This window comes from Phascolarctos cinereus, unplaced genomic scaffold, assembly GCF_003287225.1.
Source record: "Phascolarctos cinereus isolate Bilbo 61053 unplaced genomic scaffold, phaCin_HiC Scaffold_5;HRSCAF=322, whole genome shotgun sequence".
Taxonomy (NCBI): Eukaryota; Metazoa; Chordata; class Mammalia; order Diprotodontia; family Phascolarctidae; genus Phascolarctos; species Phascolarctos cinereus.
Window position 1 is genome coordinate 382,354,162 of NW_027555958.1, and position 72,089 is coordinate 382,426,250.

The 72,089-nt window shown below is 43.7% G+C and overlaps 1 protein-coding gene across 1 annotated transcript; it reads right to left on the bottom strand.

Annotated features, from left to right (window-relative positions):
• Positions 1–2,239: 2,239 nt before the first annotated feature.
• On the bottom strand, positions 2,240–46,536 carry IGFN1 (immunoglobulin like and fibronectin type III domain containing 1). Its single transcript, XM_021003025.2, is given in 28 exon segments — positions 2,240–2,710; positions 4,304–4,630; positions 5,770–6,069; positions 7,831–8,026; positions 13,054–13,142; positions 14,027–14,329; positions 15,700–15,828; positions 17,151–17,324; positions 18,273–18,572; positions 19,536–19,832; positions 21,363–21,504; positions 21,881–22,005; positions 22,616–23,884; positions 23,887–24,127; positions 24,130–24,800; positions 24,803–25,448; positions 26,986–29,423; positions 30,075–30,347; positions 31,927–32,095; positions 32,897–33,010; positions 35,435–35,612; positions 37,057–37,102; positions 37,294–37,338; positions 38,466–38,565; positions 39,156–39,295; positions 40,561–40,683; positions 43,176–43,233; positions 46,429–46,536. Coding segments are annotated over 27 exon segments (8,856 nt in total). The 5' UTR covers positions 43,183–43,233; positions 46,429–46,536; the 3' UTR covers positions 2,240–2,696.
• Between the last annotated feature and the right edge of the window lie 25,553 nt (positions 46,537–72,089).

Here is a 72,089-nt window from a genome sequence, read left to right on the forward strand (position 1 = left end):
AAGGAAAATGGAAATTCCAAATAACATGAGGACAGCTGAGGAAAAGAGAAGGCATCAAGACTTGGGTAAGTGTGCATTGGGCAGGAGAATTTACAGAGGGATTAATTCCAGCAACTGGAAGCCAGAAGTACTTCTGGTTAGGGGAGGTTCAAACTGAGGGCTTGTCCTATCTGCCCAGGAGACAAAATCTTCCAATGTTCCCACCTCTCTTTTCCTCTCCTGAAGAGGGGCCCTTCAAGGTACCCTGAAGAGCTGATGAGAAGCTCCTGTAGAGCATCCTGACTGCAACTCTGCCAGACCTAGGGCCCTTCCAAGGCTTAAAGAGCTCTGATGCCCAGAACCATAGAAACCCAAAGGAGTTGGGGTCCAACTTATCATTGAATAGGAATCCTTTCTGCAACATCCCCAATGGCTAGCACTTGATGACCTTTAGTGATGGGAACCACCCCTCCCCCTACATCCTGAGGCAACTCATTCCATAGCTGGACACCTGTGATTGCTAAGCAGATTTGCTCATTTCAAATCTAAATTTACCTTCTTAGTCTTCTGCCCATGGCTCCTAGGTCTGCCCACCATCTTAGCAGAACAAACCTAATTCTTCCTTGATAAGACAACCCTTTAAGTCTGCCCCAAGTGTTTTCTTCTCTTGATGAAACATTCCCAGTTCTATAAGCTGAGCCTTCCTTGGCGTGGTTTCCAGGTCCTTCACCACTGTGGTCACTCTCTTTTGAACATTCCTCAGCTCACATATTCTCTTTCCAAAATGTGTCACCCAGAACTCAGCACAATTATTTAAAAGAATGGAAGTATTTTGGCTTCTTTGACTCCAACCCTATATGCCCTGGAAAAAAACAGAACAACCTGGGTGGCCTTGGTATGGCCTTTCCTGGGGACCTTCCTGGAGAAAAGTAATCTCTCTGCATGTTTGGGGCAGTGGTACTGGGGGAATCTGTCAAGAGACAAGGCAAGCCCTTCCCACAGAACCTTTTAGACAGTCTTTTTCTAGCCCTGAACTAGGTAGACTCAGGCCTCTCTGCTAGAGAAGAAGCTCTGCCCTGCCCACTTTCTGCTTATTTGAACCTCCTATCTTTCAAAGTCCAGCCTAAGTCCCACTTCCTACACGAGGTTGTCCTTGGAGTTCTCCATGGCTACTTGAGCTCCTAGTGATCTTTCTCTTTTCTGAACTTCTAGAACAGAGTTGAATGGGATGTCCCAGTGAAGACTTCTCAGTGTAACTAAAGTTTGGGATAAGACTTTCCTAAATCTGGTAATAAGTTCAGGAGGCAGGATAGGGTTAAGTATAGATTTCTGAAAGTCCCCTTTTCTCCCAGTGCCACATTAGCAGTTAAAGTTTTCTAAGTCTGAAACCTCCTCCCTGCACTTAGTTGTAAGCTATATTTCTGTCGGAATAACCTGGCTCCACAGCACAATGTATATCAGTACTTAAAGTCTGAAATCTCCCTCCTGCACTTTGCTGTTACATCTGTAAGCTGTATTTCTGTCATGGTGACCTGGCTAATGTCTAGCTTGACTGCACATTTTTAATTGCTTTTTTGACATTATCTCAACAAACTAAGAAATATAGAGATGTATACTATTTCCTTCGTTCTATGGTAGAGTTTCGAGTTTGGGATTGTGAGCTGAGTAACAGACAGCTGGTGGGAGGGGACTTTACCCATTAGGGCTATTTAAATCTGGTTCTTTGTTTCTCCGTCTGTATTCCCTCATCGGATCATACTGGTGGAGGAGTACCCAAATCTCGACATTTGAAATAATAATAATAAATTAACTTTCTGCTTCTCCTTGGATACCTCTGTGTTTTTTTTAATTTGAGTGGCATCCCACACAGAGTATTTTTTCTTACCAATCATTTGGTATTGCTTTTTAACTTTTTAATGTGTTTGTGTCTTGTTTCTCAAACTAAACTTACACCATCAAATCCTTGAGGGCAGAGATCATATTTGTCTTCGTTGCTCCTATGGCACTTAGCACGTGGCAAATAATCAATTAATGCGCGTTGATTGGCTTTTTAAAGTCTAGTTTTCTCCCTTCTTGCCAAGCAAGAGGATCACTATCTTTGTAGTAACTAAGGATGGGCATAGTATTTGGGGCTTAGAGAAAGGACTTGGCCTGAGATGCTTGTGTGTGTGTGTGTGTGTGTGTGTGTGTGTGTGTGTGTGTGTGTCTGCCCAGACACAACCTCCATCCCAGATTGACTTGCATCCACTTTACAGCCATTTGCATACTAGTAATTTAATGATAAGATACACAAAAATCCTCCTTGTCCATTGGCCCTAACTTTCCTTTTGTACCAACCACAACCCTTGCTGTTCCTGGCTGAGTGAGTCAGTTGGGAAAACAAAGCATTCGCCAAAGGATGAAGAATGAAGCAAAAGGGTAGCGAGAGTCTGAGGCTATGGCAAGTGGCTCTTCTAGGACTGTGGTGAAGGGGCTGGTGCCACGAGTGTTCATCTATACAGCTTCTATGGCCCCCTCCTGATGGGCCTGCTGGACTGAGGATTCCCCAGGAAGCTCCCCATTGCTCTGCCTGTGCCTTCTATGGGCTCCCCACCCCACAGATCCCAGGGGTCCTGTGGGAGCCAGCAGGAGGCAGCATGATGGGGAGCACTGGGTCCTTGGGAGAATCCATTCTTTGCATTGCAGGGATGTGCAGGGCCATCATGGTGCCAGTCACACTAGAAGCAGGATTCTGGGGGAGAGAGGGAGAAACAGGAACTGATACATAATCCAAGCTGAAGCAGAGCCCACAAAAGCCCACATTTAATGAGGTTTACATCTCGAAGACTTCTCTCTTTAAACTACTTTAGTTGAGCAAACTAAAGGACAAGGTTGTTTCCAGACCCATCTCAATGACCCCTTCTTCTGGTAAGGTTAATTCTCTCAGCTTGAGATATCCTTCTTGTAGATCTCCTCTAAAACCAGCTCAAACCTCCATTTCTTGAGGGAAGTCTTCTCTCACTAATTCCATCAATTGCACATAGCCCCCGATACAAGCAGCCTCTCCTCAACTCCAAGGAAGGCTGTTTTATGCTACAATGTTGCTATGTGGCTTTATAATAGCATTGACATAGGGCCTTAATATTGCAAAGCACTTTACACATTACCTCATTTGATCTTCATAACAATCCCGAGGCAAGTCTATTATTATCACCCCCATTTTACAGATGAGGAAACTAAGGGAGACAGAGGTTATGTGCCTTGCCCAAGCTCACACAACTAATAGGTGTCCAAGGAAGGATTTGAACTCCAATCTCATTGATTGCAAGCCTAACACTCTGTGCACTAGGCCACGTATGCACATTGTCTCATAGAACCAGAAAACATTAAAGCTTGAAGGAAAATTAGAAATCATCTAGCCTGGCAAGGAGGGAAATCTGTGAACATGGCTTTGAAAAATATTTTGGTAACTATTTCAATTTAATATAAGATATGAGACATGATATAATATAATGTGCTATAATGGAATACAAGGAATATAATATAAAATAATGATATAATGTAATGTAACATAACGTAATATAATTATATATTATAACATTATATAATATGGTATAATATTTATTTTTAATCCTATTTATTTTATTTTGTGCATTAAAAACATTATTCTGAGAATGGAATCTGTGACACAAAAAAGGAAAAGAATCCCTGATCTACTTGTTGTTATTGTTTATTCATTTCAGCTGGGTCAGACTCTTGGGGACCCCATGTGGGGTTTTCTTGGTAGAGATACTAGAGTGGTTTGTCATTTCCTTCTCCAGTTCATTTTACAGATGAGGAAATTGAGGGAAACAGGGATAGGTGACTTTCCCAGGGTCACATAGCTAGTAAGTGTCTGAGGCCATATTTGGAGCCAAAAAGATGAGTCTTCCTGATTCCAGACCCAGCACTTTATCCCCTGTGCCACCTAGCACCCAGAATAATATATTTATTTTTAATCCTATTTATTTCATTTTGTGTCTATCACACACAACAAAAAGATAAAACTCCCTAATCTAGTTCAACCCACGGTTCTATAATTAGTTAGTAATAAAAAAAAAAGGTACTACTGGGTATCCTGACCTGGGTCTAGCATATAACACCCTTCCCATCAGAGTGAGAGATCCCTGGGGTATTTTCCCCATCAGATTAGGGGCTCAGTGAAGGCAAAGGCTGCCTTTCCTCCATTCTCCGGATCCCCCTGGCACCCCCACCCCAGGCAAGCTCCAAGGGAAGAAGGATGCATACAGAGCATCTGGTCAGTGTTGTTCAGTGACTGCCTAACATAGAGGGAAGCCATGATTACCGGTAACAATGAGGGTAGCTGTGCTGACTGCCTGGCCCAGCTTGTTCTCAGCCACAGCCTTGTACTTGCCGCTGTCCTTGGGGGTGACACTGGGGATGACCAAGGAGCAGACGCCCAGGACATCTGTACTATATACATTGGGATTGCCTTCTAGGCTCTCATCATCCTTGAACCAGGTGACTCTAGGTCTAGGCTCTCCCTTCACAGCACAACTCATGCAGCATTCACAGCCTTGGGGCAGCAGGTGGGTTCGTAGATTGACCAGGAAATAGGGCTTCTGGCTCAGATTTGGTTCCTTGAAGTTGGGCATCTTCACCATGAACTTATCTGCAATGATAACACAGAACAGGAGGCTAGAGACTCAGGAAGGAATGATAGTAGGATCATAGATTTAAAGTTATAAGGGACCCCAGAAGTCTTCTCGTCCCACCCCTCCCCATAGCCCCACAATCCCTGGTTCTGCCCATCTGAATTTGCCTCTTTGATTTAGAGAGTACAGATTAAATATTAGAAGGAGCCTTAGAAGTCACCTTTCTCCCTCCATCCCCTCATTTTACAGGTGAGGAAACTGAGATCCAGAGAGGTGATATATCTTACCCCAGTAGCCCAGCTCAGATTTGAACCTAGGTCTTCTGATTTCAAATTCAGCACTTTCTACTACACCATAATACCTACTGTCAGTGTGTATATTCACAACCATACTCATGCATGTGTATTTAATAACTATATTTATTAGACTATAAAAGGCACTTTTTTCCCAGAGAAAAATGAATGCAAATTTGTCTCATCCCCAGGCCCACTCTCTTTTCTAGCTGTGATCCAGGGGTGACAATGACACAGATAAAGCAATTATACCCCCCTCACATAACCCCAGTCACAGAGATACAAAGGGTCATGTATGAAGAGAGACAGATATATGGCCACTCAAGAGTGGGTGGGTGGACCGGTGAAGGGGTAAGTAGTTTGGTGGATGAGAGAAAAATGAGGTGAGTAGGAGGAAAGGGTTAAGTAGGCTAGGAGGAGAAGTGGTCAACACCTCCAGGCTGCCACCTAAACTTGGGCTTCAGCTCTTCTCTCACCTTTCCCTCTCCTGTGCTCCTTTTTCCAAGTTCTCCCCCAGCTCTTGAATTATGAAACCTACAGCACTGTCCAGTGCAATGGCCAGGAGTCCTAGAGCCCAGGTTTTGATCTCTGCTTTAATACTAAATTAATGTATAACCTCATACGAGCTCACCTCTCCACTCTGGGTCTCAGTTTTCTCTTTTGTAAAATGAGGGAACTGGGTTAGATGGTCTTAGAGATCCCTTCTGGCTCTCACATACTATGTTTCCAAGTTATGAAAATGATAGGCGAAACATCCCGGAGCCTGAGTCCTCCCATCTATTTCTGAAAACCCCTCCCTCCTTGTCTTCTTCAAGAGTGATTCACCTGAAAGACCCCCAGGGCCAAGGCATAGACCCTCTCACCTCGTTGCCGGGGGACACTCCAGGGCTCTGTGGTGTCAGAGGGCTCACTGGTCCCCAGTTCATTCTTAGCCACAACTCGGAAGTAATACTGATGGCCAGGGAGGATGCCAGCAAGAGTGAAGCGATTGGTGTAGATCCGGTCCCCTGCCTCCCTCCAGGCAGCGTGGGCCGAGGAGCGTGTTAGCACAGTGTAATAGAGAGAGCCACCCTGACCATCATCTGGAGGTGGCTCCCACACTGCTGTCACTGTCCCAGGGACATTCTCCTCCAGCCGGATGGGCCCTGGGGTAGCAGGAGATGCTGTAGGAGGAGAGGATCCATGTGTAAGCAACTCTGGTTATTTATTTTGTGGGGTACATTTGAAATCTTAGACCATTTTTTCCTCTGCTAATAAGCCTGCTCCTCAGAGAGGGGATATGTGGCCAGGAAATACAGGTGTATTTTAATATCAACTAAGACCCAGTGATTACCAACCTAAGTTTAGTATGTGATGCCCCTGGAAGAGGGGGGTGGGTAGGGAGTCACCAATTATCTCCAGGAGTATAGCTAAATTTTTCACTCTACTGAAAAAAAATTTTTTTTCTCAATTCACTTGAAACTTTTAAACAAATGGGCTAGTTTTTAAAAGCAGTAGGGCTGCCTCCAATTCTAGAATGCATTTCCATTCTCTTCCTTCAAAACAAGCTCAGGTGCTATCTTCTCCATGAAGCTTTTCCCAAGGTATCTCCTTATTCCTTACAGCTGAAAATATTCTTGACCTCAAATTTCCTTCCCTCTAGCCCTCCTTTACTCTATCACCTTGTATTTGTTATTATATTTATCTATTTCCCTCTTCACCACCTCCCCACACACCATCCCTAGCAACCAGAAGGCAGAAACTGTTTTGTCTCCTATATGCCTGGCATATATTAGGCATTAATAAACATCTGTTATTTACTGATTACTTCTCAGTTAATTAGATAATGGCATTATGTCAGTGTGCTGTCTGTTTCTATGTCAGCTTTCTGGTCTGACTCTTAAACTCCTATAAAAAACAAGGACTGGGTTTGTGTGACTCCTTGGGTCATCTCCAGTGCCACCTACAGCTACCCACTTTATGAATAATTTTTTGATTATGTCAATTATAAAGTCTATATAATCCTCAGCACACTTGCCCAAGATGATAAAATGAGGTTGTGTAAGAGAATTTGTGTCGCTTCTTAATCCTCATTCTCCTTGATCTTTCTGCAGCTTTTGACACTCTTGATTGCCTTTTTCTCTTTGATACTTTCTTCTGTCTATGTTTTCAGGATTCTGCTCTCTCCTGCTTCTTCTCCCACCTATCAGTGCGTTCCTTAGTCTTCTTTGCTGGATCCTTATCCATTTCATGCCTATTAACTATAGGTGTCCCACAGGGCTCTGTCCTGAGCCTCCTCTCTTCACCTATTATATTGCTTTACTTGGTGATCTTATCAAATCCCATGGATTTAATTACCATCCCTAGCCTCTCTGCTGACCTCCAGTCTCAAAATTCCAGCTGCCTGAGACCTCATGAGCTAGATATCCAACAGACATCTTAAATTCAACATTCAAATTGCATCTAAAATGGAAAGCCTTTCCCAGTCCCTCTTAATGCTAATGCCTTCTCTCTGTTGATTATTTCCAATTTGCCCTGTATGTAACTTTTTTACCCATATTTGTTCTGCATCCTGAAGGACAAAGATTATTTATTGCCTCTCTTTGTGTCCCCAGCACTCAGCACAGTACCTGGCACATAGTAGCCACTTAATAAATGCTTACTGACTGACTGACTGACTGACAATTCACAGGGAAGTTCCTAGGGCTGAGGAATAGTGGGATCTAATCCCCAATCCTTCTCTACCTCCCCGCTCTCCATCTTTCATATTTGAGAAGTGGTGGGAAGATTTATCTCTCATTGCTAAGGTGGTGCACCTTAGCTAGAATCTCTGTTTCCCTATGATGAGTGGGTAAGTATGCTCCTTAGGTACAGTCCCAGCCCCACAGTCTGAGTCAATATTGGCAATATTTAAGGGGAAAGGGAAAGAGAATGATTTCCTTTACCTGACACTTGAATGACAAAGCTGTAGGTCACCTCTTTCCCCTGTAGGTTCCTCAGCGTCACAGTGTAGAGACCACCATCTGCGAGGCTGACCACCGGAATTAGAAGTTGAGTGAGGCCATCTTTGATGGTGGTGACTGTCCTCTTGGACAGGGGCAGCCCGTCTTTTAGCCAAATCAGCTCTGGCATGGGCGAAGCCTGTGGACAAATCCCCACAAACCCACCCTTTGGATTAGTCTCTCAGCTTGACTTTGACTGGCTCCCCTGGACAGCCCCATCTCTGTTCCTTTCCCATCACTGTGCTCAGCTGTGCCCACTGTGCCTTCTGTGGATGCTTCTGGATCCCTGTGTGATCTTGGGCACATTGTCACAATCCCCTTGGGGGGAGGCAACTAGAAGCACCTTGCCCATTTACAGGCAAGCTTTAAAAGTATCCAGGATAGAAAGGAAGGATAAATCTCTCTAGAGAATTGATCATCTGATCATCTTACTCATCCATAACTTTATTCCTACGTGCACACGCACACACACACACACACACACACACACAATCTCCAGACATAAGCCTAGCTCATGGGTCAGAGACTTTAGAATGGGAAGGGACTTGGGACAGCTAGATGGCGCAGTGGATAGAGCACCGGCCCTGGATTTGGGAGGACTTGAGTTCAAATCTGGCCTCAGACACATAACACATACTAGCTGTGTGACCCTGGGCAAGTCACTTAACCCCATTGCCTAGCCAAAAAAAAAAATTTTTTAAAAAAAGAATGGGAAGGGACTTTAGAGTGTCACCCTTCATTTTACAGCCTGCAAAATTTTCATGTATGTTTCAAGAACTAGGTACACATATCTCCTCAAAGAAATTTAGTCATGGTAGTTACTCTTCATCTATTGTCCTCATTCTACCATTCCTTCACTTTCCTAACTCCCAACACCAAAAGCTTATTCAATGCTAAATAAGATGGCCTCAGGGACCACTGACTCATTTCACTATCAGTCCCCTAAAGCAATCCTGCTTCCAAAAATCTCGTATGCATACATATGTGTATGTATGCATGTATGTATGTATGTAATCAGATGTCAAAGATAATCTGGGTTTGGATAATCCATGATGCTGGCCACTTCCATTCATGTGAATAATGGTGAATTGCCGGTACAGGTAGTAAAAGTTTAGAAATGCATTTGTCTCTAGACTCCATTTCTAATTCATCCCCACAGGCCTTTCTCTATGGTATCATAGGAACCTCTTTACTCAGAAAACTCCTTCCACCCCTGGGCTTCTCCCACTGGAAGAAACTCTCAACCCCTGATTGGCTTATTCTCCCGGAACCTCCATTTTGAAGAAGTCCATGCCAAATATATCTTCATTTCTCTCCAGGCTGGACTCCAGTCTCTAGATTTTCTCTACCATGCTGCCTCCACATCCCTTCATTCCCCCACCCCTTTTTCATGTGTTGTCTTCCTCCATTAGAATTGCATCTCCTTGAGGGTAAGGACTATCTTTCTTTCTTTCTGTATTTGTATTTCCAGTGCTTAGCATAGTGCCTGGCACATAGTAGTAAGTGCTTACTAATAAATAATTGTTGACTTGCTAACTTCACTTGAGGTGCAATATCTGCTGTTCTCACTAGAAGACAGACTTGTAGAGCTGTATCACCCTTTAAAGGGGGGAGGGGGATGTGGGAGGAGTCAATCAACAAGCACTTGTAAGTGCTTATTACGTGCCAGAGATTGTGCTGAACACTGGGGATACAGAGGCAAAACCGACGAACCAAAAACCCCAGGTCCTGCCTAGCAGGAGCTCACAATCTGATGGGGAAGACCACTCGAAAACCACTCTGTCCCGAGCAGAAACATACAGCGGAGATGGCCGGTGACCTCAGAGGAAAGGCACTGGAGTCGTCCTTTCGATTACATTCATAGAAGTGTGTGATGTTAGAGCCATGGAATCATCATGCTAGACCTAGAAGGCATTCCAGATCACTTCCTCTATCTCATCCACCTCCCCTGTTCCTGCGCTGCTGAACGGAGCTGAATGAAATCATGAAACCCTACTGAATTAACCCACTGCTCATTTATATTAACCACCTCAACTGAGCCCATGCTGCTGCAGGGCAGAGGTTCTCTTCCTCCCTAATTAATTTCCTGTCTTACTCTCTACAATGGCTGTCCCCCATCTCTTCTCCCTTCAAACCTCCTGAGGCACCCCCTCTTCCCAGTTCTATTTGAGACCATTCACTGAGAGATTCTTCCTTCTCCTTCTTCCTTTTCTCACATCATTCAGACATCTTCCCTCCCTATGTCCTCCTTCACCCTGGTCTCAGATGAAGAGGTGACCCTTCTGCTTTCCAAATGTAACCCATTCACCCAGGCCTTTGATCCCATCCTCCCCACTCTCCCTCCTCTTCAGTCTCTATCTATTGGCCCATTCCCAAGGCATCTCAAACCTTACACATGCAAAACAGAATTAATTTTCTTTCCTCTCAGACTCTCTTCACTTCCAATTTTTTTTATTACTCTCAAGAGCAGCGCCATCCTCCCAGTTAGCCAGGCTTGAAACCTTGATGGCAACCTCAGCTTCTCTCTGTCTCTCAGACCACATATCCAATCCACTGCCAAATCTTGTCATTTCTGCCTTCACAACATCTCTTACACCACCTGTTCTTTCTGCTCACAGCCCAGCCACCAGCCTAGTCTCACCTGGACTGCTACAGTATCTCATAACTGGTCTCCCTATATCTTCTGTTGTTGTTGCTGTTGTATCATTTCAGTTGTATCTGACTCTTCAGGACCCCATTTGGGGTTTTCTTGGCAAAGATACTGGAGTGGTTTGCCGTTTTCTTTATTTTACAGATGAGGAAACTGAGGCAAACAGGATTAAGTGACTTGCCCAGGATCACACAGCTAGTAAGTGTCCTAGGCCATATTTGAACTCAGGTTTTCCTGACTCCAAGCTTGGAACTTTATCCACTGCACCACCTAGCTGGCCCTCCCTGTATCTAGTCTCTCTCTACTCCAATTCATCCCCCTCTCAGTCAGCAAGGTGATTTTCCCAAACCATAGGGCTGACCCTGCCGTTGCCCCTACCCGGGGAGCTCAGTGACTCCCTAATTTCTTTAGGAATAAATATAAACTCATCTGTTTGGCCTTTAAGATCCTTCACCACCTGGCTCTTTCTTACCTTCCCCAGTCTTCCTAGACTTCTTAGACTTCATTCCCCTTTGTGCACTGTATGATCCAGCTAAGCGGGATCATACTTGTCATTCCTTGCATACATTTTAACAACTCCCATCTTTGCACTGGCACTCCATGCCCCCTCACCAACTATCTCTCAGTTACCCTGGCTTCCTTCAAGACTCAGCTCAAATCCTAGCTTCTACAAGAGGTCTTGGCAGCCCCTCTCCCTAAGCTAGTGCCTTCTCCTTTCAAGTTACCTTTGCCCTACCCTGAATAATAGATTTTATGCATACTTTATTATTTACAGGTTGTCTTTCCCATTAAAAATATTATTATTTTGGGCAGACATGGGCTGAGATTTATTCTGAATTACCGAAGTAAGACTTGACCAATGAGATGACAGATCCATTTGAATATTTTATGTCAAATTTATGTCCATTTACGTCAAAATTGCATTTAGAGTTTATTTCTTTTAAGTTAGCACTTAGAAAAAACTATGATTCTTGACAGAAGGAAATTTTATTTTACCTTTCTTCGTATTCCCAGCATTTAGCACATAGTAGGTCCTAAATAAATGCTTATTGGCTAACATCTAGTCTAACTCCCTTGTTTTACACAGTAGGTCCTTAATAAATGCTTATTGGCTAACATCTAGTCTAACTCCCTTGTTTTACAGATGAAGAAATTGAGACCCAGAAATATAAAAGGCTTTTTGAGGTCCCTTTTAGCACTAGATTTCTGATCCTATTATCCTATCAAAATGAATTGCCTGGGTCATACAGATAGTATGTGTCAGAGATGGAATTGGAATCCAGTCCCTCTGACTCCAGGTCAATGCCATTTTCATTGTACAGTGCTGAGCTGGAAGGGACCTTGTCTCCTAGTCCAACCCCCTTCTTCTATAAAAGACAGTGAGGCTCAGAGATGAAAAGAGTACTTGTGAAACATGCTGGGTTAATCCATAGCTAGTTAGTGTCAAAGCCAGGTCTAAATTAGTAACAGTTCACTTTTATGTAGCACTCTAAAGTTTACAAAGGGTTCTCACAGAAACAATTCCATAAAGTAGGTTCTCTAAGTATTATTATCTCCATTTTATAGAGGACAGTAACCAGGCTTAGGTTAAGTGACTTGCTCGTGATTACACAGTCAATAAGTGTCCGAAGCAGGATTGGAACCCAGGTCTCCTTAGCTCCAGGTCCAGTATTCTTTCCCATTATATCCTAGTAACCCAGATCAGCTCTGCACTATGTCAAACTCTTTACACCTGAGAAGATTAAATTGATTCTGTATCATGTTTTATTGATTCTATTTACAATTAATTAATTTTGTCCTGTAACAGCTTAAGTCGTGGTTCTCTGTCTCTGAACTTAGTTCAGAATTCAGCTGGTCTGCAATGGATTAAGCTTAGAACTCCATCTCTCTTGCTAATCACTGTTTTATTCTTGCCTACAGGAACTCTTCTAACTTTGGGTTATGCAGGTGGACACAAGGGAGTCATGTCTAGTATCTTACAGCACCAAGCTATCCTTCAAGGATGTCTGGTTTGCTATCGGCACTTTCTTGCAGATAGACTCAAATAATGAACACATCTTAGTCACAGAAGAGAAAGAGGGGGTTGCTGCTGGCCCCTCATTCCCAACTTCCAGCCAATCATATTGTTCCCCACATTTGTAGCTGTGTAACCAGTCATGATGCCCTCAACCTGATGATGTCGCCTACCCTGTTGTGTTCTTTGTTCTGTGCTCCCCAAAGCCTATAAAAGGGGAGCTATCTTTTTTGCTCAGAGTCTTGGCATAAATGGAGGCAAGCCATGGATCCCTTCATAGGCAGGTAGAGCCCAATTAATAAAATTATATTTTGCTCAGAGAACGTGCTTCAGTTATCTTTTTGTTAAATTTCACTCATAACACACCTCAACAAAATGTAGTCTGGTTTCTTGTCCATCTCCTGAACACTAGGGAAGAAGGCTGAAAAATCCTCAGCTTTCATGATGGGGTCCTTACTCCCTGGTCCCAGCTCTGATCACTCCTACACAAAGGTGGACTCACCTCAAAGGAAACAGGAACTCGGACCATGTCCCCAGACCTGACGGTCACACGGTCTGTGGTGGTGGTATCCATGAGGAACTTGGGAGGAACTGGAAAGCAGACAGCCTTGGTCATCTCTCTCCCTCTCCTCTGCCCCCTGCCCTCAACCTCTGCCTTAGGATAAGGGGAGAAGGTCTAGAGAGTAAGTGAATATCAGCCCACATGACTCTTCCTAGCTAGAAGCCCAACCTGTCATTTTCTTTGGGCTCAGTCAATTCAATTACAGGTACAGATACCAAGAAGACAAAAAAAAGTCCCAGGGCTGGGAGAATTGAGGGTGTTGGAGGGCTTGGGAGAAGTGAGGTGAAAAGGTACAGGGACTGGTAGGAAAATATTGGGAGAAGGGGAAGGAGAAAGAGGACAAAGAGAAGGAATAGGTTGAAAGAGAAATGTTAAGGGTGAAGGGATGGAGAAGTAGAGTTAGTGGTTCCTACAGTGGATAGATATCCATGAGTACTGGGGGCAATATTGTCTCTACTCAGTTGTGACTTCCCCTTGTAGACACCACTCCCACCTAACCTGAGGTGAGAGTTGGAGATGAGATGAGAGCAGAGAAGGAATCCTGAGGTCTGGTAAAGCCCCCTCAAGTCAGAGGCTCCTGAGTTTATATTGGGAGAAAGCACAGCTCCTTCTACATGACTACGTGGAATCAACATTTTCTCATGGAAGCCCTATTCACTTTGCAGAACACCAAGGTTCTGAGGTTCAAAAAATATACTTTTCTAACCCCTTAATTTTACAGATAAGGAAACCGAGGACCATGGTAGTGAAATGATTTAGCCAAAGTCAATTATGTGTATGAAATGATAGGAAGATTAGCTGGTGTCTTGGAAGTCAAGTATAACAAATGCCAGTGAATGTAGGCAGGGATGCTCTTTGAGCAACACATGGGTGGGGATTGGAAAATGGAAGGAATAGGAGAACTGGTACTTACTAGATGCAGGCATGGCCTGGATGCAGGTGTCCAGTGTGGTGGGCTGGCCCTGACCCCCATCATTGACAGCTGTTACCCTCAGGAAATAGGCCTCCTGTGGCCGGAGTCCCTTGATGGTATAGGTGGTGCCACCCACAGTGCCTGGGTGGCAGCGGCTCCACTGGAGACTATCTGAGCTCCTCAGCTCCACCATATAGCCCTGGACTTCATCCCCACCCTGGGCATCTGGACTGGCCCAACTCAACGTGATGCTGGTATGGGATGTGTCAGTCACCTGGAGATCACGAACAGGGCCAGGGGGTCCTGGAAGGATACAGTGGGAATGTCAGCTTCTAAGGATGGAAAACCCCTTCCAGAGGGAGACTTGTTTTTATAAAGTACAAGAAATTTAAGTTTCCCTATAGGAAGTCAAGAGTTCTTCTTCGTTGACTGGTCTGTTCTCTATAGAATGACATGCCTAGAGCAGCTTCCCTTCTCTGTTCCACAATTTGCTCCATCATTGTTTAAGGTAACTTCCTTCAAGCTCAGCCCGCCCTTTCTCCAACCTGCTATACAGCCTCTGATCCAAACACTTTTCCCTTAGAGTCCTTCTGGGGTCACTATAGATTTCAGTTGATTTCTCATTATATTCTAAACTCCCTTGGAGAACATTGTACACTGTAACAGCAATAGTATAATCAGCTTGTGAGAGACTTGGCTACTCTGAGCAATACAATGATCTGTGACAATTCCAAAGGATTCATGACCAAAAAAATGCCCACCTCCAGAGAGAGATCTGATGAACTCTGACACAGAGTTGTTTTTCATTTTCTCTATTTTTCTTGCTTTATTTGTAACATAGTTGATGTGGAAATAAGTTTTGCATGACTTCATGTGTAGAATGGGTATAATATGTCTTGCCTTCTCAGTGGGTAGGAGAGAGAATTGGAGTCAGGGAAAGAATTTCAACTGAAAATAATATGTTTAAAAATTATGGAGATGGGGTCAGTCATCATGAAGTCCTGGATCCAGGTTCCCTGGGTCCAGAGGCCTTCACAACTGTCACTCAGAATTCATATTGACAGCTCTGTGTTATGTCCGTCATTATCCTTTAATCTGTATCCTAAATGCCTGTTCCAGAGCCATGCTTTCTTAATGGCTTTATTCAAATGTACTAAGAGATTTGCAAACCTGAACACTGCACCAATACAGACTCCCATTTATCCTCCTCACCCCTGTCCAATACCTATGTGTCTAATGAAGACTAGGACACTTATGTTGGATTTATGTTAGACATTTGAACAATATGTAAGGAAGTCTATCTTTTTTACCTGCATATTCACTTTCATGTTTTGGTGATGTCTGAACCTGCAGTGAATGACCATTTACAAGGCTGTGCAAGTTGCCCAACTGAGTGGGCTGGATTAGGGACCTGCCCTATGTAGAGACTGGGGGGGATGAGTAAGAAGGAGGACCTTATAGTCTGAAGGGTCTACACTGTGTTCCTGTTCTCTATTTGAGGGAATCTTTATGTTCCATCTATATGCTGAATCCCAAAGAACATGGTACTACTGACCTTTAGACTGCCTGTCTTTTCCTGAACTTTGATTTTCCTATACTAACTGCTCAATGACTCTTCATTTTCTCCCCATTGCTCCCAGAGTTGCCTTGCCAGGGTCAACATCTGCACTTACTCATGGGGTCTCGAGCAAAAACAGCATCTGATGGGGGTCCAGGCTCCCCAGGGCCAGAGGCCCCCACAGCAGTCACTCGGAACTCGTATTGACAACCCTGCAGCAAGTTGGTCACAGTCCATTTTCTCTCTGTGAATATTCCGATACTCCAGTTAGTCCTAGGAATCCAGCAGCCAGTCTGAGCCTTAGTCCCCTAGAAAGCTTCCCAGGCAGGGATCCTACTGTGCCCCCACCCATTTCACTATGACCGGCTAAGCCCATAGCAAGACCCTCATGGTGACTGGAGTCCTCTGGATGACAGAGATCATGGCAACAGCGAACTCTAACCCAGACAAGGTATCCTAGGGATTGCAATCATTGAGTTCAATCCCTCCATTTTTTAATGATGAAGAAATATGTATTATATGAATATATCAGAAAGTATAAATAGATAGTAAAATATGGCTATGTACTATATATATGTAAAGTATGCATATATGTGTATAAAATAAAGTATGGATATATAAGTATGAACGTATGTATGTTTAAAAAGTATATATTTATAACTATGTGTATACAAATGTAAAATAAAGTGCCTACATATAGGTACGTATATATGTGTATGTGCATTGTATATGTGTATGTGTATGTATACGTATAAGTATGTGCATATGCATATATTGGAGAAGGAAAAGGCAAATTACTTCCATATCTTTGCCAAGAAAACCTCATAATGGGCTCATGAAGAGTCAGACACAACTGAACAACTGAACAACTCTATGCATGTATATGTCCACACATATATAAAATAAGACATATATATATATATATAAAATAAAGTATTTTATCTTTTAAGTTCTCTGTATGGTCTTTCTTTCTATCATATCTATAAGGATCGTAGGAAAACAGGAATAAGGAAATAATAAGGAAACTGAAGCTCAAAAAATGTAAGTAATTTACTCGAGGTCCTACAGAAAGTTAGTAATAAGGATGAGATTAGAACCATGTTGTCCTGACTGTTAATCACATTGTGGTGTCAGGCCATTTCAATTTGAATCCTAGCCCCTTCACTATCTAGATATATGAGGATGAGCAAGTCCCTGCCCCTTTCTGGGCCTCAGTTTCCTTCTCTGTAAAATGAGCAAGTTAGAGTAGATGATCTCTGAGATCCATTATCATTCTAAAATACCAAAGGATCTTTCTATTAAATCATGGTGATGTAAGTGGAAAACAACAATCTGTAGGACTGAAAAAATGGGAGGATAAGGAATGCAGTTTGACTGAATTGTTAGGAACTGCATTGACCTGGGCATAGACCCAAACCCAGAGCTGAACATAGGAATGACAATAAAGTATTGCCTTGCTTGTTGGCACCTCGGTCAGGCCCAGGGACTTAATGCCAGGGTCCAGTGGTGTCTGCTTCTGCCACCTCACCCTCCATATTCCCTTGCTCCTCACTCAAGCTTGCTCACCGGAAACAGGCTGGTCATTGACAGCTGTCCAGGTATTGCTTCCTTTCTTCCTCTTCTCAATCAAGTAGCCGAGGAGGTGAGCGCTTCCTGGGCCCTTAGGTGCTGTCCATGTCAGGGTGATACCCTGGCTGGTAGCAGATGTAATAGTTGGGGCTGGAGGGGGTCTAGGACGAGCTATGAGAAAAGTCAAGGGGTGATGCAAATGTATGTCAGGGGTCAGACTATTCTCTACGTTGCTTGCTTTTTTTTCTGAGGCAGAGAGGAAATCGCACCATGCACAGCATCCTGCCCTTTGGAGCATATATGCCCAGCCTGCTGCAGGGAGTTCAGCTTACACTGGATGAGCGCAGAGAGGGATCAGTAGCCTAATGTAGTGCCTGAGACCTCTGTACCTAGAGCAAATTTTCTAGATCTCTGCAGAATAAAATCCCTGGGCCAGGGGAGATTGGATGGAGGGTGGAGTCTGATGTTTTCCAGAGACACCAACCTGCTCAGCCTCTCACTTCCAAAGCCAAGGACCAGGTAATCACCTCCCACCTGGGCCACGTGCGATTTCATCCACACAGGAAATGCCTGGCGGTTAATTCCTACCAGTGCAAGCTGGCACTACAGTTTTAGACAGTTGCCTAGGGTGCTAGGATGCTAAGTGACTTGGTCACAGGGCCAGTGGGTGTTAGAGACTGTTATGGACATAGATCTGGAAGGGACCTCAAAGAACCTTTAGTCTAACCCCCTCTGAGGACAAAGCAGGCTGAAGGAGATTAAGTGATAAGTGATTTCACTAGGGTCACACGGGTAATTAGAGGTAGGATCTGGACCCAGGTCACAGGTCATAAACTCATCACTTTAGAGTTAAGCTCGACCTTGGAGTTGCTCTGACACCAAAAGCAATCTAGTTCACAGCTATCATGGCCCCTACTATGGAAAACACCTCCCCAAAGCATCTGGCCAAATCCTTTGCCTCAGAATCTCAAGGGCACTTGCTGACTCCTCCTAGAGGAAGCCACAGTTCCCCATATCCCTGGCTTTGTCCTAGCTGGGATTTACCCAGCATATTCTGGGCAATGATTGGGGGTTCTAAACAAAGTGCGCCTCTCTGACTTTCCCCATTCTCTCACTCACCTTCAGAAGCCACCAGAAGCTCCTCTGACACAAGTGCTTCTCCAGAACCCTCTGAGGTCACCGCCCGTACTCGGAAGCTATACTTCTTTCCTTCCTCCACTCGGGCATCAGAGAAGGTGGTGACATTTCCAGGGGTCTCACCAAGCTTCAGCCAGGTGGTCCTACCAGCCTGCTGCCTTTCCACCGTGTAGGTCAGCACGGCTCGGCCCCCATCGTCCCTCGGAGGCTGCCAACTCAGGTTGATGCCCGCCCCCCGACAGTACTGGACCTTCAGAGGGCCCTGTGGGTGCTGGGGCTTGTCTGGGGGCCAAAGGGAACAGGAGTGGTTAAAAGAGTGGGGATGTGTGTATGGATGTTTGTCTGCAGGGGGCTTGCACTGTGGGATCTTTTCCATTGCAGTAAACAGGCTAATAATGACTTTACCCTAACTTTCCTTCCAGGATTAGCCTATCCAGAGGACACTAGCAAGTGGCTAGTGGAGGAGTATGCATTTTTCATAAACTTTAGAGCTAGAAAGAATCTTAGCACCATCTAAGTTCAACCTTCCTAATTTAGAGATAAGGAAATTGAGGCCCAGAGAGGTCACAAAGGGAGTAAGTGGCCGAGCTGGGATTTAAACCCAGGGACTCTGACTCCAAGTCCAGAAATCCTTCCACTACACCATGCTTCCAGGGTTAGCCAAGTGCTACACGTGAGTCTGCCTGGCCCCTAGCAAAGCCAGAAGCCCCTCAAGGGAGCTTCTCCTCCCAGAAGCTTCTTGGGCATGAATGGTATGGGAACTGGCCTGTTCTGGCCCAGAGACTACCATTCTTGCTCTTATCTTTGGGCACCACTGCATCACTTGCTACCTGCTACATTCACATAAGCTGGGTTCAGAGCACCCCAGGCTCCCCCCAGGTGATGATCAACCCATCCTTCTTCTAGGCTAGGCCAACCTAACCAGAAAAGGGCAGGAGAATCCCCTGGAGAGGAAACAATAGAAAACAGAGTTGGGTTGGGGGTAAAGGTAAAGTTTGGACAATAAAATGAATAGGATAGCATGAAACACTCATTCATAGGATCAAGAGCTGGAAAGGACTTTAGAAATCATTCATAGGGTGGGATTTGAACCCAGATCCTGTCACTTCAAATCTATGGCCCAGAAAACATCTGCCAGAGCCCCACAGTATGGTCTAGCATGTCCTCTCCTTGACTAAGACTAAACCAAGCCTCCTATACAATCCCTTGGGGACCCTGGCCAGAAAAGAGAGCTGGGTCTAGCACCTATGACCTCCAGGGTGAGTTGAGCCTCCACCGAGCCCCCTGCATTCCTCAGTCGCACGCTGTATTGCCCACTGTCCTTGCGACTGGCGCTGGAGAGGCACAGGCGAGTGAAGTTATCCCCCTGTTCCAGCTGGGCTCCTCTGCTGCCTCCCTCCACTTCTGCCCCATCCTTCCTCCAAGAAGCTTGAACAGGGGACTCTCCAGAAAACGGGATTTTCAATGCAACAGTCTTCCCTGCCTTGACCACCAATGGCTCCTTCAGTTTCTCCAGCATATCCTGGGCAATGGTTGGGGGTTCTAAACAAAAAGGAACAAGGAATTAATTCAGAAATGGTCCTAGGTCCATGGACAGGGCAGGGCAGGGAAATAAGCCCCAGGAAGAAGGGGCTAATGTTCTGTCTCACAGAGTAGTTGTAAGCAAAGCCTTTTGCAGACCCCTATGTAAATGTGGGTTGTGGTTGTAGGGGCTATTGTGTTATGGAAGGGAAGGGAAAGCAGTTGGCCACGGGATGGGGTTAAGGGAAGACAATAGTAAGGACTATCACAGTATGCAGAGGCCCACTGACTCCTCAAGAACAAAAGGGATAAATGAGGAGGCTTTGACTTCAGCATGAAGGATTGAAGCTAGTCAGGTACTATATGAAAAAATAGAATGGAGGAAGCCATGAAATGATTAGATAAAAGGACTTAAAACTGGAAGGGGATTTAGAGACCCATCTCAGGAAACTCACGCATTTTACAGTTAGAGAAACTGAGTCCCTGATTTGCCTTTACTGGAAGGATTTTAAAACAGAAGAATCTTTTCCAGCTGAGCAGGGGTTTGGTGCTATTCTAAAAAAGGTTTAGAACACTAAGATAGTCTATGCGACCAAATATTTGTGATAAGGGGCCCAAATATTTGGTGCTAGTCTAAAGAAAGCTTAGAATTTAAGATGGTCTAAAAGCCCAAATATTTGTGATAACCAGCTCAACCATGAGGGCTTTGAATGACAGACACCTAGATCTGGGTTTAGGTTTATAGATATTGACTTGGAAGAGGCCTTTGAGGTGTGTGCTGAAGCCTGCTCTTACTGGCTAGCTGATTGCTAAATTTTCAGTATAAGTATTCATACCTCAGTAATTAGCAAATGCTATACATCAGTGCTTAATTTGTTGTTCTTGATCATCTACACTTAATAAAGTGATGGAGAAAATGTTAGTGATGCAGATTAAATTGAAAAGTGTGTCATGGGTAGATTATATTTTTTGGAGAGCCAGTTGTTAAACATTGATCAGCACACACTGATAGTCCAACACCCACCTCCCTCCATTTTACAGGTCAGGACACTAAGACCAAGAAAGATGAAGTGCTTAGCCCAAGGTTACAAGAGTGGTGACAGAGCCAGGATTCAAACTCGAGTTCTCTGACTCCAAAGCCAGTTCTCTTTCCACCATCCAATAGTCAATTCTTAATTATTCATGCCAACAGAATAGAGTACTGAGCAGATAATCCAAGTTACTTCTGTATATTCACATATAGTTTCTTCTACACATTGTATGATTTGGGGGTTGGCAGGGGATGGTCACAGATTTTTCCTGCTGCTTCTGTTCAGTTCAGGATAATTCTAAAAGAAATCTGGATGGTCTACATTATCTGAGCTCACCCTGGGAGCTAGAGGAGGAAGGTACCCAGGAGAAGGCTGGAGCAGGTTAGAGGGTACCTTTTAACACCAGCCAAATATAATCTCTTGTTAAAGTCAACAAAGATGGGGTCTGCTGGGTTTTTGCTTTGTTTTCTGGTCTGAAAGCAGCCTGGGAAAGGGTAAAGGTATAGGGGTAGGGCCTCACCTCGGACAGTCAGCGTGGCCTCACTCGTGTGATCCCCAGCTACAAACATGTATTTTCCAGCATGGGCCTCCTGCACTTGGGGTATTTGGAGTTTGTAATTGGGGCCATCTTGCTCAAAGATGACCCCATCTTGGGCAGTGAGCTGGTAACAAGAACCACAGCAGGAGAAAATCACACTGCATCTGCTCCCCACACCTTCTCCAAGTCTGGCTAACCAGATGTCCCAGCCCCTGATGTGTGAGGGGGTGAAGCCCCCTTCATTGCCTGACATGTAAATTAAGTACTACAACTACAATCCCATTTAAAATGTACTCAAGAAGCTTGCTACAAGGCAGAGAAACTTTAGAGATCATCTAATCTAACACCCTCATTTTACAGAGCAGGCAGGGCTGAGACTAGAATCCGGGGTTCCTACTCCCACACCATTGCTTCTTTGAGGAATGTTTTCATAAGGCGAAACTTTCTTTCCCTCCCCAGTCTGTCTTTTTTGTACCATTGAGGCAGAAGGGGATGGGTACCTTCACTCCGTCCTTGAACCAGGCACCAAGCACCAGGTCACTGGTCAGGGTACAAGAGAGCACAACTTCTTCCCCTTTCTTGGCTTCCATGTCAGCTAGCCCCTGGGAAAAGCGACCTGATGGTCCTAGATAGACAAGGGAAAGTCCTAAGCCACAGAACAAGAGCCAGGCACAAAGCAGGGCAGGGGGAGAGTGCCCCCAGGCCCAGATTCACTTCCCAGAGTTCATGTCTAACATCTGGAAGATTGACCATAGTCCCTGCTAAGAACATTTGAAGGGTTCTGGTAACAATGCCATCAGCAGAGAACACAGGGCAGAAACCAAGTTGCCAGTTTCTTAGGATAGGGGACAGTAGGTAAGAGGAGGGAATTTTGGAGGACTCATTCAGCTAAATTAATAAAAAGCAATGAGATGCAAAATAACCCACAGAAGTGGGGGGGAGGGGGAGGGTTGTCATCAAATGGCTTAGGTGACAGAGGATTGGAATACATTCATGTCAAAATTAACTTAAAGGCACTTTAGAGCCAAGATCCCATCTATGTGAGGGACAAGAGGATCAGGGAAGACTCTCCCTTTTATTTGAAAAATCAATTTCTTTGATCACTGACAGTGAAAGGGTAGACTAGAACTCCCCCCACCTAGGCTGGGAACATCATCCTGATTCCCGGTAACCCAAAAGGTCTCTCCCACAAGTCAACCTCCACCCCTATGGGTGGCCAGCTGGTAAATACTTACCTTGGGTTTCCTCAAAGAAATTGCCTATGCCTTGCTTGTTTCTGTTTCTTGACCTTTGGGAAGTTGAATTTCTGTCCAAACCATCTTTCCTGTTGCCCTCATGGCCCATAGAATCCCTGCTCCGGTCTCCTTTCTGAGGTTCTCCTGGGAGCCTTGTGCTCTCGGTTCCATATCTTGATCCCCACGCCCTTCCTTCCCCAGACTTCCGTCTGTCTGAAATTCCTCTTCTAGCTCCTAACCCAGTCTGTGACCCATTCCATACCTGGGACTCCTGCCCCTCTGATCCAGCAACATCCTTAGTTCCTATTCTAGTCTTTCCTCCCCAGGTAGATGTAGAGGTCCCTTCCGCCTCCCTCCTCTCATAATTCTCCAGGGACCCTGTACCTTCTGGACTAATATTTTTTACATCCAGAGACTTCATATCTCCTCTGGCTCCTGATGGACCTTTGCCATCCAACCCTACCCCTATGCCCAACACAGACCCTGGGTCCCTGCTTCCCCCTGACCTATCCCCATAGCTTTTCCTTCCATCTTGGGCTTTCAGAGCTCCCTCTGTCCCTGACTGCTGAACTCCATTAGCAAAACTATCTCTCCATTGACTAGAATTCATTCTCACCAGCACATCTGAGTCCTTTGAACCTCCAGAGGCTTCCCCTCTGTCATCCAGGGATTCTGCTTCACCCCATCTACCAACTCCTGCTTGGCCTGGCACAAGCTTCCTGACACCCCAGGAATCATCACCCCCTGTTCCATTCAGAGTATCCTGGCTCCCATTAATGGTGGTATCTTTTGCTTTCAGGGTACCCTGTTCCCCTGAACCTTGGTATCTGTTCTTGGCACTTACTCCACTATTGCCTGGCCCCCGGCTCTTCTTGCCACCTGACTGAGTGTCCCCTATGCCCCGGCTTCCTGTTCTAATACAAATGTTCTCTTCTCCCTGCCTGGAGTGTGTATCCTGACCCCAACCTGAAATATTTGAGTTCCCTGATCCTTTTCCTGTCCCTGGGCCACCCAGTGATGTCCCATTTTCCTGATATTCCAATCCTCCATGGACATCAGCTCTGTCCCCATGCTCTGCTCTTGAATTTTCTCTAGTGTCCAGGCTGGCATCTTTCCCAAGTTCAGTAGTTAGAGCAGCAGCTCTATCTGCAGGCAATCCCTCTCCGCCAAGGAATTCTCTGTTTCCTGTATACCCTTGGAACCCCTGACTACCCTGACGCCCTCCAGTTCCTGATCTCCCTCCTACATAACGTAGGTCTCCTGATTCCCTGGGCCTCCAGAGCCATCCCTGGAACCTGGATGACCAGGAAGGAAATCCCTCCCATCCCATGACTCCATCACCCCAGAGACCCTAGACCTATATGCTGTCTCAATCCCAGACCCTATTCCTCCAGGAACCCCAGAGCCATTCCCATAAACATAATCTCCCCCCTTCATGCATCCCATTGCTTTACCTACCATTGAGTCACCCACATAACCTGCTCCAACCCCAGACTGCCCTGGACCCCTGCCCTGACAGGCTCTATTTCCCCTTTGACTCTGGACTTGTCCTCATATCCTAGTCTCTCCAATGACTCCAATGCTCTAGAACTCCCTGGGTCACCACCATAATTCCCCTCAGCACCAGACCCTATTCTCCTGGAACCTTTAAAGTCATTTCTATGACTTTCCTTTCCTGATAACCCCATTCTCCCATGATCACCTAAGTCATCTCTATAACCTCCTTGAGCTTCTGTTTCCCTTCCCCAAGAACCCCCTAAAATACCCTTATCACCTGATTCACCACTTGACTCCTTTCCTCCAGGACCCTTTAAACCACCTCTATTATCTGCCTCACCTTCCAACCCCATTTTCCCAGGACCTCCTATGCCTTCTCTGTAACCTTCTTCATAATTTGACCCCTGAGCCATGAAACCTCTTGACCCCTCATCATGCCCTTCTTTGCCTCTAGCCCTGGGATGTCCTGAAATTCCTGACCTATCCCCATAACTTGCCCCCTGTCCCAACCCACAGACTCCTAAGTTCTCAGGACCAGTGCCATCTTCAGATGACATTACTTTGGAGCTCCTGGAATCATCCCAGTGACTAGCTCCCACCCCAGAATCCAGAGCATGAGGGCCTCTAAACCCATCCCCACAATTCCCACTGCCCCCAGGCCTCTGTGGCTTTAGTCCCATTGAGGTCCCCTAGACTCTGCTCCTGAACCAAGCTCTGTTGCTTCTAGACTGTCAGAGCTATGCCCATAACTTGCTTTCCTACCAGCTTTCAAAGCCTCTGAGTCTCCAAATCCTTCACCATAACCATCTTCATCCCAAGACTTCATTCCTCCTGAGCCCCCTGCCCTATCTTCAACATATCCTACCCCTTTAGACCCAGTTGTCCCAAGGACTCCAGGACCAAATCCATCAATAGAACCCACTCTCCCTGGGCTTCCTCTCCCATTTCCCAAACCACTCTTTCCCCAAGATCCTATTGTCCCTTGCTCTCTAGATCTATCCCCATGTCCTATTTCATCCTCTGGTCCTGTTATACCTAAGCTCCTTGAATTATTCCTCAAACTATCACCCTTTCCAAACACCATTCCCTGAGAAACTCCTAAGCCATTCTTATATCCTGCTCCCAAACCAGATCCCATCTCCCTAGGATCCTCTAAGTCACCTATATAACCTCCTTTACCCCCTGGCCCCATTCCCTCAAGACACCTTCCACCACCTCCATCACTTCTCTCAATATCTGACCATATTCCCTCAGCATCTCTTAAGCCACTTCCATAACCTCCCTTCCCCCTTGATCCTATTCCCCCAGGACCCCCTAAACTATCCCCATAGTTTTCCTTCCCCCCTATTCCCCCAGGACCCCCTAAACCATCCCCATAGCTTCCCTTTCCCCTTATTCTCCCAGGACTTCCTAAACTATCCTCATAGCCTCCCTTCCCCCCTGACCCTATTCCCTCAGGACCCTCTAAACTTTCCCCATAGTCTCCCTTCCCCCTTATTCCCCCAGGACCCCCTAAACTATCCCCATAGCTTCCCTTTCCCCCTATTCTCCCAGGACTTCCTAAACTATCCTCATAGCCTCCTTTCCCCCCTGAAACTATTCCCCCAGGACCTCCTAAATTATCCCCATAACCTCCCTTCCTTCCTATTCCCCCAGGACCTCCTAAACTATCCCCATAGCCTCCCTTCCCCCCTATTCCCCCAGGACCTCCCAAACTATCCCCATAGCCTCCCTTCCCCCCTATTCCCCCAGGACCCCTAAACTATCCCCATAGCCTCCCTTCCCCCCTATTCCCCAGGACCCCTAAACTATCCTCATAGCCTCCTTCCCCCCTGAACCTATTCCCCCAGGACCTCCTAAACTATCCCCATGGCCTCCCTTCCCCCCTATCCCCCCAGGACCCTCTAAACTTTCCCCATAGTCTCCCTTCCCCCCTATTACCTCAGGGCCTCCTAAACTATCCCCATAGCCCCCTTCCCCCTTTTCCCCAGGACCCCCTAAACTATCCTCATAGCCTCCTTTCCCCCTGAACCTATTCCCCCAGAACCTCCTAAATTATCCCCATAACCTCCCTTCCTTCCTATTCCCCCAGGACCTCCTAAACTATCCCCATAGCCTCCCTTCCCCCCCATTCCCCAGGACCCCCTAAACTATCCTCATAGCCTCCTTTCCCCCCTGAACCTATTCCCCCAGAACCTCCTAAATTATCCCCATAACCTCCCTTCCTTCCTATTCCCCAGGACCTCCTAAACTATCCCATAGCCTCCCTTCCCCCCTATTCCCCCAGACCCTCTAAACTTTCCCCATAGTCTCCCTTCCCCCCTATTCCCCCAGGACCCCCTAAACTATCCCCATAGCCTCCCTTCCCCCCTATTCCCCCAGGACCCTCTAAACTATCCCCATAACCTCCCTTCCCCCTATTCCCCCAGGACCCTCTAAACCTTCCCCATAGTCTCCCTTCCCTCCTATTCCCCCAGGACCTCCTGAACTATCCCCATAGCCTCCCTTTCCCTTGACCTTATTACCCTAGGACCCCCTAAACTATCCCCATAGCCTCCCTTCCCCCCTATTCCCCCAGGACCCTCTAAACTTTTCCCATAGTCTCCTTTCCCCCCTATTCCCCCAGGACCCTCTAAACTTTCCCCATAGCCTCCCTTCCCCCTATTCCACCAGGACCCCTACACTATCCCCATGGCCTCTCTTCCCTCTTATTCCCCAGGACCCCTAAACTATCCCAATAGCCTCCCACCCCCCTATTCCCCCAGGACCCTCTAAACTTCCCCATAGTCTCCCTTCCCCCCTATTCCCCCAGGCCTCCTAAACTATCCCCATAGCCTCCCTTCCCCCTATTCCCCCAGAACCCCTAAACTAACCCCATAGCCTTCCTTTCCCTTTGACCTTATTCCCCCAGGATGCTCTGAACCACCTCCATAATCTCTTTCAACCTCTGACCTTATCCTTCCAGAATTTCCTAAGCCACTTTCATAAATTCTATTACCCTCTGACCCCATTCTCCTAGGATCCTCTAAGCTACCCCTATGTCCTCCCTCAACCCTTGGCCCAGTTCCTTCATGACCCCTTAAACTACTCTCATGGCCTCCCATACCCCCTGACTCTATTCCCCTAGGACCCTCTAAGCCACTCCCATAATCACCCTCACCCTCTGACCCCCTTCCTCCAGGATGCCCTAAACTATCTCCATAACCTTCCTTACCTCTTGACCACATTTCTCCAGGGCCCCCTGGGCCCACCTTTAAACCTCCCTCACCCCTTGACCCCATTCTCCCAGGACCTCCTGAGCTACTTCTATAGTCTCTCTCACCCCCTGATCCCATTCCCACCAGTCCCTCTGAGTCCCCTCCATAACCTCCCTCACTCCATGACCCCCAAACCCCAGGATCTTCTAACCCACCCTTATAATTCCCACCACCCACTGACCCTATTCCCCCAGGACCCCCTAAACCAATCCTATAACCTCCTTCCTTCCCTGATCCTATTCTTCTAGAATCCCCAAAGTCATTCCCATAACCTTCTAAATCACCCCTGAAACTTCCTTCACCCCCTGCTCCTGTTCTCCTATTATTTTCCACACTCCCTGATCCCATTCCCCCAGGACCCTCTAAGCCACCTGTATAATCACCCTCACTACCAAGCCCTTCCATCCTTCTGTCCCTTGAGACATCTTTTAAACTGGCTCCATACTTAGACCTCATTCTCTCTAAATCCTTTAAACCATCCCTATTATCTCTCTCACTTCCATTCCCCTGAGTTCCCAGGTCTCCTAAGCCATCTTCATAAGCAGTTCTACCTTTTATCCTGTGGTCTCTGGGCCCATCCCCATAGTCTACCCCACTCTTAGACCCCATTGACTCATCTACTTTAGCACCAACCCCCTCCCTTCCCCTTTGCCCAGACCCCATTATTTTAGAGGGCCCTAGGCCATCTTTAGATCCAATTTTTCTGAGATTAAAACTTTTGTCATCCCAGGAGCTCATCATGCCTTCAGACTCGACTATGTCATCTCTATACCCTGCTCCCCTTTGGCTTGCCGGCCAGTCCTGGAGATACCCCAATTCTTCAGAACTTTCTCCCAATGGCCCCCCAACCAGGGACTTTGCTGTCCCCTGACTATCTCTAGAATCCAATCCTCTTCCTTTAAGGTCCAGCAAGCCCCCTGCAATGTCCCCAGTTTCTTCATCTCCATCAGACCTCAAGGTCCAAGGACCAGCTTTAAATCCTGTTCTCCTAACTGTGGATTCCTTCCCAAGAGACTCTTGCTTCCCTGAGTTAGACTCATAACCTGCTTCTTCTAGTGACCCATCAGCTTCCTCCAAACCCTTTTGTCCTAGGAAAGATTTCTTGCCGTGAGACAATCTCTGAGCCTGGAAGTCCCTTAATTTGTCTCCATTGCCTTTACCCCAGCCTAGAGATTCCCATGCCTCAGGACCTCCAGGCCCACCACTATCACCACCTTGGCCAGTCTCTTGGTCCTGTTTCTCCCCTGCCTTTCCAAACCAGGGAGACTTATACTGTCCCCTTTTAGAGCTAGAGTCATCCCTACCCTCTAACTCCAAATTGTCATCAGCCTCTGAACTCATTCCCAGTTTCCTTCCTTTTTTCCAAGACCCTGCTGGAGTGGTCTGAGAAGTAGACAAGCTCTTCTCTCCTGTTTCAAATCCCCACTGGGTATTCCCTATATTTCCCTGGCTATAATTTCCCAGCTGCCTTCCACTGTCCCCTCTAGCCTCCTTTCCTTCCAAGTTACTTCCCCATCCTCTGCCCTGAAGACCACCAGAACCTGCCTCCCAACTCTCTCCTGCCTCCCATTGTCTGGCCTCACCCTTATCTCTACCGTTGCCTTGCTGTTGTCCTATTATGAGGTCCATTCCACTTTCCCAACCATCTCCCTGTAGCCCATATCTCCCCGGGAAGCATCTCCCCTGACCATCAACTCTAGAGAGCTGGTTTCCTTCAATGGATTTGTCTCTATTTCCCTCTGCTTTGTAAAATCCTTTCTGACTCTCTGTCCCCTTATTCAGGTCCCAGGATAGGTCAGAAATTCCTTCTTTGTCCATGGGGGAATCATTATGTCCTCTGGGACCACCTGTGATGTGACCACAGAGGAGACCATCATCCTCGACAGATCCTCCCAGGTTACTCCAATCCCCTGGTTTCCCTTCTTTTATGAGTTTCCTTGAATCCTTTATGTCTGAAAACTGGGATTCTTCAGCTTGAAACCCATTTCTTCCATTGTCACCATCATCATCTGTTTTCCCTTCTCTTGAAGGCTGGAAACCTTTGTCCTTCTCACCTTCCAGATGATAGTTGTTGGGTAGAACATCAAAGCCATATTTGTACAGGAAAAAAAAAAGACCCAAATCCCCATTATATGGATCCGTAAGCTTCCCACCTTCAACAAGCCACCTATCCTACTGCGTCAGGGAGATCACATAATGGTGAAGTTGGAAAGGACCTTTGTGGTCATCTTGTCCAAACCATATCTAAATACGAATTGTCTCTACATTTCTAATAAGTAGCTATCCCACTGAAGATCTCCAGTGAAAGACAGCTCACTCCTTTCCAATTTAGCCCATTCCATTGGGGAGATCACTCTCACTATATGGAAGCTTTTCCTTACCTAGAACTTAAGTTTACCTATAACTTCCACCCATTTTTTGCCCTCTGGAGACAAGCAGAACTGGTCTAGCCTTGAGTGAGGAGACTTAGTTTAGGACCATCAGTGACTAGCGTAGTACTTGGTATTTATAAATACTCGTTGATGGATTGATTCTAATGTACTCAACGGCACTCCCATGTAAGAATAAAAGTCAAAGCCTGATTCACACTTCGAAAAGTCTCCATTTCCCTAGTTGAGAGGGCAGTCTGTATATATTGGGAGATCTCAGCCCAATATCCCCAATCCATGGTCCTGTCCTCCCCAGGCTGCATCTAGCAGTCTCACCTTCTACCACCAACCAAGCTCGAGAAGAGTGGAGACCAGTGCTAAGAGAGTAAAGGCCCATGTCTGAATACTGGGCCCCTCTCACCACCAGCCGGTGGGTCAGGCCATCTGGAGACACAGACACCTCATACTTGTCACTGGGCCGGAGGGGCCGGTGTTGAAACTGCCACAAGGCATGTGGGCAGGGATTAGAGAGGGTGCATTCAAATACAGCATCATCCTGCACCTCACATCGAGTTTCAGCCAGAGGATTCATGACCCTGGCAGGGATGGCTGCCAAAGAAGCAAGACAGAATAAGTAGGAATTTGAGATAAATCCTAGATCATACAGATGTTTCAAAGACAAGTTTCCCTCCTTCCCCACCTCCAATCCTCTACTCCCCTCCCCCAATATATTCTTGTGACCCTATAGTAACTTTTCATTTGCCAGAGAGGATATTCAACTGGCTTGTGACCTTGGATAAATAATTTAACTTATCTAGGCCTCAGTTTCCTCATCTGTAAAATGGGGGGGGAGATTGAGCTTGAAGAGTCCTTTCAACTCTAATATGCTATGATTCTATGTCCAGGACTTCATGGGCCTATATTGGGCACTTTGGGTGACTTCAATTCTCTCCTCCCCTGCTCAGCCTTCAGCCACCAGTATCTTCAAAGGTGTTCAGATCCCCTTCATCTGATCTTCCCTTTCTCAACCCAAGCCCCCTCCTAAGATGGACTTCTACCCAGTCCAGATCAGAGAGGGAGACATTGACTTAATGAGATAAGTAGGAAAGCCAATCCAAACCATATAATGATTTATGCAAAGGAAGGCCACAGGAGAGGTGAGTTATGCCCAAGGCATAGTGAGGAGGGAGTGGGTTTGGTGCTAAAAGAAAAGCCAGGAAGTCATAGGAATTAGAAGCAATGAGATGTGCACAGTGGAGGTGGAGACAGGAAGCAAACTAACACAAAGGGGCTTTGAATGGAATTGATGCTCAGGGGTTTAGATTTGAAGCAAAAAATAATTGAGAACCCCTGCAAGTTTCTGAGCAGAGCAGTGACTTGCATGTCCTCTTAAGTGGCATATAAGCCTGTCTTGCCTTTGATTATAAGTGCTCAGAGTCCTAAAGTCTGAGTACCCAGAATCTCCCAGGGATTAACAGATGAGGGAGTTTGGAAAGGGGAAGAAGCCATGTTCTCTTACACACTGACCAGAGACCTGGTATCCGTGTCTGATTCAAAGAGTGATGGGGTGCCGTGGATAGAGCTCCAGCCTTGGATTCAGGAAGACCTGAGTTCAAATTTGACCTCAGACACTTGACACTAGTTGTGTGACCCTGTGCAAGTCACTTAACCCCGACTGCCTTACAAAAAAAGTCATGGTATCAGTGCTCTAATTTTTTCACTCTACAAACACACAAATAGTTGGAAAGGAGGGGTTTGGTAGGAAGGAGATAATGTTTCACTTAACACAAAGTGTTTTAGAGAAGAAATTAGACTGGGGACAGAATGCCTATGTTCTAGTCCTGGCCCCTCCACTTACCAGGGGCAAAACCTTGGTCCTCAATTTCCTCACCTGCAAAATGAGGGGATTGGACTATATACCCTCTATTGTCTATGAGCCTAGGAATATTTCTGTGTACCAGTACAGCTCTCGCTCTAGGTGGGGACAGATTCTTATTATGTAGATTTTAGTCAATGGCAATTTAAATCTTTCACGTGTGTATCTTTTTTATCCATAGTGAAAATGTAAGTTCCCCAAGGGCAGGTATTGTGGAAGATATTTATTGCCCTACCTTTCATAGGGCTGGGTATATAGAAGTCACTTAATAAGTGTTCAATGAACGGAAAAATGATAGGGTCCATAGCTCACCATCTGCCTCCAATTCAGTGGAAAACACCTCCACATTCTCCACCTTGACCTGGTAGATGCCAGCATCCTCCGGCCACAGGTCCTGAATGTAGAAATGGTAGCGCTTTCCCAGACGTCTCATGCAGTGCTTGGTCTCATTTCCATAGCCATAGCGAATCATCTCACCATCCTTTGGGGAGAGGGAGAGTGGGGCATGGGAACACAAAATGAACAAGAAGTCGTTGCTAATAGTTTTGACCCCTCTTGCCCAGTTCCCATGTTGTCTCATAATCCCTAGCCAGTGTCTATTGCTTGCCCCAAAGTTGGTCTTTTCCCGTGGAGCATGCCACTTGCAAATTTGGGACTGAGTAAAATAGAGAAAAAGGAGCAGAGGTTCCATGCCACCTGTTGGGGAGTGGGGGAGTCCAGGGGAAATGGAGTGGAGCAGGATGGAAATAGTCCCAAGGTGTTTCTGTGACTTTTAACAGGAGTGAGTGCCATGTAAATGATATGCAAAATAGAATCCATTACTGGAATCACCAGCTCAGATCAAAAGTGGAACTATTGCCCAAGCAGCTCCTATAAAATGTGAGAGCTAAAAGACTGAAGTAATCTCAGTGGAACCTGGGATATCTGCAAAGTATTCAGAGGCCCTGAAACTCCACAACATACCTTCAATGATACACTGTGCCCACTTTAGCTAAATCCTGCCACTTCAATCAATGAAGGTTCATTACTCCCAAAGGCTACCTGAAAAGTATCATGGGCACTCTTACCAGCCTCCTCCTGCTTCTCTCACTATAGAAATAAATGCCATCCAAACAGCCCTTGCTTTTCAGGGAATACTGGTAATCTGTTGATTTTCCATTTAGCCAAAGGTAAAGGAGATCCTCTTTGAAGTATCTGCTTGGGTATTGCTGGAGTAAGGGGCCCCAGATATTTAATCCCATTGTGCATGACTCAGACCACACCTACTCCCAGCCAACCTCACCTTGTACAAGTAAATTTTGCTTTCAAAATCCTTGAGATCAAGTTCCAGGTCAAAAGTCGCAAGTCCATCCTTGGTGACCCTGATGTGTCTCAGGTTGGAGATAGCATTGACGTACTGTGAGGAATAGAAACCCCACCACCCCAGGAGAATTTCTTGTGACTTTTCTCCAGTGAACTGGAGAATACTCCTTATAGCTAGCCCTGGTGTTATTTGCCCACCTAAAACACAAGGGCAGAGAACGAAATCTTTCCATTTCATTGCTGGGACAATTGAAGACAATCAAAGGAAAAGACTTGGCTAAAGGTTTTAAAGCATGCCATTTGGAATGGAACACAGAAACAGAATGCTTCTATGGAGCTCTTTGGAGATAGTAGCAAAGGAGTAATGGGACTACATAGGGAGATTTGGGGTGGAACTTGGAGGATGACAGGAAAGATCCTTTGATTTAGAGTTTGAATCCCAGGTCTGCTTCTGGGACTACCTGTGAGACTTTGGACAAGTCATTTCTTATTCTAGGTCTCAGTCTCCTCATCTGCAAAATGAGAAAGCTGCATTATGATTGTTTCCTGTTTCAAATCTTATGATACAGTGGGTTTGGGCCTTTTCAGTACTTAAATGCTTAGGAAGAAGAAAATAAGATGAGGCCCAACTTTCCCCCTCAGATCAATTGTAAATTTGATTTGTACCCTAGGAAGATTTTGGTGTAAGTTATCCATTGTGATCAGTGTATGTCATGATTTATCCACCCATCAATTCATCCATCCTTCCATCTATCTATCTTTCCATTTATTTTGTATGGACCGAATGCCTAATGCACATTTAACACTGTGGAGGACTAAGAATGGATGGTTGAAAACTATCCATCCAAAACTTCAGGTCTATGAAGGATTACTTATTTTCAGGATCATAGAAACCAACTACTTTCCATTTTCACAAAGACAAATGAGCTTAAACTTCATTGGATGATTAAATAGAAATTGGGGGGGAAATTCCGATACAGTTGATAAACTTTTGGAATAGGTCAGTTAAGGAGCCCACTATGTCTTTCTCCACTCAAGGTCTGCTTGAACATGACATTGGATCAAAAGATGTGGATCTGGAAGCAGTCTTAGAGATCATCTAATTTTCAATCCCTTTATTTCACAGATACAGAAATTCAGTCCAAAAAAGGTTAAATGTCTTGTTCAATGGCACACAGATGGTAGCACAGCCATTTGAACTCAGGTCCTCTGACCTAGGTGGTACTGCAGTGATTGTTGTTGTTCTTTGTCCTTCCTTCATGAGGGTGATGTCTTGACTTGCGAATTAATTGGGTATGAGTGGATCAGGGCTTCTTAAAGATAGCAGCCTCACTCTCTCCTCCAGAATCATCAAAGTCCAGTGATAAGACTAAGGTCAAGACAACTTGTGATGATCCAGGATGCAGTGAGTGACCTTGGCCTTTCTAAATTAAGGTCTTTCGGGGGCAGCTAGGTGGCGAAGTGGCTAGAGCACTGGCCCTGGATTCAGGAGGACCTGAGTTCAAATTCGGCCTCAGACACATAACATTTACTAGCTGTGTGACCCTGGGCAAGTCACTTAACCTCATTGCCTAGCCAAAAAATAAAATAAAATATAATATGATATAATAAAACAAATTAAGGTCTTTCCCAGGTCTTAGTGTATCTGAGGCCACACCCATTCAAAATGCAGTGCATACAGCCCCAGACCTCCTGTAGTCAGGGAGATTTAAGTTCAAATATGGTCTCAGACATTTAACAGATGTATCATCCTGGGCAAGCCATTTCACCCTGTTAGCCTCAGTTTCCTCATCTGTAAAATGAGCTGGAGAAGGAAATGGCAAATCACTCCAGTATCTCTGCCAAGAAAACCCCAAATGGGGTCACGGAGAGTCAGATACAACTGAAATGATCAAACAACAACAAGAAATCTCTGATTTGGAATTCAACGTACTCTCTATTGCTTTACGCATTTTTCCCAATTTCCACTTAACTGTCTACTGAAATTTAAGATGATTCCTTCTTCTTCTTCTTCTTCTTCTTCTTCTTCTTCTTCTTCTTCTTCTTCTTTTTTAGGCAATTGGGATTAAGTGACTTGCCCAGGGTCACACAGCTAGTAAGTGTCAAGTGTTTGGTCTGAGGCCAAGTTTGAACTCAGGTCCTCCTGACTTCAGGATCAGTGCTCTATCCACTGCGCCACCTAGCTGCCCCTAAGATGATTCCTTCTTAAGATCATTCCTTCTTGTGGAGATGGAAACTAGTTGGTTTCTATAATCCTGAAAATTCCCACTCCATAACAGAACATGGCAGAGCTTTGTCATTCAGCCATTTCAGTCATCTTCTACTCTTTACAAATATTAAAAGCGCTGTATACATGTGAGTTATTATGGTTGTTGTAGTTGTTGCTATCGTTAAGGGACTTGCACAAAGAATGTTTCAGAGATGGTGTTGTAGGCAGAATGTGAACCCAGGTCATCTGACTCTGGTGATCTGTTGCCCTTTGTAGGGAGTCTAAGATGACAGGTGGGGGAACTGGTACCTTTGACATCTTGTTTTCATGCTCCTTTTTCATCTCCTGAAGCTTCCTGAGCATCCCCCTGAAGTCTACAATCCCATATTTCATGCAGATCCGCTCGTAGTCTTTCCGGTCAGCATTCATCAGCAATTGCCATACTTGCTCAAGGTCAATCTTCTTCTCTGGTGGAGGAGGAGGTGCCCTAAGAAGAGGCATAGGCAAGGTCAGACACCTACTCAGGTCAGGCCAGTCATGGGCCCCAGGCAGAGAATCCAAGCACCACCATGCTCCCTTGTTGTTGGACTCTGGAAGAAGTTGCTATCACAAAAGTATGTGTGTATGTAGATAGAAAGATAGATAGATAGATAGATAGATAGATAGATAGATAGATAGATAGATAGATAGAGATAGATAGATAGATAGATAGATAGTAATATATGTGGTAATATATATTTTTACATATATACATTTCGGGGGGAGCTTGAGAGTTGGATTTGGATATGGGGAAATGTGATAATCTTGATATGACATTTTTCTCCTTTTCCCATTCTACCACTGCTCTCAACCCCCAATATGGGAGGATGGATTTGTAAGTTAAATTAATGAGATAGTCAGTGGAGATTTTTCCACTCTACCAAGACTTAACCAGGCACGACTGGCTTAGGTTTACCATGGATTTTTAAAATGGGTTAAATCTAAGACCCTAGGGGGCAGAAGGAAGTTCGCCAAGAATGGGAGGATGTTGGGGAGATTATTCCCATTCTAACCAGAGGTTAGAAGAAGGGAGATCACAATGAGGGATTAGGCAGAAACAGAGTAGATATGCAAAATGTAGAGTACTACTCAGATTCCCTTTGATGAACTTTTATTCCTGGTATCCCTTTGAATTATTATTGTTCAATTAACTTGTAAATAATACCCTGAAAAATCTGTTGACAGAGGAAGAAGAGGAGAAGGCATTTAATGTCTACTATGTGTCAGGCATTGTGCTAAACATTTTTTACAAATTTGATCCTTACAACAACCCTGCAAGGTGGATGCAGCCATTACCCCCATTTTACAGATGAGGAAACTGAGACAAACTGAGAGTGACTTGCCCAGGATCACACAGTGAGTAAGTATTTGAGGCAGGATTTGAACTTTGGTCTTCCTAACTCTAGGCCTGAGGCTCTATCCACTGCACCCTCAGTCCCCTCTATGGAGCTCTTTAGAGCTATGGTAGCAAAGGGTTAATGGGACTATATAAGGAGATTTGGAAATTTGGAGAATGACAGGAAAGATCCTTGGATTTGGAGTTTGAATCCTAGCTCTGCTACAGGGACTACCTGTGTGACTTTGGATAAGTCACTTCTCTATTCTAGGTCTCAGTTTCCTCATCCGTACAATGAGAAAACTGCACTAGATTGTTTCCTGCCCCAAATTCTGTGACCCTGTGATACAATGGGTATTGGCCTTTTCAGTGCTTAAATGCTTAGGAAAAGGAAAAGAGGATGGGGCCCAACTTTCCCTCTTGGGTCAATTGTCAATTTGATTTGTATCATGGGAAAATCATAGTGTAGAAAAAAATTTCACGCTCAGCGCCCTAACCTCTTCCACCCTCACTGTGAGCCAATAACACTCACCTGCCCTGGCAGGCACAAACTCACCGCTTCCTCAGGATGCTCCGAAAGTCCATAAGCTCCTTCCTGTGGTCTGGAGAGGCATAAGGAATAAAACTATCACAGAAGGATGGGGTGACCCATAAAATCTAATTTAGCATAGGGTTGTGTAGAGGAAAACAAAGGGAAACTCAGGGTCCCTGGGAAGCAGGTTTCAAGGTGATCCAGAATTTGGGGGCCAAGACTCACAGAATCCCAGGAAAACTGTTTCACAAAGCGACCTACCCTCCTGCTGCTCATTGTGTCTCTTCCTCTTCTTCCGGAAGCCAACTGCTCCATCCAAGGAGAGGAGTATCCAGATTTTGAGAAGGGAGACAGAGATCAAGAGCATTAACAATCTTTCTTAGGCACCAACTTAGCACCATGATGTGCTAATCCACTTCCTTCCCTATGCTTTGTTCTTACTCACAAAAACTGGAGAAATTATCAGCAGCGGCATTCAGACATGTAGCTAGGCATGTCTAGGTGTAGCTTTGTCTTATTGTTTTTCAGAATATATTAGCATTTAAAAGAGAAAAATAGATTGGTGGGAAGGGACAGGTAGGGAAGAGAAGTTATCCCTTTGTTTTGATACCATAGAATTATAGTATATTAGACCTGCAAGAGAACTTAGAGAAGGGATCTTGTTGAACCCCCTCACTGTATAGATTAGGAAATTGATGCCCAGAGAAGGGAAATGACTTGTCCAAGGTGAATGGCAGATCATGACAAAAACCCAGGTCTCCTCACCCTAATCTAGTTCTCTTTCCAGATACTTCATGAACATCATTTAAATTATATGCAGATTATGCATTCCAAAGTGTGTGTCATGTAAATTATATGTAAATTGAATGCTCTAATTATTTTATAAGTCAATAGTTATGATTCCTGGGGATATAGAATAATAGCAGTAGGAACACCTTTATTTCCCTTGTCCCCTCAACTAAGCTTTCACATCTCAGTCCTGTGTTGTTTAGACTAGATCATAAGATCTGAGATTCAGAGTTGGAAGTGACTGGATTGATGTCTTCATTTTAAAGATAAGGAAATGGAGTCCCCCAAAGGGAGAAATTTTCCAGTGGTCACACAGTAATAAGAGGTGAAGCTGGTATTGGGCCCAGGCCTTCTAACATCAAATCCAGGATTCTTTAATTCTGGTCTTTGTTTTATCAAAGAAAATTCTAGGGTAAGTGACCATGTAATGGCGGTCACTCTGCCCATCCATTTGGTAACTCTTTGTGTATAAGGCTAGGGAAGGAGATCCGGGGCAGGTACTCCAATTTGGACTTCAGTTAAAAAGAACCTGTTCTCCTCCATCCTTATCGAAAAGGAGAGAGTATCACCAGAGTACTCTGATTGGATGAGAGCCCATCGGCTCTGAACTCTCATTGGTCAAGGTCTGGTCACAACTAGCTCACCTTCAATGACTGTGAGCTTTGCTGAGCACATAGCTTCTCCATATTCATTCACAGCCAAGCATCGGTAGGTGTCTGTGTCATCTCCTGTCAACTTGCTGATCTATAAGGGAAAAGGTGGAAGAGAAGGACAGATAGAGTTGCCTAGGACTTCTAAAAGTCATCATATCTTCCCGCTCACCTCTAGCCAAAATTCTACCATCTCCTCTACTTCTCTTCCAACAGCCCCCTGGCTACTAACTCAGGTGAGTGACTAAGTCGGCTGAGTAGAAAGGTAGCAAATGATGTGCACGTGGTGAATACTTTGCAAATGATTAGTTTTTCCCAATATCAGTCTAGGCTGGGAAAGGCTGATGGGGAAATTTGGATATTTACTACTTACAAGGTTGACATTCCATTCTTAACCAATGGAACCTATATACTGTATAAAAATTCAGGAGAAAAATGTGTCCCCTCCCTGGATGCCCTACTTGGTCCCTGCTCTCAAACTAGGGGAACCTGAATCACAATAACTGGTTAAATTGACTCATTATCAACCAGAAATGCCTTAATATTTTTTTGATTTTCTTAGGTAAGGGGGTTCTTTGCTGAGTGTCTATATGAGGGGTGGGGGTAGAATGAGGAGACCTGTAAGGGAACAGAATAGATGGAGAAAAGGGACAGTGGTTAACATAGGAGCCCCAGCCTCCTTACCTGAAGCACATGTTCTTTGCCTCCTGGTTGGGAGAAGATTTTGTACTTGTTGGGGTCACTGAGATCACCATTGGTACGATACCATTGCACCTCAGGTCTGGGCTCCCCAGACACCATAGTCAGGAACATGGCATTTTTCCCTAGGTAGTGGGAGATCCAAAGTGAAGCTTAGAAGGAATCAGGGCAGATACATGGATAAGTGAGAATGGGAGTGGGGGCAAAGTGGGAGCCAGAAAAGAGAGATGAGAAAAAGAGGAAAGAGGGAGAGGAAATGTGAAAGGGGGATAAAAGAGGGGAAGTAGGAACTGGAAAGATGAAAAGAAGAAATAATATGGAAAGAAAAAAGAAAGAAAAGGGGGAAAGGAGGAGGAGGACAGGAAAATGGGAGAAAGAGAGGAAAGAGAGAGGGGACAGGGAGAAAGCAAAGGGAGAGACAAGGGAGAGAGAGAGAGGACAAGGAGAAAAAAGGAAGGAGAAAGAAGAAAAGGAGGAGAGAGACAGGAGATGGAAAGGAGGGAAGAGAGAAGAAAGAGGAGAGAGAGAAAAAGATGAGGGGGAGGGGAGAAAGAAGAGGTACAGTGAGAAGCAGGAAAGGGAGAGGAACAGAGCATGTCAAGATACTATTAAGAAACACTCTGTTTTCAGAGCTTAAGTCCAGCAAGCAGGCTGTGCCCTGAGCTTGGCATAACAACAATCCTTTGCACTTACCCTCTGGATGATCTCAATCACAGCAAAATCCTGGAATTGTTTCATACAATTATTGTGTTGTTTTAACCAGCACCAGGTGTTCTCTAAGCTCAGACAAATACCCGCAGTCCAGTCATGAAGCTCTGTTATGAGCCAAACATCTCACTGTTGCTGTTACCCCTCATTGTTAGGGCTACAGCTCACTGCACAACCATTGGTATAAGGATTGAGGTTTGCCCACACTAAAGTGTGTGTGTGTGTGTGTGTGTGTGTGTGTGTGTGTGTGTGTGTGTGTGTGTAAAGAGCTATTTACTCAGCGCTCTCACTAACCTCCATTGTAGGACTGGAGGAACCAGACACTAACCCTTTTCATTTTGTTGGTTTATTCTTTTCTTTAATATTACCCCAACAGTATCCCCTCAAAATGTCTTCTGAAGCAATACAGTGTGTTTCTGTTTCTTGTTTCTAAAAGCCCTGGGAGTCCAGTCCTTGCTTTCTGCCTCTGCCTTCCGGGGGATCCAGGTAAACCACTTGATAACAAGCACAGAACTAGACAGTTCTGATGATGAGTTGGGAGACATTCTAGGGCCTGGGAAATGGGGTCTAGGAGCCAGGGCACAAAGGTAAGTGCTTTCTTATCCCCCAGAATGTAAACTGGGAGGTTGCAGTGAGGTTGGGGGATGGCGCCAAGGATCTGGAATCCTTTGAAGAAGCTCACCTTCTGGCAGAGCCATTGTGACGGGCTTCCGCTCAAAATTGGGAGTGCTACATCCTTCTGGAATTTCATCTACCAGCTGCCTGATGGTCACCCCAGGAATGGAGGTCTTCTTAAAAGGTTTCCCTGGGGAAGGAGAGAAGGCAAATAAATGCTCCCCACCCTCTGGCCCATCCTGGACTGTTTGGGTTTCTCCACATTGCAATGGTCAACAATCATCATTAGGATCATCTCATGGGATCATAGATTTAGAGTTAGAAGGAAGCTTGTAATCCAACAGCCCCTTTTTATAGAAGCCTGGAGAGATCAAGTGACTTGCCCAGGCACACAGATAGAAGGGCTGGCATGAGGGGGGCACAGAAAAATGCTGTGAAAAATGGGACTTTATTCCTCCATTATCTTTAAAGTCTGGCAGCCAGATGGTGCAATGGATAGAGCACTGTGCTTGGAATCAGGAAGAATCATCTTCATTAATTCAAATCCCATCTCAGACACTTCCTTGCTGTGTGACCCTGGGCAAGTCACTTAACTTTGTTTGCTTCAATTCCTCATCTGTGGAGGAAACGGTAAACCACTCCAGCATCTTTGCCAAGAAAACCTCAAATGAGGTCATGAAGAGTTGTACACAACTAACAAAATGACTGACTGGTCTCTAAAGTCAGTCTGCTTAAGACACTCTGGGATAGTCTGGACAACAGAGAACTGGATTCCTGTCCTCCTACCACTCTCTCTTTTATTATGGTACAGTCGCTATGATTCATTGTCCCTTGGGAGAGCAGTCCCTTTCTCCTGCCCACTCAGTATGGCTAAGGTTTGGACTGAAGAGGCTGCCAATGGAAGAGTGCTTTGGAATCACCAGATAATTGCTAGTATAGAAATGTGAGGGTTAGAAGCAGCTGAAAAGATGAAAAACAACTAAGGCTTTGATCTGAAGGAGTTTATAATCTAGTGGTAGGGAAGCAAGAAATAGAGAGACATATTTGCAAATAATTATAATAGTGTGTAATCATAGTATACGTTTATATTGTAACAATATTAAGTAATATATTGCATATATTAGAATAACATTATTATTACTACATATAACATTATTGTAATATAATGCATATTATTATACATTATGTAAGGTTGTATATAATATTGCAATATAATGTATGTTAGTGTATCTCATATAATATAATGTACATTGTTATAATAAAGCAATATATTGTTAATATTATATAATATGCATAATAGCATATATGATGTGATGCAGTATAATACAGATGATATATAATACAGTATGGTTTATAATATTTAAATTATGATTTGATGATAAATATATGAATATATGATGTTCTACATTTTCTATTCCAATGTATTATATACAATATTATCTCTACATAAGTAACTGAAATGTTAAGTGCACAAGAGAACTCAGATAGTCTGGAAAGATTTGAGCAAGGAGCAATCACTTAGAGTTAGATTACAAATAAGATTTTATGAATCAAGTGGTCCATACAAAGTACCTTGAAGGAAGAGAAGGATCCCTGCCTGTCAAAATTGCATGAATGTCAAGGGAGTTCATTCTGGGCCCTGGAGGCAGCATGTGCAAAGACACAGAGGTATGAGAAAACTAGATGAGATGGGTGAATAACTAATAGTCTGGTTTGGCTGGAATCTGAAAAGAATTGGTGTGAAATAAGCCTGGAGAGGTAGTCTAGAATCACTATCTGCCTTCAAAAAGCTTATATCCTAATGGGGATGGGAACATCTCCAGTTGTGCTGATCTATATCTGGCCACTGAACCCAGATGGCTCCGGAGGAGACAGTGAGGCTGGTGACTTTGCACAGCGCTCCCTCACTTAAATCCAATTCACTTGCAAGTCATGGCGTCACCTTCCTGATGTCATGGTCCTCTTCGAGTACGAAAGACAAACAACAAAGAGCTTTCTTCAAAACCAGGAAGACCTGGGTCCAAGTCCCATCTTTGATACCTATTGGCTGTGTGGCTCTGGGAAAGTCACTTAACTTAGAGCTCTAAGCAGTTCTCCAAGACCATAAGTCATAAAGAGGGTACCCAGCTGCCCCGAGAGAGGGAGTTTGCTCACCTGAGAATTCCTTGTCCCAATGACATCACAGATCCAGTCTCCATCCCTGATACCTGTAGTACCAACCTCAAGAAGCAGGACAGCACAGTGGAAAGAGGGCCCCCTTTGAAGTCTAAAAGAACTAGGTTCAAGGCTGACACACAGAGGTCCTCTCAGCTCTCTAAAACTGAATTAAAGCTGAGTTTCCTATGTGCATGGGTGGAGAGTCTCCCTCTATGAGAATGAAATCATAGGGCCAATCCCCTATGCCCAACCCTTAAAAAAGGGATCTATGCTATAGAGTTAGTTTGAGGAGAAATAGCCTCATCATGAATGTGAAACACTTGGCAATCTTTTAGAGCTGCTAAGTGCCACTCCTTGTATCTGTCCCTCAGTCTCCACCTTGGTCTCAACTGCTAACCCAGAGTTACAATGCCTTACTCTTCTCCACTTTTGTTCTCAGGGTGTTTCCTACTGCCAGTTCAGCTGTTCGTCCCTTCCCCTCCTCTATTATGGAACGAGATGAAGTGGTGATGAGTATTCTCTTACCTGCCATGGTGCTCCTTCTTCCAGTGCTCTGCCAGGCTTATATTCTAGGGGGCATCACCTGTGTGAAACAAGGTTGGACTATTATTCGTCTGAGATGTTGTAAAGAGAGTCTGTGTTTTTGATATGGGATGCTCTAGACAGCTCTGAATTTCTTTCGAATTCTGGGATTCTAGAGTTCTATGTTCTAGCACTTACGTAGGAACCCAGAAGGTTCATTGTGAAATACCAGTCATTATTTGAGAGGGATACAGGTAAGTACCCAAAGGGAAAGGATTCTTAAAGTTTTATGTTGTGGACCCCTCCGACAATCTGGTGAAGCACATGGGTGCCATCTTAGAATGTTTTCTAATGCATAAAACTAAATACATGGGATTACAAAGAAAACTCAATTTTACTAAAATACAGTTATCGAAATATTTTTAAAACAAGTTTACTGGCCCCAGATTAAGAACCCCACTGCCTTAGCTCAGTGGCCCAGTCTCTTATAGGTATGCCTGGTTTTCTCTGTGGGAGCAGTCTTACCTTACCCACCATCACCACCCAGCCAGAGGAACAGTGAGTACTTAATAGAAATCTAAGAGAATACGAACTCTGGGAATTCAGAATTTCTCCAGCTGTTTCACAGTCCAGTCCTCTCTTGACTGGGAAAGTGATTTTTTCATGGACCTCTTGATTTCTTCCCCACTGTGTGAGACTCCCCTCGGCAGGATACAAATCTTCTCCCCACCCCAGGCTGGAATCTTCCAAATCCACTGGCCTGCAGGAAACAGTCTGACTCTTGGCCGCTTTGAGCTGTCTTTGGCTCAGGGACTGTCTGACCTCCATAAATCCATCTACTCCCCCTCTGTGGACTGTGAATTATAGCGTCAGGTGTGAATGAGAGTATTTCCTACCATCACCATCCTCCTGCCTGTTGTCTCACTTACCATGTCTCAACCAGGGGTGGTCACACCCATCGGAAGAGGAGAGCAAATAATTCCACCTTCCGAGACCCAAATGTATCCCCAAGACTGGGCTTTCAAAGGGGATGGCTTTGGAATGAGATTTCCCCGGAGAATTATATTAGCTTCCTTTGGGAGTTTACTTTATGGGGAACACAGAATTGGGAATTGCTTTTGGGCACCTAGAATAAGAATGCCCAAACAAGCCAACCTTCCATTGTGATTGACCTAAGGCTGATGAACCCCAGTTGGGGGACCTGTCTGATTGTTCTGGGACTCCATTTCCAACCCAAAGGCCCTGACATCAGATCAAAATTCCCCATGACAAAGCAAATTCCTCCATCAGATTGGCCTTCTCTCATTTCACAGCTGCAACCTTCCCCTACTCATTCTCCCCACCCCTGTGCCTGTTTTCCCATCCACCCGCCCCAACAGCACCCCAAGCAAGATCCGCTAACCCCAACACAAAATGGCCATTCTCCCACTGCCATCCCTGGAACGCCAAAGTGTGCCAACCGCATTCTGGAGCTGTCACACGCTCACTGCCGCCACTGCCAGGGCTAGAGAGTTCTGGGCAGTGGGGTGGTGAATAGCGGGGTGGTGGGAGGGATAGCAACCAGTTAAGGAGAAGTCCAGTTGGCTCTGGGCTAGGGTGGGGTGGGAGGGGGAGAGCTGATCCTGCTGAGGGCTCGAATTCTGATGTTATCCCTGCAGCAAACCATTCCCATTCTAGCCGTCCTGGTGGAAGACAAGAGTGAGCGAGAACCATATGCGAAAGAAGTATGACGCTACTGGCATCTTCACCACCATCAAAAGAAAATTTCTTAGCTACTAACTGAACATAGTGATGTGCTATACATTATACAAAAAGCTCAAATTCTCTTCTATCTCCCCCTCCTCCCATCTATCAATACAAGGATCTCCTTGAATGGGGGGGGGGGTGAGGGAAGAGGGTGAGTATGGTAGCCTATATTCACTGCTTCTATTTTCCCCTTCTTTAGGAACTGGAAGATGACCCACCAGCAAAATAGCCCTCTGCATTCTAGGTTTCCATTCCCAATGAGTATAGCCAGAGCTGTGAATTAGGAGAAATGATGAAGATACTTTGAGAGCTTCAGGGTAAAATATACTCCATTTCACCCTTCTGGTAAACAGGGGAAACTGAGGCCAGTAAAAAGATGTGGGTAGGGCAGAGAAAGAACTGAACTTCCTCCCCAACTGCCTATCCCCAAATTTAGGGAAAGACTCAATTCATTCCATCACTGAAGGATAATCCTACATTATCCCATACATGGCTCCCGACTCAGTGTCCCATCCAGACTCTTCTTGATGGGATAAGGGGTGCAAGATCTGCCCAGTTTCCCTCTAGGATTCACCTGCCATCCTGCCATCCCACTCCCATCTCTGCTCCATCCGGAAGGCTCCCTTCTTCCCTTCCAGCTAGGGTTATGGCTCTGACATTGATGGGAGAAGTGGACATAAGAATCAAACAGATGCTTCCCCCCTCAGATTTAGCTATATAATTAATTAAATCTTGACAGTGGGCCAAGGCTTCTCCCCTACCCTTGAAATCACTTGCCAGGGAAAAGTGAAGGAAATTTTTAACTTCTTGTGGACCTAGCAGTTGTGGAAGGGAGATCATACAGCTTCCTGTGGCTAATGGTCTCTTGCCTGTACCTGACTGATTCACTGAAGATGTATAATCCCTTTTTGGGGAGTAAATGTCAACCAGGCATCAATGGAGGACAATAATCCAAAGTAGAAAAAGATTCCCTATTTCACTATTTTTCTATATGCAATTTTCAGCTTCTGAATTGACTCGCAGTCCAAACAAGGAGGCATCTTCACTGTACAAATGCCTGGCTTTGCTTCCATCCTTCCCCCTAGCAATGGGTCCCTTCCTTTCAGAATTTCTTTTTGAAGGTAATTTTTACCCTCTCCCTGAGAACACTCTGCAAAGCACCAGAAGGAAATACACTTGGAGTGAGCTACTCTGGTCTCTCCAAAACTGGGTATATTTTACTGAGAGTCTCTTATTGGAATTGTTTCTTCAAGAACCTCAAGACTGACTGAAGTAGACAGCAATGCAGCATATAGAAAAGTTGACCAGCAGGAGCATTCACTATTGCGTTGCTATGACAGTGTTGACTGCCAAACTATAGGCTTATCCCAGAGCAGTAGTGTCATTTTCAGAATGGGAAATTTGGTGGTGGGGGGGTGACAAGGGTGAAAAGAGCTACTTCCCACATCTCTCCTCACCTTAGCTTAAGTCATTGATCAAAGAATTAAGAGACAAGGTATGTCTGGCTTACCTGTGCCCGTGAGCGACTGTTCAACAGGCTTGCTGCCTGCCTGCTGTTAGTTCTCTCCTCCTTAGCCCCAGCTGCTGTTTCTTGCAGGAGGCTCAGAGCTGGACTGCTGACTAACAGAGAGGGGGAGGAGATGTAGGTCAGAGAATTCCCCCCCCCTCCACCCTTCTCACTTACTCCTGTTCTGCCCTTCATCTTCTCCACCACCACCCCTTCTCCCAGGCAGGGGAGAGGCTGGCTATGTCCAGCCCTCACACATACACACACACACACACACACACACACACACACACCCCACTACCACCACCATCAAATACACACCACACACATCCCATACACATAACACTCCACTGAAACATTCTCCTGCAGTTTTCTCCCAGTTGTTTCAGACTTTGATCAGGATGTTTTATTCATTTAATGTAAATTAGTTCAATGTCTTTAAATGCATAAAGTACATACAGTTACATTTATTAAGCCCCTCATCTAGAGGGTTGTGACTGAATCTGTCAGTACAATTCCTACCTCTCCCAACCCAGTGCCAGCCATGATCAGAATAAAGGCTTCCGGAAGCATTTAAAGACATTATTCTGAGAAGGGCTCCATAGATTTCAACAGACTACCAAAGGGGTCCATGACGTAAAAAGGTTAGGAATCCCTGCTCTAGAGGCTCCCAGGCAAAAATCCATGTGTGTGGATAGACATGGAGAAGTCATACAAACAGTTTCAAAAAGTGAATTAATTTCATACCCAGATACATAGGAAGAAATGTCTCCAATACATACTCAATAAAGGTGTGATTTCATAGTAGGGTGGTGAGTGAATGTGTAGGGGGTGTGGGGTTGGGAAACATAGGCATCCCATGGCCAGATGAGTGAGTTTCAGTCAAGGGAGACTTCCTGGAGGGGGAAGGAGCTGTTTGAATGATGGACGAGCAATAGCTCCCAAGCAAGCTGGGTTAGGACTCAGAGTATGCCATTTAAAACCTGTGCCATAGTTTGGAAAGAAAGCATGAAGGCAGCTAGGTGGTACCCTGGATAGAGCACTGGCCCTGGAATCAAGAGGACCTGAGTTCAAATCCAGCCTCAAACACATAACACTCATTAGCTATTTGACTCTGGTCAAGTCACTTAACTCCAATTGCCTCATCCAAAAGAAGAAGAAGAAGAAGAAGAAGAAGAAGAAGAAGAAGAAGAAGAAGAAGAAGAAGAAGAAGAAGAAGAAGAAGAAGAAGACGAAGACGAAGAAGAAGATGAAGACGAAGACGAAGAAGAAGAAGAAGAAGATGAAGACGAAGAAGAAGAAGAAGAAGAAGAAGAAGAAGAAGAAGAAGAAGAAGACGAAGACGAAGACGAAGAAGAAGAAGAAGAAGAAGAAGAAGAAGAAGAAGAAGAAGAAGAAGAAGAAGAAGAAGAAGGCATGGCTAGGAGGTATGAATTGAGAGTAGAACAAATGAGTTTCTTCACATTTTTTTTTCCTGAAAGAGAGGAGGAGACAAACTGAAGTATATAAGAGGAAACGAGGTAAATGAAGCTGTCTGTCCTGGACTGGAAATTTCCAGAAGGCAGAGATCAAGTGATAATAATAGCTAACATTACATAGACCATTAAGGTTTGCAAAATGCTTTGTATATGTATTACCTCACTTGATCCCTGTGAGGTAGAGACTATTTTTAGTCCCATTTTATAGACAAGGAAACTGAGGGTGGCTAAGGTTAAAGTGACTTCCCCTGAGTCACACAGCAAATAAATGTCTGCCTGAAGCAGGATTTGAACTCAAGTCCTTCTTCCTTACAAGTACAGCATTCTGTCCACTGTGTCATCTAGCTGCTTCTTCACGTCTATTAGTGCTCCCCAAAGCTTGAACAGCTATAATAATTATAGAATTTTTGAGCTGGAAAGAATCTAAGGGATCACCTATTATAGAGATCTCAAAACAAGCAGCTTCCCAAGTTATAGCGTCATAGATTTAAAATTGGAAGGGACCTTAAATCAAGAAATTAATCAACAAGTTTTACGAAGCTTCTACCCCATGTCAGGCACCTGCCAGACACAACAGATACAAATATTCTGCTCTCAAGAAGCTTAACGTCTACTGGGAGAACCAAATGTGTTTTCAAATAAGTAAATATGAGGTGTATACAGGCATTCATCATGTTGTTGCACTTTGCAGATACCGATTTTTTTTTTTTACCAATTGAAGGTTTATGGCAACCCTGCATTGAGCAAACCTATCTACCAGTGCCATTTTTCCAATGGCATGTGCTCATGTGGTGTCTCTGCAATATATTTTGGTCATTCTTGCAATATTTCAAACTCTTCATTATTATGTCTATCATGGTGATCTGGGATCGGTGATCTTTGATGTTACTGTCGTAATTGTTATGGGCTGCCACGAACCCCATCTATAGAAGACCACAAACTTAATTGATAAACATTGTGCATGTTCTGACTATTCCACAAACAGACCATTCCTCCATCTCTCCCTCTCTCTTTGGGGCTCCCCTATTCCCTGAGACACAAAAATGTTGAAGTTAGGCTAATTAATAACCCTACAATAGCCTTTAATTGTTCAAGTGAAAGGAAGAGTCAACTGTTGGGGCAAACTTCATAGTGGTCTTATTTTAAGGAATTTTCACAGCCATCCCAACCTTCAGCAAGCACCACCTGATCAGTCAGTGGCCATCAACATTGAGGCAAGACCCTCCACCAGCAAAAATATTATGACTTGATAAAGGCTCAGATGATGGCAAGCATTTTTTTTAGCAGTAAAGTATTTTAAATTAAGGTATATACATTGTTTTTAGATATAATACAATTGCACACTTAATAGACTACAGTATAGTGTAAACTTTCATATGCACTGAAAAACCGAAAAATTCCTGTGACTCACTTCATTGTGATAGTCTAGTATTGAACTTGTGATGTCTCCAAGGTATGCCTGTACAAAAGAAATAAAAAAGGAATGACACAAGAATAATAACACCCAGAGGAACTGAGAGAGGATTTTTGAAGCAGGTGATACTTGAGCTGAGCCTTGAAGGGAACTAGGGATTTCCAGAGACAGAGGTGAGGAAGAAGGAGCACTCCAGATAAGGGGGAAATCCTGGCAAAGGCATATAGATGAGACGTGCAACATTGTGTTCCAAGTAGGCTAGTTTGGCTAGAAGGAAGAATGTGGGATGGGGTCAAGAGTGAAAGATAGAGGGGAAGCCAACTGTGTTCAGTTTTAGAGGCCCTAGGGAGCCACTGAAGGTTCTTCAGAAGAATGGTATGGTCTTCTAAAGATGGGAAGTAGACAAGAGAACATCTGAACAGCCTGGACCAATAAATGAAGCTAGAGCTTGGCTGACTTAGGAGAGCAAGGAGATTTCTGGAGATGGAAGGAAATGCAACGGTCTATGTCCTCCAAAAGACTCCCTAGATACCTGTGGGAACATTACCCCTGAGATCAGCTTCCCAGGAGAGAAAGGAAGAGGGAGAATCCCCTCCCAGAGATCCTCAGCAGACCTGCCACTTCTCTTCCAGTCACTACAGGACACATGGGCTTCCATGCAACTTGAAGAAAGTCAATAAACAGAACTATTGAATTAATTCTCATGATCCAGGAGTTTCTGCTGAAGACTTGGCCATAAAGTATTCTTTATTTAGCAAATGCTTAGCCAAACCATCTGGGTTCTGTTATATGCACCTGCTGTCTAAGAAAGAGGACTAACAATAAGTCAAAAATTGGATTCTAGTATCAGGTATGCCACTTAGTAAATTTGTGCAAATTACTTCATTTCTCTGGGCCTTAGCTTCCTTAACTGTAAATGCGGATAAAAATATCTGTCCTGCCAAACATAAAGAACAGTTATGAGCATCTGAAGAAAATAGGAGTGAAGGTGCTTTGCTCTTCTCACTAATTTTGGTTTTTTGCTTTGGAAAATAGTTATTTTTCATTTTAAATATGTGATTTATATTATGTAATAGGTTTATTATTTTAAAAGGATTAATAAATATATATTTTAAATTTTTATCAGTTTTAATTTCTAATACGGTAAATATTGATAGAACCTACATAAACAAATGTTCTTTGAGAAGTGCTCAATCCTTTTTAAAAGCATAAATAGTCCTGACACCAAAGGGTTTGAGAATCGCCACTCCACACCATGGTGATCAGGCCACAGTAACACAGGTATGGAGCCCAAAACTAGAAACATAGTCCTGTGTCCGATGCATGCATCCCCCAGTTATGCCATGCCTGGATGATTGTGTTCACTTTGGTTACCACATTTCAGGAAGGACATTGATGAACTGGAACCCATTCAGAGAAGGCCAGACAGAATGGTTTGGGGATTAAAGACCATATCAAATCAGGATCACCTAAGGGAGATACAAGTGCTTACTTCACCTGTGGGTCGATGTTTGTCCTCCATTGTCAAAGAGGACCATGACATCAGGAAGTCTTAGAAGGTCATGGTAGTGGCCCTAAGACACTTGATGGACTGACATGTGGATAAGAGATGAGCCTTGTTCAGCTTGGCCCCAAAGGGCAGAACCACCAGCAGTGGGGAGAAGTTGTAGGAAGGTGGATTTGGGCTCCATGAAGGAAAAGCGTCCTCATGATGAGAACAGTCCACAAGTGGACATGGCTCCTTCCAGAGACAGTGACCTCCCTCCAGGGGTGGCCAGAGAAGCAATGACTAAATTTTTGTACTTTGGAAGTAAGAAAACGCTACAAATTAGGGCTTAGTTTGTTGTTCTGTTGATTGTTTTGACTTTAAAAAGTTATGGGGAAAATGTCGATAATGCAAATTAAACTTAGAGTATCTCAGATGTACATTTTTTTGGAGGGGGGTACAGCTGCTAAACATTTACCAGCACCCTGCTGGTTCCCTCTTCCCTAACCTAATTTATATATTCAATGCCATGCCTTATGTCTTCAAAAAGAAGATAGACGGTCCCTTGTTAGGAATATTGAGGGGGTGGGGTTCCTGTTGACAGAATCTGAGTTGGAAGCAACATGGGCCAACCAACCCACACAGATGAATTCTGATGTCCCTTCCGACTCTAGTTTCTAGGATTCCCCAAAATTCGGGGCTGTGGACCTCAGAGATACGGGGGAACCTCCTCTGTGTGTATTATTCTCTGAGCCAATGGAGCTTCAAGGCTCAAAAACATCTGGGGTTCATGAATTTGGGGTTTTTAAAACATAATTTGATCACTGTATTTTAGTCTAATTGGTCTGTCATGCTATCCACCAGCTGACTGAGAGATGATGGACTCAGAGTACATATCAAGACACATATTATATTGGATATGGTCAAGGCTAGAAGTTATTTGGCTTCACTTTTTTTAAAGTGTAATTTCTTTGCTTATTTATTTATTTATTTGTTTGTTTGTTTATTTTGCTTTTTGATGAGGCAATTGGGGTTAAGTGACTTGCCCAGGGTCACACAGCTAGTAAGTACTCTCCATTTATAGCACAACACAACTGAAACAGGTTGAACAACTACAAAACCATATTTGTTTATAAGGGTTTTGTTCTTCTTTCTTTTTCAGTGGGGAGGGGGAGGGAGAGAAAGTGGATTTTTGTTCATTGAAAAAATTAATTCAGGTTTTAAAATTAATATTATTGGTTTCCTTTATGACCTTATCTGTTTTTATTAATTTTTATTTTATGCATTTAAAACCCTTATTGTGAGAAGGGGTCCAGAGGCTTCACCAAACTTCCCAAGGGGTCCGTGACACAAAAAGGGTTGGGAACCTCTGCTTTTGACCTTAAACCCTCTCTGACTGGTGGCCAAGTCTTGTGGCGATGAGATCTCCTCTGGAAAGGTCACCTTGCCCCGACTAAGGTCCTTTCTTTCCATTTGAAGATGTGGCTTCTCTATGCACATCTGAAAAGACCAGTTTATGATGCTCAGTTCTTTCCTCCTCAAGCTCACGCAAGGACTGTCTTTCGGTATGTAGTTGCAGTGACTTTTAGCAGTGGCCTTTTCTGACTTTGGTCTTAAGATTCACAGGCTTCGTTACTGAAAAAATAACCTTTCCCTCCCGGTATCCCACCCCTGTCTGCCTACAGCTGTATTTTCCCAGACCTTCACCACTGTGAGACTGCATCAATCAGCAGTCCCCCTGCTCTGATTTTCTGGGACCAGCCCAGCAAGGAGACACCAGGCTCTTCTCTTTCTCACCCCATCTGTAGTAGAACAAATTGACAGTAACCTGGATCCCGCAGAGGCTTAAGAGGTAGAAAGAGACCTTGTAAAACTAAGGAGACAATTTCACACTTACAAAGTTGGCTTTCAGCACCGGAGGGAAACTTGAGTCTGGAACCAATGCTCTAAACCTGAAAAGGCCCCAGGCAAGCAGACTGAAGGTTTCAGCTGACCAGTAGCGCAAAGCACTTTGTGCTCTGTGTCTGGTCACCCAGGAGGAGATGCATGGGTGACACTTCTAAGGGCAGTCAACCCAAAGGAAAGGAGGGAGGCTTGGACTCAAAGGACCGTACTGTCTCCCTCTTCCTTAGCTTTCCAAGGGGTCTCTCTGTTCCTGGCCATTATGGGGTATTAGCCCCTGGGAAGGAGGGAGGGACAAAATCTAAGGGTGTTGGACCTAGTCTTGGAGGCAGGTTGTTCATTCTATTATGGGCAGAGGAGAGAACATAATTAGCATCTAAGCCATGCTTCTAAACCCACCCCTATCCCCTGAGGATACCAAATCAGCCATCCTCCCACATGCTTTGTTCTAAGAATCCCAGTGCTGAGAGACTCAGCCTCTAGGGCCTCCCTGGACTCAGTGTCAGGAGATGTGGGTTTGAATCCTCTCTTTGACATTAGCTGTGAGGCCATGGACTTATTTAACCCCTCTAAATCTCATTTTCCTGATTTATAAAATGAGAAAAATACCACACAGAGTTATACAGTAAGAACTACTCAAAGAATTATAAAAATGTTTTCTTCTCCTCCTCCTCCTCCTCCTCCTCCTCCTCCTCCTTCTTCTCTAGTAGTAGTTGTAGTAGTAGTAGTGGTGGTGGTGGTGGTAGTGGCAGTAGCTGTATTCTCCCTTATGGAGAGAGAGCAATCTTGGTTAGGCCCTCTTCCTGAAAGATTGAGGCCAGTTACCAAATGTTGAGAATTCATCTAGTGTCTTCTCTCAGCCCCTTGGCCCTAATGATCAGCCCTGTTGTCAAACCATGTCCCTCATGTGCACTGTTCTCTGTTTCTGAACTTTGACCTCTGTGTAGTAGAGCTTTTCCTACATTTCCATTACAGTGTAAGCTCCTTGAGGGCAGGGACTGTCTTCTGCCTCCTTTTGTATCCCCAGCATTTAGCCCATCTCCTGGCACACAGTAAGTGCTTAATAAATGCTTACTGATTGATTCTTGAGGTCTTGGTAAAACAATATAATCTGAACATCTACTCTAACCTGGGATGCCTTTTTTCTAGAATATTTGGTCAAGGGCGAAGGAGCCATGAGCTCCAGTCTCAGTCCATGCAGAGGTCTCTGAGAAGGTGGGAGGGGGGCTCTGATGTCTGCACTCAGTGGGCTCCCTAAAGGAAGGGGAAGAGAGTTACAGACAGGCTCCCTGGGTTCCTCTCCTGCCTACCCAATACCTAGCTCCCAGTAGGCTAGGAAATAAAGGGGAAAGGGGATCTGCTGCTCTCCTTTAGACTCAATGAAGTGGCAACCCTGTCTAGTTAATATATGTAAAGTGCTTTGCAAACCTTAAAGCCTTATATAATAAAGGCTAGTCATCGTCATCATCATCATCACCATCATCATTATCTTGCTGATTATTATCTGTTCAAGAGGAATAGGACCTTAGAAACCTATGTTTCCAGGGAGCTTCAACAGAGGAACAAGGGAGATAGGTACACGGAGCAAAGGCAGAGAATGCAGCAGGTGGTCAGAACATGGATACAGCAAAGAAAGGTGCAAGAAGGCATTTATACCTTTAGAAAGTGCAATATTAAATTGAATACTGACTCATATTGGATGCAAATAGTCACTTCCTACCTCTGAATCTCAGTTTCCTTACTTCTAAGTTAGAGTAATAACATTTGCTCTACCCAATCTCAGGGCTGTTTTGAGAAAACAGTTTAAAAAAATTGTGAGTTATTATTATGCAGATGAACAAAGAGAGAATGAAGCTCAAGGCCTGGTTTGCTTCTGGTTTTTTAATTTAAAAAATTTTTTTTTTGGCTAGGCAATGGAGTTAAGTGACTTGCCCAGGGTCACACAACTAGTAAGTGTCAATTGTCTGGTCTAAGACCGAATTTGAACTCAGGTCCTCCTGACTCCAGGGCCAGTGCTCTATTCACTGCGGCCACCTAGCTGTCCCCCTGTTTTGTTTCTATTGTGGGCATTTTTAAATTTCCTTTTATTATTCAAGACTCAGGGCCATTCCTCATGCAGATTTTGGTTAACTAAAAGCCTGTTTTCTGTTAATGTTAACCTCACCTTACCAGAACTGTCCCATGGGATGAGAAAATTTACTTAAAACCTTAAACATCCCTTAGATAAGAAGTCAGAAGAAGAATCTCAACTGTCTCTGACTCCTTGGTGACAAGTAAATCCTCCTCCTCAATCAGCCTATTGTGATTCCTCCAAATGTATCCTAGTCTATAACCTGACTTAGTTTACCTATAGGATTTGAGAGATTTGTTTCCTTAAGGGATTACGACATTATGGCTCTGTTTAATTAAGTTTGTTTAACTTTTATGACATTTAAGGGTGTATGGAATTACAAATCTACCTTCTCTTTAACTTTTAGGGCCTAAGAGTAATGTACAAGATTATGATATGCAAATGATTTCTGTCACTCTGACATAATTTTGTCTATAAGAGGGCTTATGAGAATCCTAATGGGGGTTCAGGGCATCTAGCAGATGCAGTGGCTAGAGCAAGAGACTTGGAATCAGGAAGACTCATCTTCATAAGTTCAAATCAAGCCTCAGACATTTACTAGCTGTGTGACCTTAACCCTTAAACCCTTTAAACCCTTAAAGTCACTTAACCCTGTTTGCCTCAGTTTCCTCATCTTTAAAATGAGCTGGAGAAGGAAATGGCAAACCACTCCGGTATCTTTGCCAACAAAACCCTAAATGGGGTCACCAAGAGTTGGGCACAACTGAAAATGACTGAACAAAAACAACAATGGAGATTCAGGTTTTCTCTGAGGCCTGAATCTATGCTTAACCATAATAATAAAATCTAGAGTTTTACCTCACCGTGGTAAACATACATTGGCAGCAGTTACCTACTATATGAACTCAGAGAAGAGATTATTTCCCCCATAATGCTTCCAAGGCACTTGGAACAGGAGTCATTTATTCTTGGCCGATATTAACAACTCCCTATGCTAGAATTTCTGTAGCATCCTTCCTCTACAATAGCCTAGGAGGCACCATTTCACAGCAGAAACAAGCTGAATTTGGAATCAGAGGACCTGGGCTCAAATCCTCCTTCTACTTACTTTATTTGTATGACTAAGCACATCCTTTCCCCTCTCTGGGCCTTAGCTTCCTCACCTGTAAAATAACTAGATGATTTCTAAGATACTTCTCAGATCTAAATCTCTAAACCTTGCCGGCTTCTGCTCAGACCATAACATGTTAGAGATAGAAGAAGACTTAAAAGTCATTTGGTATAGCTCCCTAATCTCATAGATGAGGAAGCTAAGACCCAGAGAGAGTAAGTGACTTGTCTACAGACACACAGCTAATTAGTAGCAGGTCAAGGCTAGAGCCCAGGTCAAGTTCAATATGTTTTCACCTCTATCATGCCGCCTTTCTTTCAAGATTCTCCAGCCCCGTCAATTGTAACTCGCTTCCTTTCCTCTATACTAAGCCACACGTGAGATTTTCTTCCTCCAAAAAACTTTCCCAGATATATCAAATTCAGTTCTAGTTACTCTGTGAGTTCTAGCATCCCCCCAGTATTTCTGCGTATTGCAGTTATAAGTTAATGTTGCAGTTATCTACATGGCGTATGTGTCTGTATTCCATCTCCTCTACCAGACTGGGAGTTCCCTGGAAGCAGAGATTGTCTCCTCCTTTATCTATACGTTTTCCCAACCCAGACCCTACAGTCTTCCCCCAGTACAGGGTTCTGCACACAAGTGTTGATCGATTTATCCAATGAAGAAATTGAATTCCCAGGTCACATGACTTTCCCCAGGTCACCCTATAATCTGACCCCTGTGCTGAGAATAGGACCCAAGAGACCTAATCATGGGACTCTGCGTCCCCAGCCTCCAGCTCAGATGGCCATGTGGCGCCTCCCTTGAGATCAGTTGTCCTCCCCCCTGGCAAAGCTGTCCCCAAATTCCCAGCAGCCCAGTCATATTCAGCCCCCTGGTAAAGATCAAGCTGAAACTCCATCCCTAGCCAGTGGCTTTGGCCCTAGAACAAAATACCAAAGCAGGGTGCCCACAGATCAGCTGCTGGGAATGAAGGATAGGGAGAAAGCTCAGCCTAAGGCTGACTGGGCAGATCTTCTCCTCCTCCATTCCAGGGTCTGGCCCTTTAGGAAAGTCTAACTAGAGAAAACAAATGTATCAATCATCCTTTCTGGGATCTAGTGCTGAGGTGGAATGTGGGGGAAATCTAAAGGAAGGATATCATTCCTGACCTGAAGAAGCTCCCAGTCTGATGGTTGAGTCAGGGCAAACAAATAATACTAGACACAGAGAAAATGGTACAAGTTCTTATGGTACAAACTGTTGAAATAGGTGAAGAGAATAGAATGATTGAAGGAGGCAGGGGGTAGAGTATTGCAAGTGAGTGCCAAATAAAGTTCAGAAGGAGTAGCGATGTGCTGGTAAAATTTTAACAACCAGCTCTTCCCCCCCCCACCAAAAAATATCCACTTGATACATTTTAAAATTTAATCTGTACAATTAACATTTTCTCTGTCACTTTCCTAAGCCCAGACAATCAATAAAACAATAAGGCAAGCCCTGATTTGTAGCATTAGACAACTTCCAAGGTATAAACACTCACATTGAACATTTAATATCGCCCATTTGAGCTAGTTCCAACACACCCTTGGAAGGGAGGGACATAATCACTGCTAGGAAGCGTTGGAGAGCAAGACTGACCTGTGTGACTTTCCCCTCTGAAAAAGGGCAAGTTACTACTTCACATAATCTAATTCTGGGAGGAAAGGATGGAATGAGGGAGGGGGTCAAGTGGACACTGAGACCCAAAGAAAGAAAGGACTTAGCCAGAAAGAAAGATGGCACAGCAAGTCATCAATGAAACTATTAGAAATGTGCTTGACAATTTCCTTTTCAGTTTGGGACTGCCAGCTAAGGGTCTAGACTTTGGATTTGGAGCCCAAATATTCTTTAGCCCACTTCCAAAAATACATCCAAATCTAGAACATAGTGCCTAGGCTGCTAGCTAAAGCACTCAGAGGCATCCACTTTCCCAGCTCCAGGATGCAGTTGAAAACTTAGTCACTTTGGAAGAAGAGTCAACCCAATTTCTCTGGATTTAGAGTAGTACAACAATAGTGCTAGCACCCGAGTTTGGGATATGAGATCCTAAAATCAGATCAAATATTGAAACCAAGTGAACACCCCTAAACCAACCACTAGAATATCAAAAAGAAATAAGCATCTGATGCTGGACTATCAAAAGGGGGCTATGCTCTGAAACTCCTCAGCCTTAAAGCAAAACATCAGGATTAGGATTTTCTGAGCCCTTGTTTTAGTTAAACCAGGTTATCGATACAGCTTTTGATCACTGAGCTTCAGAAAGTCATGCCCTAGTAGCTGGTCTCATGTACACCAGAAAATTCAAAATAGTTGATGAACCATCTCATTCTTTGGACCCCAAACACTGTCATCAGTCAGTCTGATCACTTATTCTTCCTTGTTCACTGGCAACTTGTCCAAAACTCCGACAAACTCTTGACACCAGTGAGAATCTGCAAAAGAAAATGCCTCGGGCAACTCTAACAGAAGAATTCCCGAAATGTATAGACCAACAACATCTCCACTGAAATGACTGGACAGTCTCTCTAGACTATTTTGAAGGGGATAACATTTATTTGGATGCATACATTGTCATATTTGTTTAAAAAACCAGACCCATTACTTTACAGTAAGCAGCTTGGTGGAGTCATGGAGAGAGCATTGGACTTAAAAACAGAAGACCCGACTTTGTGCGTGTGACTCTGGGCAAGTCACTTAACCTCAGTCCTCTAAAATGGGAATATTAATAGCACTTATTTCACCAGGTGGTTTTGTGAGTCAAATGAGATAACAGATAAGAGTGCTTTGCTAGTCCAAAGGTGCTATGTTTTCCCTATTATTATTAGCTAGCTATTATTGTGGAAATGTTTCTCAAAATAATTTGGCCATGAAATACTTTTGGACTTAAGATATCTTGACAAAGCCTATAAATTCTGACCTGAGAGGTCTGGACGAAAGAATACGACATCTTTATCAGATTTACCCTTAAGTATTTAGAGAAGTTGCCTTATGTTATTGAAGGAAATAGATATTTCTAAAAATTTGCTCCCAGAAAGGTAAATAAATCCTTTTTATCATAGCTTGTATTTTGAGCTGTGGAATATCTTGAGAGTCTACGCTGATTCCCTGGGAGGGTAGCCCCTTAACTGGTCTATTAGTGCTTCTAGAAAGTATAACTGAGAGGAGGAAAAGACGGGTACCATCGTCAGATTTCTTGGCTTCTTTCAGTTCCCAAAGACCTTACTGTTGGGCAGTTGAGTAGTTTAGGTGGAAAAGAAAGGTGGAAGAAGCCATGAGATTAAATGTGTTATATGGAGATAAGGGGAAACTGAAAGGAGGCAGACCATATGACCAAGTTAGGATTCATTCAACCTTCCAAAACAGTGAACCTCAAAGCACAGCAACTGTAGCAGTAGTAGCCAAGTGACTCCAACAGCAGGAGCAAATGTTTCATGTTCCTTTGACACACCTCCATTCTTCTCTCCTCGTGATCTGCTCCCACCCAGCTCCAGACAATGAGGCCAGTTCTTTCCTTATGGACCTCTCTCCTGACTCTTTCACAAACTCCCTACCAACTTTTACTTTATGTTGCCCTAATTGGGCCCATCATCTGGAGGTACTTGTGGAGTCACGGTCACCTCATCCCTAATCTCTCCTCTTTTTTTCCTTGTGTGAGTCTAGAAAAGGCCTACACAGTTACTGTAAGCAGAGTGAATTCAACTCTCCTCTTCTTCTTTTGATCAGTGTCATAACTCTCGTTTTTGTAGTGGTGAAGAACTGGAAATTAAGGGTATGCCCAAGAAATATGCCATCAATTCAATGACTGAAGAAATTATGATATGTGATTGTAATAAAATATTGTTATTATTTTTACATCACAAAAATTATGAAGGAATGATTTCAGAGAATCCTGGGAAGTCCTGTATGAACTGATGCAGAGTGAAGTGAGCAGAACCAGGAGAACCATTTATTTAATAACAAAATTGTGAGATACAACTTTGAAGGACGTAAAAAATTTAATCAATACGAAGTGTTTATATAGCCCTTTATGGGCTGCTAGGTGGCCCAGTGGATAGAGTGCTAGACCTGGAGTCAGGAAGACTCATCTTCTTGAGTTCAAATCTAGCCTCAGACACTTACTAGTTATGTGACCCTGGGCAAGTCACTTAACCCAGCATTTGCCTCAGTTTCTGCATCTGTGAAATGAGCTAGAGAAGGAAATAGCAAACTACTCCAGCATCTTTCCCAAGAAAACTCCAAATGGGTACATGACTGAACAACAACAACATGTACCTTTTAGGTTTACAAAGTACTATGCATATGTTATTTCACTGGATCCTCACAAAAATTCTGTGAGGTAGTTACTGTTATTATTCCTACTTTACAGATGAAGAAAGTGAGGCAGACAAAGATTAAGTGACTTGCCCTGAGTCATACAGCTAGTGTCCAGGCAGGATTTGAATTCAGGTTTTCCTGACTCCAGGTCTATTACTGTAGCCACTTCACCATCTCGCTGCCTCAATCAATCAATCAATGCAATGACCAAGTGAGAAAATATGCTGCTGGTCACCTCCTGACAGAGAGAAGATGGACTCCAGATACAGAATGGTTCATATATTTTGGGACGAGTTCAACGTGGTAATTTGTTTTGCTTGACTATGTAATATTACACAAGGATTTTGCTATCTTTTTTTCCAATTTTTGGAAGGAAAGTGAGAGGAAAGACGACAAGGGACGGTGTCTTTCTCTTTCCCATCAAAAAAAAGAGAGAGAGAGAGAACAGAAGGAAAGCCAGAGGAATTACAAGCAGAACAGCTTTAAAAGGTATCTGATCAATTTATTATATATTTTAGAGGAAAAACAAGCTCTAACTAAATGAGATTCACAGTTTCATGTACAATCTTCTATTTTACAATGTGCAGAAAATGCTCATTTTTAATTTGGTGCTTTTATATTCAGAATAAAAACAAAATCAAATAACCATTCTTAAAAGGCAAGTCATTTTATTGCCTGTCACTAACACAGATCCCAATTCCTCTTAGTAGACAGTCTCTGAAAAAAAAAAAAAAGAATTTTCCTGTGGTCAAATTCAGGAGAGCTGGTCCTAGGAGATCAGACATACAGTCTGTGAGGGACCTGTACTAAACTTTCTGCAGCTTGCTGGGGCCTGCCAGAGCTTACACTCTTCTGTCATAGCCTATACTCTTCTGCCATAGCCTTGGAGAACTCAGAGTCACTTCCATGCTACAACAAAGCATTGGAGTAGAACTTTAATGAGTGATACATACATAGTTTCATTTAATATTTTAGAGGAAAAAGATCACTAACATCTTAATTTTCTCGAAGTACCTTTACTTCTATCATGTGGAATTTTAGGGCTCCTTGACACATCATTTCAAAAATATCATTTTATAGTCATGTCCAGTAGAAGAGGAGAAAAGAGAGAGAACTGTGGTGGTTTTGCAGTGAAAGATTGCATCAGTACTACACAAACAGCAATATGTGAACATGCACTTCCCACAGTCAAGTAAGTAGAGTTATCCCTCCCACATCATGACTTTCCCCATTATGGTTTCACTACATTGTGGGTCAGCATAAAAAATTAAAAGGGATTTGAGGGGAGTTTTGCTAAAGCCTCATACAACACAGAAAAAGTATTTTTACTTAACATTGACATACATATAGCCTATGACCAAATACTTAATCCAAATTTTATAATTAGGTATTATAAATACCTCATAAAAGAAAAAAGTCAGATTTCTTCTCTGGTATGTAGGGAGGGCCAAAAAAATTTATGCAAATTTTCCAGATCTTGGGGGCACTTTGCCCCTAACCCCTGTGATACAGAAGGCATAACTATATATTCTTCAAAGGCTCTCCCAACCCTTGGCTCCCCAATATAGTATACTAGTCATACATAAAAACCCATAGCTTGATGGGTAAAGCTGTCAAAAGGGGGTATGGCCCAACCATACCACATGAAGATGGAGGCAATACCAGCAGTCACTTTTAAAAAAAGACCAAAGTTTTAGAGAAATAGGTTGAGCCAGACAGTCAGCTCCTTGCCATTCCCTTTATTTTGCCTTCTGAACTAATACTGACCTCCCATCTGGATTTCTGTTTTAGCTACTAGTTTAACCCACTCATCTAAGTGCCTTAGATGTCAGCATACCTGATACCTATACAGATTGACTTTTCAGTGTAGCCTTATTACCTCTTAATTTGGACCCTGTTAGGTAGTAGCTGTCTTCCTACTACATGCTTACCTAATTCCCTACATTTGAGCCCTGCGTTAGGCAGGATGTGACTCTGTGACAGACCTTAGAGGCTGCTGTGAAGAGATTTATGCAGTGCAAGCCTGTTTATCTAGGATTCAACTAGTCAGAGAGGTCTCTGTTAACTGAATGAACATTTTACATATCTACTGTGCAATGAAAAGTGAGATTCTACAAAATCCCAAATGGCCTCCTGAAGCATCAAAGAGATGCCACACGCAGAAAATTCTTTATATCATATGTATTGTAATCAAATTCTTTGAAAACATCATCTATGTGTAATCTATATTATATATATTATATAATCTATGTTAGCTAGAATATATTATTAAACTGAAAACTTCTTTCATTTACTTGCCCACTCTGAACTCTTAATGACCACCAGTTAGGAAAATCCCATTGTAAAAACCATTATTAATAATGAATGCTAGAGGAACTGTGGGAAAACAGGGTCTTTAATGCACTGTTAGTGAAGCCATGAACTGGTCCAACCAATCTGGAAAGCAATTTGGAACTACACCCAAGAAACTATTAAACTGTGCATACTCTTTGTATGTATTAATCACTCTGCAATAAAGATGATGGACAGAAAATCCCTTTGTATGTGCATATTCTTTGTATATAAGCCATACAATACCCCAAAAGACAAAAGAAGAAAAGGACCCCTATACACAAAAATATTTATAGCAGCTCTTTTTTTGTGGTGACAAAAAATTTAAAACTGAGGGGAATTTTTGAGGAATTTGAGGAATGACTAAACAAGTCATGGTATAAGAACATGATGGAATACTATTGTGCCATAAGAAATGATGAAGGTGTGGGTTCAGAAAAACCTAGGAAGACTTGTATGAATTGATGCAGAGTGAAATGAGCAGAACCAAAAGAACAATTTATAAAATAACAACAATATTGTAAAGATAAACAACTCTGGAAGATTTAGGAACTCTGTTCAACACAATGAACAACCACAATTCCAAAGGATTTGTATTGAAACATCTATTCACCTCCAGATAAAAATCTGATAAACTCCAAGTACAGATGGAAGCATATGTTCTTTTCCTTTGTTCTTTCTTTCCTTCTCTTTTTCTACCTCTTCCTTTTTCAGATATGACTAATGTGGGAATTATTTTTGTGCAACTATAAATATTTGTCCATGTAGAACAATTAATTAACTTATCTAGGACCATGGACAGAACAACAACTCTATAGTCTCATAAATGTATGCCATTGATCACAAGTAAGGTTGAACCAAAAAATACAGATAAATCCATTCATCCATTTGGCAACTATTTATTTAGCATCTCCTATATATAAAGCACTGTGCTAGGAATTGTGGGTATTACAAAAAAATGACAAAATCACTGTCCTCCAAGAGTTTACAATCTAGAATTAAATTATTAGAATTAGTTACATAGGATAATACTTGTAAAGAGCCTAACACAGTATCTGACGGATAGTAGCTGCTTAATAAATGTTTGTTCCCTTTTTTCCAATTAGAAAAAAGATGTGTATTTGTAATAAAATATATATTGTAAGATAATACGGTATTACAAGAGTAGATGGAGAGTCTGTGTTCTGCTTATGCTAGGTTGGTTGGTCCGTTGTGGTTCCTTTGTAGTATGAAAGAGTCTGAGGTACAGGACACTGAGGCTCTTGATGAGACTAGAAGGAGATCCAGCTCCAAACAAATCACATTCCCTAGCCTGGACCTCTACTATTTAGGCAGGCCAGGATTAGAATCCAGATCTCTTGATTCCTAATCTTGAGGGAACCTACAGGCTGATGGGAAGTATCTAGATGTTGATGATGAAATTTCCATGGGAACAAATCAGTCACTCTGCAGTAAAGATGATGGATAGAAAATCCCTTTTCCTCTTTAGACATTAATGAAATCCAGACAGCTCTTGTCAGTCTCTGGAGAGCAGGGATTTGGTATCCAACGGCTGGCAGGTGGACTCCTGGGGATTCAGTTCATGGTCTCTGTCTCCTCAAGGACTGTGCTGGGCTCCTGGATTTTTCTAAAGGCATTTTCCAGAATTAACCCTCAGGAGAACAAGGGGGAAGGACCTTGGACAAGCTTTTTCTAGACCCCTCCTCCCCAAGTCACCCCTATGGAATATTCCTTAGTATTTGTCAGAAACATCACCTAAGGGTGTTTACACCATCCTGGCCTGAACCAATTGCTATATTTCATTACTACATGGCATGAGTTTACATCAATGTTATTCAAGCTTTTCTGCCACTGTGACTCTATGGGGACCCCAATCCACAGTGATCCCAACAGCCAGAAGGTTCAAAGTAAACTCTAGAGGTTTGCTGTGCACTATGCACATTTTCTTGGTGAAATTTTTGTTTTGTATTCACCATCTCATTTCTGCTGCTTTCTCTTCTCACCCCTGTCTCTTTCATCCCAATCCTTTGTATATCCACTGGGTTTAGAATCAAGAACCGGGTTCAAATTCTGGCTCTGTCCCTACTACCTGAATAACCTTGTGAGAGTCACAAACTCTCAAGATCTCAGTTTCCTGATCTGTAAAATGGAGGCATTAGACAAAACAACTTCTAAGGTCCCTTCCAGCTTGAATCTACAATTCTATGATTCCTCGAATTTAGGAGAAAGGATGACAAAAGCAATGTGGAAAAAGGAGGAGGCGGAGCACTAGTTTATCTCAGAACTAATGAAATTTGGGGAGAGGAGAAAGGTCACAAAGAAGTAAATAGCAGAAAAGAAACTGGGCAGGGGAAAAGAGAAGGTTCAGGAAGAACAGGGAGGAAAGAAAAGTAAAAGGAGAAGGAAGAAGGATGTTGGGGAGAATTAGAAAGGGAAGTAGGGGAGCAGCTAGGTGTTACAGTGGATAGAGCTCTGGCCTTGGAGTCAAGAGGACCTAAGTTCAAATCCAGCCTCAGACCAGACACTTGACGCTTACTAGCTGCATGTCACTTAACCCCAATTGCCTCGCCAAAAAAAAAACAAAGTAAAAGAAAGGGAAGTAGGGGAAAGCAGAGGAAAAAGAAAGAAGACAGAAGCTGTAAGAATATGGCCAGGTTTTTACATACCATTGATAAATTTAATAATTGCTGTTGTTCTTAAAGAAGACCATGACATCAGGAAAGCGATACCATGACTTGGAAGTGAATTGCATATAAGTGAGGCAGAGCTATGCAAAGTCACCAGCCTCACTCTCTCCTCCAGAGCCATCTGGGTCCAGTGGCCAGATACAGATCAGGACAACTGGCGAAGGCCACCAAATTTAATAAAGCTTCTGTTTGTACAGAGCACTGTCACATACATGACCCTATCTAAGCGCATCATAACCTTACGAGGCAGGCAGGAAAAATGATGACCCCATCCTACAGATAATAATAATAATGATAATTAAAATGTAATTAATAAAATACTTCGTGCTTTGCAAAGCACTTCACATACGTTATCCTATTTAATTGTCACAACAATTCTAGGAATTAGGTACTATTGTTGTTTTCATTTTACAGATAAGGAAATTGAGGCTGAGAAAAGCTAAGTGACTTGCACATAATCACACAGCTACTAAGTATTTGAAGTCAGATTTGGACTCAGGTCTTTCTGAGCCTAAGTCTAATGATCTGCCTAGGGTCCAGGAGGTTGATTTGCCCAAACTAGTACAGAAGTGGCCACATAACTGACTGTATAACTTTTCACCATAACACGAGCCTGTGCAGAGCAGAAATCATAGGGCGTGCCTGGAGGGAAACAAATTTCCCAAGATCAGCATTTCATGTAGTTTTGCTTGCATTTCCTGGTAGGCCCTTTCTCAGAGAAGTCTGGGGGCCAAAGGTCATTGGCATCAGAATGGGGAGCCAGAATCTAATGAGCTGCTAGGCTTTGGCTTATGTTCTAACCAGGGAGCCAAAAATCACAGGTCAGAATCTTGTTGCCTCTCTCTTTTATTTAGCCAAGTTGCTCTAAGGCCAGGACTAAAAGATTCCTATGAGTAAGTGGAAGAGTCTCAGGGCATATGTTGAGTATATGACAGGTAATAATAACTAACATTTACATTTTTATTTATATAGTACTCCGTCATTGCTGTTGTACAGTTGTTTCAGTTGTGTCTGACTTTTTATGACTCCATTTGGAGTTTTCTTGGCAGAGATATTGGAGTGGTTTACCATTTCCTTCTCCAGATCATTCTACAGGTAAGGAACTGAGGCAGACAGGGCTAAGGGATTTGCCCAGGGTCACACAGCTAGTAAGTGTCTGAGGCCACATTTGAACTTGGGTCTTCCATGACCCTGTGCTCTATCCACTGTACCATACTATTAAGCCACCTTGCATCAGTTCCTTACATTCCATTCCAGAGGCCATCATACTATAGTGGAGAATGGAGACATGACCTTCTAGTTTGTAGTGTGAATGGCTGCCCAAGGAGAAAGCACTCGAGGCTAGGGTAGACTGAGGGACGGGGCAGATGGGTCTTAGTCCTCTGGGAATGTCTCCAAGGCAGCATAGATCTCATAGCCTAGGTACCTATGGAGAATTGTGGACTTGTAGGCAAGCACTGTGGCCTTGGACACATATATGACTCCTGTGTCCTCTAAGTATAAATTCTTCTTACTCAATACTTCTTTATTTAGTGCCTTACATCACTCCCCCGTGGCTGCCTTGAGAAAAACTGGAATGCCCAGATAGTACGGGAGGTGTCTAGCCTGCTCAGGTGTCAACAGAGGCATAAATCTCTTGAGGGATCGCTCACGGGGAGCAGGAACTACAAGAAACCTTAAGACCAGAGAAAGGAGCCTGATTTATCCGGTCAGGTCTAGAAATAAAGACCAGAACTTCTTAATGGCTGACCATCCAGCATAAAAGCAAATAAAGGCAAACAAATAAAATGGATAAAGCCTTGTGAACCAACTCACCTGGCACCCAGAATGACAATCATTCATTGTTTCTCAGTGGGATGAAAGTATAAAAACATCTGAGCCCTAGAGACCTTCAGAAGTCAATGAGGTATAATGGGGAAAGAATGGTGTGAGACTCCTTAGCTCTGCTATCTGTTTCCCTGTGTGACCTTGGACACTACCCCTTGTCTCCTCAGGCCTCAATCCCTTCAGCTGTCAAATGAAGAAATTGAATTAAATGATTTCTTGTGTTTATTTCAGTCCCAAATCTCATGATTCTATAATGATAATGATAATTGCTACCAATAGCTAGCATTTATATATCGCTTTAAAGTTTGCAAAGCACTTTACAAATACAGTATTTGATCCTCACAACAGCCCTGGGAGCTTGGAGACAGTATTATCTTCATTTTACCGGTGAGGAAACTGAGGTACAGGGCAGGTAAGTGACTTGTGTATGATCACACAGCTAGCAAGTGTCTGAAGGCGGGAAGACTCAGGTCTTCCTGACTCCAAGCCCAACAGATACTATGGGTAGTCTCATCCCCAGAATGTAAACGACTCAAAGGTAGGGATCATTTTGTAGGCCCAGCCCCCAAACACAGTGCCCCATAGAAAGATTCTCTGATGCTCTGGTGAGCAGGAGATAGACTGGAAAAAAGAGGGAAGAAACAAGAAAGAAGTGAGAGGGAAGCATGAAAATTAACGTGTGATTCGCTAAATGTTTGAATAAAGTTGGTAGAGGAAAAATAAAAAAGATTTTGATAACTTTAAAACATTATCTAAATGTCAATTGTTATTCCTGGGTGAACAGATTAGTAATAACAACAAAAATTTATCAAATGCCTTGGAAGATGTTTTCCATGTACAATCCATGAGCTTGTGGAGCTGTTGTTATTCTTCTGGTGGTGATGGTGATGGTGGTGATTATGAGGCATCATAAAACTAGCATTTGCATAGTCCCTTAAGATTTACAAAGTACTTTCCACATATTATCTCATTTGATCTCTAAAGCACGTGCTATTGCCCCCGCCCCTTCACAGATGAGTTAACTAAGGCCAAGAGAGTTTAAGCGACTTGCCAAGGTTCATAAGGTGAGTAAGGACCTAACATATGATTCAAACTCAGGCCTTCCTGAATTCACGTCCAACACTTATCCACTGTACCACTTAGCATGTACAAAGAAAGTCAACCCATCAACGTCACCTGCCTTCAAACCTAGATGAAGATAACCCAGGATCTTGAGTCTAAGAGTCCCAGCAATAACAGCATTACTGAAACCACCCGCCCAGCTCCTAGCCCAACCCATGTAGCCATTATCCAGGGAATTAACCCTTGTGGAGATGCAACCAGGCAACTGTTGCTACTGACGTCACAGTCATTGTCTTCTCAGCAGCCACAGAAAAGAAAGTTCTCAAGCACTGTCAGGATTCCATATCAAAAATAGACATGATTTTATTAATGGAAATAACATTTAAGATGTATTACCAAGCTATCTGCTTGGCTGGGGTACTCTAAAGACCAGAGAGCTTTTCCATCTGACTTGTAACTGAAACCTTCTATATGAATTGTCTCTCCCATTAGAATTCCAGTTCCTTGAGAGCAGGGAATGTCTTGCTTTTATATTTATATCCCCAGTGCTTTGCATATAGCAAGTGATTAAAAATTCATTCATTCATTATAGGGCAAAACTATCTCTTTCTCCCCCTCTTGCTGCTTCCCTGAGTTCTTCCTTCTCTACCAGGAAGTCAGAACCCCCAAAGTACAAAGCTCAGGTCACCTTATTTTCTTATGCTAAAGATGGTAATGTGGTGTTGTGGCAACAACATAGGGTTTGAAGGAGAAAAGACCTGGCTTTGAATCCCAGCTAACACTTAGGAGCCATGTGATATCAGGCAAGATTTTTTTTTATCAATTAATTAATCAACAAGCATTTATTAAGCAATGGCTTTGGAATCAGCAGACCTCAGTTCAAACCTGACTTTGTTACATGCTGACTTATGACCTTAGGAAAGTCACTTAATTTCTTAATCTGAAAGATAAGTGGTTTTTACCATGTGGCTCTAACGTTCCTTCAGCTCTAAATCAATTATTAATGAATGTGTCAGGCACTGAGCTCAATATATCAGGAATTACAACCCCCCCCCCAAGAAAATCAAACATCCCTTAACCTCAAGGAGGTTACAGGGGAGATAAGATGCACATAAATTGGTGTATAAGAATACATATAAGGTAGACAGAGAAGAAGACAGACATCCAGCTTGGGGTAGCCAAGGAGTTGGAATGGTTGCTAGAGAGGGATGCCTGAAGGTAAGGACCAAAATCTCCAACATGCACGCACCCAGGGACTGAGGGGCTGGGACTGTATTTGAAAGAATAGTTTTTCTCTCTCATTTTAAGAGAGGTAGAAGAGCTGATACCTTTCAAGAGGTGGTAAGTGAGCAAGCATGTGGGAGGGAGGACATCAGATCTTCAGGAGTGCTACCGCTACTGCAAAGGAAGAGTGTGGTTAGAATGGTGTGAGAAGGAAAAGGGATTAGGCCAACCCTGCTGCAATCTCAATGCCAGCGTTGAGTTGAGGCTGACAGTATAAGAGAGAAGATGATGGTCTGCGAATTGAAATGAAGAGAACCTGCATCATTAACACAGCCCTATGAACAAGGCTCACGAAGCCAATGAAGAACACCTGGCTAGCGTGCCACCGAGACTGAGGCTGCTGAGTTCTACTCTTCCATCCTCTTGTTCTCTCAAAGGAGGAATGGCTCATTCCCAAATCTTTGTTCTTCAAAAGTCTGTTTGATTTCTGCTTTGCCATCTGTTTAGAAAGAAACTGACTTCTCTAAGACAGAGTTTTTAACCTTTTTGCATCACATACCCCACTGGCAGTTTGGTGAAGCCTATGGAACTCTCCTCAGAGTAATGTTTTTAAAGGTATAAAATAAAATACATAGGACTACAAAGGAAACAAATTATATTGAAATAAAAATGTGATTTTTTCCTATCCAAGTCCATATTTGCCTCCCCCATTAAAAAATATCTATCTAAGTCAGGAACTTCTTTAAGACAAAAAGGCCATTTATTGAAGTACTGATTTGCATATTTCCCAAGAGAATTAAATATAACCGAATGGAACTGTATGCTTAGTACAGTATACAGGGACAGAGATAAGTACATTCCATTATTTTGGGGAGACATTCCCTATCACAAATCATCAGCTTAGACCAACGAAGGAGATTTTTATTGATATTGATATATGTATGTGTGTATATGTATGTATGTATGTGATATATGTATGTATGTACACATACCATCTATGTAATAGCTTCCTAAAAGCAAAGAACACATGAATCTGGACCAATATCTAGACACATGTGAGCTTAATAACTCATATGTGGGGTTGGTGGAGTTTTCAAGAAGAATTAGAATTGGTATGCAATGTGGAATTTTTCATCTTAGACAAAACTGCCTGGAAATGTTGAAAAGAAACCCATTCCCCAGAATAGCAGAACAAAAGGCATTGACTTAAAAAAAAAGTCACAGCCCTAAGGGAGGAGAGCTAGGGAAACAGGATGTCTCCCATATGAGGTTGGGGGCCAGAAAGAGAAACTATCTTTCTCACCATTTTTATTTTGCCTTCCACCCCACACGCTACTAGCATACCACCACCACCCTCACTGGATGTAAAATAAGATTAAGAGTACACAAGTACAACCTACTTCAAAAAACTATTGTGAGATTGAATGAATGTTGTTTGTCCTTTGTTTTCTTTTTTTGTTTCTGTGTTTCAATGAGGCAATTGGGATTAAGTGACTTGCCCAGGGTCACACAGCTAGTCATTGTCAAGTGTCTTAGGCCAGATTTGAACTCAGGTCCACCTGAGTCCAAGGCCAGAGCTCTATCCACTGTGCTACCTAGTTGCCCCTTGTCTTTTGTTTTCAAAGTGGACCAGTGGCATTACAGGGTATGTGAACTGGATCAAAGTGAGGCAGAGTTCCACAAAGTCATCAGCCTCACTCTGTCTTCCTGAGTCATTGAAGGCCAGTGGCTGGACAAAAGTCAAGACAACTAGTGATGGCCTAGGATGCAGTGGATGATCTTGGTGTCTTCAATGCCTGACCAAGCTCTAAGAGTTCCACAGTACCTCCTTCAACCACCTTCATAGTCATTAGAACAAATTGTTCTCATCTGCCCATTCCATTGGGATGAATGATTGAACAGCAAAGCATTTATTAAATATTTACTGTGTGGCAGATTTTAGACTAAGCACCAGGGATGCAAATATAAACAAGCAAAACTGCCCTCCAGAAGATCATTCTAAGAGAAGACAGCACAAAAAGGGGATAGGTGGCCAGGGAGGGATTTTTTGATAGTGTTGATTTGATTGTTTTAAGAATTGGGGGGAGGGGTGCTATATCCAGAGCACGAACATACCCAGAACATGGTGGGGCTGGCACTGGGGCTGGGGCTGGGCTAAATATGGTGAATGCTCATTGATGTGAAACCCAGGACGCCAGGGCAGGAATTTGGAGTGATGGGTCAATGTAATGTATGTGAAGCACTTTATAAACTGGTAAGTGTCATATAATCATGTATGCTACCATTACTATTATTAAGGCTCTGAGGCCAAGATTTTACAAAGTTGAAGGGGGAGTAAATAACTCTTCTTTCAAATTATTGCAACCTGTCTTAGTCATCCCTCTTGTTCCAGGCTCACAAACACAAAAACATGGAGGTTTCCCTCTTAGTAGAAGGGATTTTGCAGTGTGCAGTCACCACCACAGTTGAAAAGGAGAAGGGCATCTCCATACTTAGCAGCATGGTGCCAACAAGCTTCTTCTGAGCAATGTCCATCCTCGCCCTGATTGTGTCTCCAGTCATTCCTTGGCCAAACTACCTAAGGAACAGGTTGAACTCCCAGGAAAAGGGGGAAATTAATTAGTGCTTTACAACCTTAGCAGACACATAAGCCACTTGGGAGTTTGTTAAACCACAGTCCTTCCAGTCATCCTTGTTCACAACCTGAATGTCATCTTCAATTACATACACATA